Genomic DNA, 71,421 nt, shown 5'->3' with positions numbered 1-71,421 from the left:
TGCCCAGCAGAGCGTGGGGTGTGGATGCTTCTGTGGCCGGGAGCCGAGTTCCTTTGTTTTGGTTACAGCTCGGAGGCTCTGGGTCGAGGGAGGGCGGAGGGTCGAGGCCTGTCTCCACGGCTTAGAACTGGGGCTCATTACCAGGGGGCCGTAACTTTTTGGGAGGGAGGTCCCGAGAGGTTTCTCTACCCTTTGGAATTGCGTGCAGCGGCTGTGCATTTTCCTGGGACGGTGTGTATCTTTGACTAAATTCTCAGAATCCCGTGACCCCCAAATGCTAAAAGCCCTAAGACAGTGGGAAAATGTTGAAACCCTTCAGGAGAGAAATTTCGCGTAATTTTTTCCCGCAGTAATCTTAATCTGGGTATAAATTTGAAATTGGCAGTTTCTCTGGCTCCTCCCCACTCTGATGTCTGCTTCTCTTAAACTCCACCTTCCTAGCCCAAGAAAATTTACTAATAATAGCAGTTAACATTTATAGAGCGCTTTTTACATGAGCCAGACTATGAGTGCTCTTTTTTAATCTAATTTTTTTCCTCTAGAACAACATTGTAAGGCAGGAGTTACCATCATGATCTTACAGAGTAGAAAAAAGTGAGCCCAAAAGAGATCAGTAACTTGCCCAACCACAGTAGTTAATTGGTGGAGCCCGGATTTGAAGATATATTCTGAATTACTTCATCCAATGCTGTGTGCCAGAAATGGGCTTAGTGCTGTTCGTGTGCTTTTTCTTTTCATCCCCATATCAATTTAATGAATTGAAGATATTATTCCCATTTTGTAGATAAATTAACTATAATTTGATTTTCAAAATAGTTTGGGCACTTTACTGTAGTTAGGTTGTGAGCAGATTGGTCTCTATCAAAAGATTAATTCCATTAAAAAAATACTATCACTACTTAGGCACACAATGTGGAAGTAATAGTTGATATTGGAATATGAAGAATTCCAGAGTATTATATCATAGGAACTTGAGTAGTATATCACAAATCTAGGTATAATTTGATATTTCTGAGGGAAAGTGAATAATTTCAATCTATGGTCATTTATAAATCCAATGCTTTAGTTTTAAAATCTTAATATTTATTATGCTCTAGTGTTTTCTAACTCTAAATGTATAGAGTATAATTTTACCCCAATGCTCAGCTGTTGTATTTGTGTTTTCTAACAGTTTCCCTTCTCTTTTCAAGCATCAGTGCTCAATTGGTCAGGGCAGGGGCTGCAGAAATTAAGTCCAAACTTACCCTGTGAAGTTGATGTTCATACTTTGATTCTGGATAAAAATCAGATTATTAAATTGGAAAATCTTGAGAAATGCAAACGATTAATACAGGTAGGTATTGCTATGTGAGGGAAATAGTTACATAAGACCAGTTCATTATTATTATACAAAATAAAACAGTAAAATAACTTAACAAAAAGTACCTCTGCAAGCCTGGAGAGCAGTAAATGTTGCCTTAAGTTTTAAAAAAATTTTTAATAACTAAAATAAATTTATTTAATAAATGAATAACTTAATAAATAAGTTTTAAATTTTAATTTTTACATGACATGATTATTAAATGATGATGTTTAAATTTCTCCTGAAGATGAACACATAATGTACTGCATTTAGAGTAGACTAGAAAAAGAAGCATTTGTTTAAAAAGACAGTATTTTATGTTGGCAAAATATTATGTTGTTAAGATGATCTTGTATTTCATAATGGGGCTAAAGAGTTCATTCATTCAAGAAATGTTTATTGGGCCCTTATGTGTGTGGCATTGTTCTAGATTTTGATGGAGACAGTATGAGGACTCCTTTATTGTCGAACGTACACTCTCAAGTAGTTGCTGTGTTAAAAATGTTTTCTTTTAGTAGCTGAAGGAGGTCTGCTCCACTTTATCTGTATTTTCCATTACTTAGGAAGAACAACAACAAACTAATAGTTACAGTGTAGGATATTTAGACAATATGTGTGAAAAGTACAAATTGGGGTTGTATATTTGGGAATGTTTGACCATATACAGGAATCTTTTTTTACCACCCTCATGTGAAAGTAATATTTATATTTTACTCCTGAGAGTAATGATATGTTTTCATTCCACAGTTGTCAGTGGCTAATAATCGGCTAGTGCGGATGATGGGTGTGGCCAAACTGACCCAGCTCCGAGTGTTGAATTTGCCTCACAATAGCATTGGCTATGTGGAAGGGCTAAAGGAACTAGTACATTTGGAATGGCTGAATTTGGCAGGAAATAATCTCAAGGTGAGTTGTTTCTCTTCTTCTCCTTCTCCTTCTCCTTCTTCTCCTTCTTCTCCTTCTTCTCCTTCTTCTCCTTCTTCTCCTTCTTCTCTTCTCCTTCTCCTTCTCCTTCTCCTTCTCCTTCTCCTTCTCTTCTCCTTCTCCTCCTCCTCCTCCTTCTTCCTCTTCCTCCTCCTCCTCCTCCTCTTTCTCCTCCTTCTTCTTCCTCCTCTTCCTCCTCTTCCTCTTCCTCTTCCTTCTTCTTCTTCTTCTTCTTTCTTCTTCTTCTTCTTTCTTCTTCTTCTTCTTCTTCTTCTTCTTCTTCTTCTTCTTCTTCTTCTTCTTCTTCTTCCTTCTTCCTTCTTCCTTCTTCCTTCTTCTTCTTCTTCTTCTTCTTCTTCTCTTCCTTTCTGTAATTAGGTTTTCTTTTTTTAATTTACATAATTATTTCCTGTGAAAAAGAAATTGAAGCAGTATAGAATGAGTAGAATACAAAAGTGAAAGTACCCACTGCCACTCCCCAGAGATAATTTCAGTTAACATAAACTAAGAAAAAAATCTCATTTTGAAACACATAAAGCAGTAAAATATTCTTTTCAATGTGAACAAAGAATCTATGTTATACTTAGAGAAGTAGATCAAACAGTAGAGTGAAATGTTAGGAGGGAGACTTTATTACGCTGAATTAAGCTTTATGTACATGTTTCATGGTACAGTGGAGAATATACTGTTTTAAGTCAGGAGATCTGAATTCTAGTCTCGCTTACACCACTGAGTAGATCTATAATTTTGGCTAAGTTAATAAATGTCTCTATCATTTTTTGATATGCTATATAAGGAGACTGTATTAAATGATACTAATAGCTGACTTTTATTGAGCATGTAATTTATGCTAAGTACTATTCTAAGCACCTTAACTGTTTTAACTCATCCAGTCTCAGGACAACCTATAATGGGTACAGCCATTATGTTTATTACCTAGATGAGGAAACTGAAGTACAGAGAAGTTAAGTAACTTGCCTAAAGTCACACAGCCAGGAAGTTGCAAAGCCAGGATTTGAATCCAGGCAGTTTGGTTGCAATGTTAAGTTGTAAGCTCTATGCTATACCACCTGTTATGTGTCATCACCAAAGTTTTCTCAAGCTGTAAATATCTAGATGATATAATCATCTGCTCTTAGAGGGATAACGAAGGTGGAAACATGCTATATAACAATATACCAAATTCTCTTGGCACTGCTTCTTTCTTGCTGCTCTGCTTCTGATACTAAGCAGAGGAGACAGGAGGCTCAGCTACAAGGAACTGGGGAAGAATTTCACTTTCTGATTTTGTGTGCATGAAATAATGTGGTCCTTTTCTTGTGATAGGCCATGGAACAAATCAATAGCTGCACGGCTCTACAGCACCTGGATTTATCAGACAATAACATACCCCAGATAGGTGATCTATCTAAATTGGTATCACTAAAGGTAAATGTGTTTTCTGACTATGTCATTTGTGAAATATTATACTAAAATACCAAGAGAAAATGATCTTATTGGTCTGCTGTATATGAAGCACAGATTGTGTTCATTATGATAAAAATTCTATTAGAGTGGCAGCAATTAAGTATGGAACTTTTTGTTGTTAATATCTGTAACTGATTTATTTTAACTAAAACCGGTCATTGTAGTTAATTCTTATTTACCAGTCAGTGAACATTATGAAATTCCCTTCATGCCCAGTCAGCGAGTGTTAGCAACTGTAATTATAGAGTATATAACATGTTGGTGATGTTGAGAGTAATAATTCCTGATCTTGAGTTTGTTTTTTGACACTCAAGATTACTGTCTTTTTAGTACTGCATATTACTAAATAATAAAAATTAACCTCACTTTAATTTTAAAGATCTATGGCATATAGCACTTTTTATGGAGGGGAATATATCATGCAATCAAATAAGTAACAGTTGGAATCACTTCAAAAAGCATATGAAGGCTTTTTCCATATTTTTGCCCCATTGGATATTATTAGCATCAGATGAATTCATTAAGCCTTAGAAACAGTATTATTAGCTCAACTTTCACCACATCTTTAGCAGAGATCATTTTTAGCAACAATTATTCTAAGCAATTTGATGTAGCCAGATACTAGGAGAATTCAAATGAACTAAAGTTCAATACCAAGCACTCACTCTACCCTCCTCACTTTGCTGACTTAATTTGAGTCAGCTTCATCTCCAAGCACATTCTGCCTTCCTCAAGCTTTAAGTTACCAAGAGAATACAATTGCAAATTATGGTTTGTGGCTTCTTCCTCTCTCTCTCTTTTGGAAAATGTGCTTTATACCTGATTGTTTTAATAAATGTTTTCTTTCACTTTTATCACCCTCTATTTTGGTGTTTGGAAAGGAAATGAACAGGTGTGTTGCAAATTGCTCAAGTTTATCACAACATGCCTGTGGCTACACCAAACGTATGTTCTTGGACAAAGCTTTAAACTTTCTTGAACTTAGAATGTGGATGTGAAAAGAGAGAGTTGGACCAGAAGGCCACCTGGAACCCTTCTAGCATTAACAGTCTTTGATTTGTGTGCGACTGAGAAGTATAATAAAATATATCACTTTATTTTCGTACACACCATTTGGGTTTTGTCAAAATAGACCAATTTGTTTGTAATCTTTTCGTTTGTAATTCGTTCTGTTTTTACTTTCAAGACCCTGCTTTTACATGGAAATATCATCACCTCTCTTAGAATGGCACCTGCTTATCTACCCAGATGTCTTGCTATACTTTCTTTGGCAGAAAATGAAATCCGGGACTTAAATGAGGTAAAATTTGAGGTTACTTTATGGGATCCAGGAAGCTGGGAAATCAGGAGAGATGCAGGAGAAGGTTGTGAGCTCACTTTAGACTGAGCATCTTGAAAGAAAGTGCTATCGAGATGAAGCACTTGGCTCTAAAAGATCATTATTTTTCTTTCCACTTTTCCTTAAGTCGGTAGATTATTAAGTCAATTTAATTTGCAATGGTGCACTTATCATTTCATTGGAAAGTGATTGTTCGTAGAAGGACATATACATTAAAGGGGTTAATAAGGCATCCTGTGTGCACCTTTTGCTGGCTGCTATTATGTTTTCAAAATAGAGTGCTCTTTGCTAGGAAACAGTGCTTTTTAAGGGACTTTGTGCAGCAAGGACAGATGGTCGTATTGTTGGAATTTTGGAAGTCAGTGGATAATATAAGAGTGTTACTTGTCATTTTCAAAACAAGAGGGAAATTGTTACATTCTCAAACTGCCAAAGATGTGTAATCAGCAGAAGCCCTGTGCTTGACACGGAGTAGTCCATTTCCTTTAACAAAGATGTCCTTTGTTCCAGATCTCTTATTTGGCATCCTTAACTGAATTGGAGCAGTTGTCAATCATGAACAATCCCTGTGTGATGGCAACACCGTCCATCCCAGGGTTCGACTATCGGCCCTACATCGTCAACTGGTGCTTAAACCTCAGAGTCCTAGATGGATATGTGATTTCTCAGAAGGAAAGGTGAATATGACTTCTTTAACATCACATTTATCGTGGAGGTTACTGAGAAGACCATTTCTAACTTACTACAGATTAAGAAACTGAGTATTTCTTGAATTGTGCATTTAGAAATCCAGATCATTAGTGCAGTCATATAGCAGACTATGTGCTGGTCATTTAGGATTTTCTATCCTTTCTGAAAAAGGATAAGAAGTAAATGTCAGCCTTAGAGGTTGGGGCTAGTGAGTTTAACTTACTACCCAATATACAACAATTTTATTTCTTTTTTTTTTTATATGGCTGAGTGGTATTGCATTTATATATATACAACATCTTCTTTATCCAGTCATATGTCAATGGTCATTTGGGTTGTTTCCATGTCTTGGCTATTATAAATAGTACAGCTGTGATTATTGAGGTGCGTATGTCTTTTTGAATTATATTTTTCTCTGTCTGTATGCCCAAGAGTTGGATTGTTGGATCATATGGTAAGTCTATTGCTAGTTTTTTAAGAAACCTCCGTACTGTCCTCCATAGTGGCTGCACCAATTTACATTCCCAGCAACAGTGTAGGATGGTTCCTTTTTCTCCACACTTTCTCTAACATTTATCGTTTGTAGACATTTTAAAGATGGCCATTCTGACTAGTGTGAGGTAATACCTCATGGTAGTTTTGATTTGCATTCCTCTAACAATTAGTGATGTTGAGCATCTTTTCATGTGCTTATTGGCTTAATGTCTTCTTTGGAGAGATGTCGGCTTAGGTCTTCTGCCCATTTTTGGATCGGGTTGCTTGTTTGTTTGTTTTCTGTTTTTGATTTGAAGGTGTATGAGCTATTTGTATATTTTGGAAATTAGTCCCTTGTCAATGGCATCATTTGCAAATATTTTCTTCCATCCTCTTTGTTGTTTTGGCCATTTTAGCAAGATTGATTCTTCCAATCAACAATTTTATTCCTAAAAATTCTTTTGTTAATTGGTTGTTTGGGGCTTAGAGCACTTCTACCTAGAAACTTTGTTATAGATACTGTATAGGGTTTCAGATCAACCCCACAAAAGCTTGTATCCATCATATTGTAAAGGCAGGATTAATAACACCTTAGAACCCAACTACTTTTTATAACAGTGACCCTGGGAAAATGCATGCAGAGTTCCAGTTTGGAGCTGTTAGCAGACATGCTGATTGGTCCTACCCTTCTACCTGTGAGGCGGCAGAAGTGGGAACCCCCCACCTCCAGATCACTGATGGTGCTGTGGCTTGGAACTGGGACCCCTTGGGGTCTTTGACACATGACCAGTACAATCAGAGCTTCAGGGGAAGGAAGGAGCTAGGTGTGGCAAGAAGGGGTGGAGTTAGGATAATGAGAATTGAGGTGACTTTATTATCTTCACTCTGCCTCAGTTGACTCTCTCCTTTCACTGCATACATACATGTATTCGCGGGCTCAACGCATACATTCTTCCTCACTGTTTTTGTCCTTCTATTCTAGAGTTTGATAGTAGTTGGTTGAGGGGTTTCCTGATGGAGGGTGAGTGGTAGATTTCCTTCTCTCTGCTGTTTCGTCTAGTTGCTGCTGGGGTGTAGGGCAGAGAGGAATGGCAACCGTGAGCTGTATGGTGCTGGCAGTTGTGGTTGGGGGCAGGACATATGCTGTATACTCAGAAACTTTATTTTATTTCAAACTGTGGGTAATTCTAAGGCTGGAATACAGGTTTACTTGGATTATCTTCTAGGATCTACATTTAAGAGAAAGAAATAAGCTGTCGGATTTTTCTTTGGGAGTAGGACTGGCAACATTTTCATATGTGGGAGGTGGCATGGTGAGATGGGCTGAGATCAGCGTTTGGTGTGAAGAGAGACCTGGGAAGAGAGATGAGACCTGATCAGGAGAGACAAGAGAAAACTTCTCATCTTTCCCTGCCACCTATTAGCTGTGTGGCCTGGGCAAGTCCGTTAGCCTCTCTGAGCCTTAGTTTTCCCATCTGTAAAATGTGGATAATACCTCCTAGCTTTCAAGGATGCTGTGAGGATTAAGGATAACGGAAATAGCATAAAACTGGTCATACAGTAGGTGCCTAATAAGCAATAACTGTCACTATTACCTAAGGATAGGGACTAGGGGTTGAAAAGTTTTGTAGACACTAAAGCAAGTGTTAAAAAGCAGAAAATATTTGTTGAATAGACAAATAATAATGCAAAGGCTATGCTTCTATACAGTGGAAATAGTTTTAATCCAAGTGACTTCAGGGAGAATTTGAATTTTCTTTGAACTTTGTCTATAATGTTTTGCAAATGTTTAATTTCAGAGGCTTGGGGAGGTGGGCAAGAGTGGGCTTCTCCTTGGGTAGCCTGTCTGTGGGGATATCCTACACTAAAGAAGTGTGGGAAGAAGGGGGAGATGAGAGGATAGCAAAATGGCAACACTTTCTGAGACAGATTCCTTTTCCCCCCACATTCTAAAAACTTGCAAAGTATCACAATTCAGAAATAGTTTAAACATAATATTTTTTAAAATGCCCATATAATCATCACTGAAAATAAGAATAGAGCATAACCAGCACTCCAGAGAGCTTCTTTGCCCCAGTCTTGTGATAACTTCCTCTTCCCCTAGAGATAACCACTATACTGACTTTTTTTGGAGGAGGATAGGCAGTTAGGTTTAGTTGTTTATTTATATTTAGTTTTTAATGGAGATACTGGAGATTGAACCCAGGACCCTGTACATGCTAAGCACGCACTCTACCACTGAGCCATACCCTCCCCTACATACTGACTTTCTGATAATTCGGAAAAATTTTTTTCCCTCATTATTATGGAGTCTTCAAACCCATCAGTTCCCACCAGTGAAGCTCAAATTTAAAGGACAGACAATACTAAGTGTTGATGAGTAGGCGGAGCAATTGGAACTTTCATACACTATTCTAGGAATGTAAATAGTGCATCCACTTTGGGAAACTGGTAGTGTTTACTGAAGTTAAGCACATAAATACCCTATGACCCAGCAATTTGACTTCTGGTATATACCCTAGAGAAATAAGTGCTTATGTCTACCAAAAAACATGCATAAGCATGTTCATAGCAGTCTTATTCATAGTCGCTCCAAACCTTTGGGAGCTATGTGGGACATTTGAGAAACAACCTAAGCATCAAGCTATTAGAAGAATGGGTAAATACAGTTATATTCAAACCAAAAAACCTAGGTTGTTGAGAAAAATGCTTCTGCAGTTGACATCTGAGACACCTCTGCAGTCTTTAAACAGTGTTTCCATGTTTTAAAATAACTCTGGAAGTATTCTGTCCTGGCAGGAGGAGTTACTCTAAGGGAGAGCTGTTGGCTTAAAAATTGATGGATAGCCTGAGCAGCGTTCAAAACATTTTCCTCATTGACCTTGGGAATTGCCCTGAAGGACAGGAAGGAATTTCTAGTTTTTAGATCTACCCAGCTTGTTATTTTGCTAAAAGCATTTAAGTTAAAATTTTTCTCAATTATGAAAAGTATCCGAGGTTCTTTGATGACTTCAAGTAGCCAGATCTCTAGTGTGTGTGTGTCACCCAAAAGAATACCTTGAGTGACAGACACCCACCCCCATGGTACTGTGGCTGGGTGCTTTCTGAGAGAAGCACACCTATGGAAAGACTGGCACCTTTGTGTAACATCTCAGTATTTGGAATTCTTTCTGAATTTGTTTCCCCCTCTGTTTTACTGTTCATAGGACTTAGTACCAAGCTACACCTCTGTTGCTTACAAATCGGAACTGAGGGAGCAGAATTTTGGAGATGTTCCTTTTTTGAAAGGATGTTTAACATATATAGAGAAGCAAAGTAACATAATGAACATCTAAATACCACCAGGCAGCTTCAACAATTATCAACATTTTACCAGTCTTGTTTCATCTATCCCCCACTTTTTGTTGTTGGAATATTTAAAAGCAAGTACCAGATATCATTTAATCCAATATTCCTTCTTTCTCATGTGAAAGAGCAGTTTTAAGTTCTCTCTCTTAATAGTTGTTATTTCTGTTATATAATGTAAACTGTTCCTTTGATTTCAAGAGTCAAATTCCAATGATTTGAAATTAATATGTTAGAACTGAATGAATTTGAATCTTGTTTGTCTCTGAATTGGCAGGGAGATTTTTTTTTTTTACCTAGGAAAGTATTTTATGGGTTAATAAACTTGTGTAATGGTGTGTTAATTGATGGATGTGAAGCAGAGGCAGAAAAACAGATCTCCCAGTAGCGGGTGCTCCATGGTCTGTGGTTTTCCTCACACCTGAAACTGTGATATTTAAGCCTGAGCCTTCTTCTGTGTCCTCTTACTTTCACTTCTCTTTCCTCACAAACTGCAAGTCACCTATAACCTGGAAACGTTACTTGCTAGCTAATATTAAAGTTGATGATTGTCCTCTATTATGGACCTGTTTAGGGGGACAGCATTTGCTTGGCAGGAGAACTTAGGAAACAGAGTAGATTTCATGAAGATTCTGACTGGTCTTTATTTAATCCAAGGAATGTGTTTGTGGAAGATATACTTCTAACATTTTTATTAAACATAATAAAATTTTTTATTGTTAGACGAAGATTGGGATTACATGACTTCAGTTAATCAGCTTGGCACCCGTCATATCTCATTGATAGAAAACAGTTTTTCCTTTCTTGTGGCACTGGCACATCACAGAGCTCTAAACTCATTTATTGCACCATGGCTTTTCTGCTTGAGTTAACCAGCTATCAAAAGGACCAGTTTCTCTGCAGTATATAATACACCTTGGGTAGCTTGACAGTTTTGGACTGTACAATTTTTTGTGTGATGTGGATACCTTAATATGAAGATCCAAGAAAATGGTTGTGTATTGGAAGTGACTTTCAAACCATTTGCAATGCTGAGTTAATGGCATAAAACCAGAGAAACAAAGTATACCAAAATGATCCAACTTCAACTTCGAGTTGAGGGGCAGATTTAAGAATGGTAAAATTGACGCAAAGGCATGTTAATAAAAAGAAAGTCAAACATATGGCAAAAGTAAACAGTACTTTAATGACCTGCCATGAATCTATGATCCAGCTTCAACAGTTTTCAATTCATGGCTAACCTTGTTCTGCTGTACCTTCACTCACTACCCCTTCTCTATTATTGTAAAGCAAGTCTCAGATCACATATGATTTCATCACTGAAAGATAAGAGCTTTTAAAGAACTACAATCCTATTATCACATCTCAAAAGATTTAGCAATGATTCTTTAACAACACTAGATATTAATTAAGTGCTTACGTCTCTAGTAGTATTCAAAAATGCAGGTTTTAAATGGATTTTTGGAAATAGGATCCAAGTAAGGCCGTACATTGTGCTTGGTTGATGTATTTCTTAAATTTCTTTTTTGCTTTCTTTTTCAGTGTCTTAAAATTTTATTACTATCGTGTGCTCCATGGGTTGGCTGTGCTGACTGGGTAGTTCTCACTCGGGGTCTTGTAGCAAGATCACACACAGGGCTGGAGTTCTTGGAAGGCTTGACTTGGCGCGAGGTCGAAGATCACACTTTCAGATCCCTCTGTGGGTTCCTCTTTTATTTGCTTTGCTTTCTTTTCTCTGTTTCTGATTGTTGAAGAAATCAGGTTGTTTGTCCTGTAGAGTTTCCCGCTGTGCTCATTTTGCTGGATGCTGTATCCCTGTGTTCTTTGACGTACTCCTCTCCTTCGGTGTTTCCTGTAAATTGGTAGTTGGAGGTGGAGGTTTAATCAGATTTTTGTGGGAGCAAGGACTGCTTTGTGGGTTCTTTTGAGAGGCACACAATGTCTGGATGTCTCTTGTAATGAGTAACTATTAATAATCGAAGCCTAAGCTCATTAATTAATTGAGAGTTGCAAAATGGTGAAATTTTAATTCTGTTATTCATTTTTAATTAGCTGGAATACTTCTGTGAAGTAACTGGTTACTCGTTGGTATAGTTTATATAAGAAAGATAGACTTAATAATATTTATTTCTTCCCCTTTATTTGCTGGTTTTTCCAAATAATCCGTTGGTAGTTCACTAGCATCCTTCAGCTGTGACCAACTAGCTTTTTTTTTAAACTGTCATTATGAACTAATGGATTTTGGGGGAGGTAATTAGGTTTGTTTGTTTGTTTATTTTAATGGAGGTACTGGGGATTGAACCCAGGACCCCATGTGTGCTAAGCATGCTCTCTACCACTGAGCTATACCCTCCCCCCTGAGCGTGGGGTCTTCCTTCCTAAAAGCTGGACTGGGAGACAGCCTCTTGTAGGTGGTTTGAACGTTCTGAAATGTTCTCCCAGGGTGAGAAAATGGGATTCACACGTGGGTGTGAGACTTGCATGTGTCTCAGCAGAAGCACAGTTGGCTCTTGTGCTGCAGCTCCAAGAATGGCCGGTCCTGAATCCACCTCTTCTTTCCACCTGGGGATTCCCAGATGCCATCTTGTGCGGCCAATGTGCCATGGCGACCTTTGGGTCCCACAGTGAGAGCCAGAATCCTAGATTCTTTTCTCCCAGAGAAGTCCTTGGTCTTGGCTGCAGGGCTGTCCTCCAGGACCAGGGGCCGCAACGCTGGGCTCCAGAGCTGGGCTAGGCGACTTGGGAGGCCCAGGCTGGGCTGGCTCCCAGCTTCCTGCACTTACGTGCTCCCCTGGATTTAAACACAATTTATGTATTTACGTACTAAAGTTTGACTGTGAATGGAGGGGGAATACTCATTGCTTCTTCGAAAATAATTTGTAAATATTTGGAACCATTAGTACAAATCTTTGGAAATGCCCCTAGGCAAAAAAAAAAAAAAAAAAGGTTTCAAACATTGTAGAAGTAAGGGAAGTGAATCAGAAGGATAGATTTTTTTCAGAAGACTTGAGTGAGTTTTATTTATGAAAAACATCCAATGATGCTAAAAAGATAAATTAAGAAGGAAGAACATTACTGCTTAAAAATGTATCTTGTCTGCCCCAATGCCATTCCTTCTTCATGTCCTCTAATTCCAGTTTAAAAGCTGAATGGCTCTATAGTCAAGGCAAGGGGAGAGCGTATCGGCCTGGCCAGCACATCCAGCTTGTCCAGTATCTGGCTACCGTCTGTCCTCTCAGTTCTGCGCTGGGTCTTCAAACTGCAGAGGATGCCAAACTCGAGAAGATTCTGAGCAAGCAGAGGTCAGCCCATTTATTTGTAGTAGCTGTTGAATTCATAAGTGAAAATACCTCTGAGCCTTTCCCGGGGGGTTAGTAGGGCTGAGGCACGTGCTGCGTGTGGCCCACGTGTCTGGGCACTCAGGCCCCTCACCACTGCGGCAATCCTGCAGGGGAACTGAACCCTGCAGTGCCGTCCAGTTTGCTCCCCAGCAACTAAGTTGTCAATCATTTCTTGAGTGGAGAGAGCCACGAAGCATGGGAGAGTGGGATTTTTAAACAATGCATTAGTCCTTTTAATATGGGTGTTTCACATGGACTTTAAAATACTAACGTTAAGACAGGTATAGTTAGAAGCATTTAGTAGTCACTTTTATCAGAGATCCTGCCTGTGAAGGTTTGTGTACATGTGGCATGTGAGGGTGTCTGACTATATGATTTAAAAATAAGTTTCTTAACCATTTCTGTCCAATGCTTTTAAATGAGATTTTGTAATTTGAGAGTTATTAGAGATATATACTCCGAAACCCTGGAAACGTCTACCTTTTTGACAGTGTTACCCAGGAAACAGAAACATGGTAGGTTTTTTTTTTTTTGGTTTGTGTTAAATCACATCAGATTTTACTGGTTTTTAGGTTTCACCAGAGGCAGTTGATGAACCAAAGCCAAAATGAAGAGTTGTCTCCTCTTGCCACTGTTGAAACGAGGGCATCTCTTGTACCTGAGCGTTCAAGCCCTGTTCAAGATTGTCAGATAGTCCAGGAAAGTGGTAAGAAGTTAACTGATCTCTGATCTTTCTTCTCCAAGTTGTTTGCTCTGTTTGGTTTCAAACAGAAAAAAGGATATATTTTCACAGTTTTTTATTTGTCAACTTAAGTGAACATTGGGATCCTATATTTTACATATGTATATACACAGGTAGACATATAATTACTATATGTCTAATTTTTGGAAACATTCAGAAGACTGATCCCTTTTAAATTGACCTGATACTCTGATTATTCTTTTGATTATTACAAGAATTAATTTTTTAAAAATTTGGTTTGGTATTTTAGGAATGTTAGAAGTAATTACCAAAAGCATTTTACTACATTTTGCTATATTTCAGGGATTAGATTTCATTAAAAAGATACAACTGAAAAAAATACCTCTCTAAATATTTAATGTTTTAAACTCAGAATTCTGTTGATTCTTTTAGAACCCGTCATCCAAGTCAATTCTTGGGTTGGGATAAGCAGTAATGATGACCAAGTATATGCTGTTAAGAATAACTTTCCAGCCTCTGTTCACACTACAAGATATTCTCGAAATGACCTGCACCTGGAAGACATCCAGACCGATGAGGACAAGTTAAACTGTAGTCTTCTCTCTTCAGAGTCTACTTTTATGCCAGTTGCATCAGGACTCTCTCCAGTATCGCCTACAGTTGAGCTGAGGCTACAGGGCATTAACTTGGGCCTAGAAGATGATGGTCCTGGAGATGAATCTGTGAAAGGGTTAGAAAGCCAGGACTTTGATAAGGAAGAGGAAAAGGATTTTTGGGCTGCCAGTGAGAATTCTGTCCAAATGATGAAAAATGCGATTAGTACAGAGGGAAATGAGAAAGATAGTCTGTTACCTTGTCCTGAGCCAGCAATAACTAGTGCTGTCTTGAAGGTTAACACCCACAGTCTTACATCTTTTCCTGAGTCAGTTGGGCACAATGTCTTCCATACACAGCCAGGCAGTGAAGAAACCGTGTCTCAGACAGCTGCAGAGAAACTTCCCTGCAAGGTTTTAACCCAGACATCTGTTGCTTTGGGCCAAGATAAAGTTGCCCTTCAGAAGTTGAATGAAGCAGCCACCAAGCTTCAGGCCTGTTGGCGGGGCTTTTATGCCAGAAGTTACCACCCACAAGCCAAAGATGTGCGCTATGAGATCCGGCTGCGCAGGATGCAGGAGCACATTGTCTGCCTAACTGACGAAATTAGGAGGTGAGTGAGAAGTCCTCTTGGTGCTGTTCTGTAGGTTTGAGGGTGTCAGATTCTTAGAGTTGATGCAGAACACTGAATCGCTGCTGTTGTGGCCAGGACACTTTTCATACCATGTTGCCCCTCTTGGTTGGTCGCCTACAATGTGCTGAAAGCATCCTGAGGGCAGGGACTGCCATATGCATCTCCATCCCTAGTACAGGAATTGGGACATAGATGCAGTGCAATAATAAATGCTGAGTGAATGCACGCTTTATAGACATCTATATACCTAAACATAGAAGGTACAGAAAATGTGGAAAAACTGAGTAAGTATAAAAATTGGAAGATAAGAAAGTCTACATAGAACCCAGTAGGTGACATAAGAATTAAAGAAACTATAGGGATTTAGAAGGAGCTAAAATTCTAGGGCAATGGTGGGAATTATTTCTTCATTCCATGGCTGTCAACCCAGGAAAATTAGGATTTCATAGGTGTAATCTGAGTATGAGTATAGCAACTAGCAGTATTTATTAATATTATCAGGTGGGAGAGGAGGAAGCAGTACAAGAGACTGAGAAGGGACAGCCAGAGTAGTAGGAGGGCTAGAGAGTGTGTGGGGATGTTTCAGAAGAGAAGAAGGGTGCTGGAGGAGGACAGACAATGATACATTAAATTTAGCAGCTGAAGGTTATTGGTGACTGTGTCGAGGGTCCCCAAGACTATCCTTGAGTTTGATGATTTGCAAAAAGGACTCATAGGACTCAGGAAAGCTATTCTTTGTGTTCATGATTATGGCTTAGTACAGTGAAGGGATATAGATTAAAATCAGCAAAGAAAAAGGACGCACAGGGAAGAGTCCAGGAGGGACCACGTGCAAGCTTCTGGTTTTCTTCCGGTGCGATTGTACAGATGGGGCTCCATTCTCCCGGCAACGATGTGTGACCACACATACGAGGTATTGCCAAGCAGAGAAGCTCACTCGAGCCTTGGTGTCCAGAGTTTTTATTGGGGGTCAGTCACATAGACATTGAGTACCCATGTGACTGACCTTAACTACTCAGACCTCAGCTCTTGCCTGAGGTCAGACTGATTCATTGTGACCCAGGGTCCCAGGTGAACAAAACAGTTATTTACCAGAAAGCACATTGTTAACATAAACTATCTGGTGTGGCCCAAGACCCCAGGTATACAGAGATACTCTAATGAGGCAGGGTAGTCCAAGGGCTTGGAGCTTATCTCTCAGGAGCTGGTCAAGGCTAGTACTGTCTTTAGAATGTGCAGGGTTTGAACCCCAGTCCTGCCGCGTTAACCCTTTCCTGTCCAGCTTCAGTGTGTAGTGGTTTGAAGGCAGTTTGGACAGGGTTGAGTAGTGAATGAGCGGAGAAGAGTGACTGTTCAGCTTTGGGGAAGTGTTGCTGTGAGGAAGAGAGAGAAGTGTGAGGAGGTGGTTGCACAGAGGAGAATCTGGAGTTAAGGAAGATTCTATTTAAAAGATGGGAGATGCAGAGCATGTTTATGTGTTGATGGAGACGATTCAATAAGGAGGGAAAAAGCTGATGGTGCAGAGGAAAGAAAGGGGAAGTGCAGGATTGAAGTTCTGGAGAAGGTGGGAGAAGGGGTCCAGTGCACGAGTAGAGGGAGTGGCCCGAGGTGGGAGCAGGAGCAGGTGAGGTGGTAGGTGTGATGATGGGGATGGGGACGTCCTGTCTGATAGATGCTTCTCCTTTTTCAATTTTATGTAAGATGTGGTCAGCACTTGAAAATTTGAGGAGAGGGATGAGTATGTGGGAGGTTTAAGGGGAGAGGTGTGAGATGTGGGGTATTCATCTTAAAAGTGAACTTATAAGGGGAATGGAGGAGGACTGCTGGATAGTATGAGGAAAAACCTAAAATGCAAAAGAACAGGTCAGACTCTGTGATTTTCATCAGCAACTCTCAGCTGTTCTGTTCTGATGTGGACATGGTTGATTTGGTTCAGCCAAGAATGGGTTTTCCTAGGCGAACATGATAGGGGAGAAAGGGAAGGACAAGGGAGCTGAAGATATTTGGGAAAGGGATGACTATAATGATGGACCTTGGAATTTACGTGAGGTAAAAGGAAAGACAGGAGGAGAGGTCTAGATGAAGATTGGACGTCTGAATTGTTGTAGTGGGTGCAAGACCAAGGGAACTGGGAGGACTGGAGGTAGTGGTTTGTGCTGGTGCTTGGAATCATTTTTGAAGATGGTATCATCAGAATGCTTGGATCTAGAGTGGGAGTGAGAATGGGTGATGTGGGGTGGGTTATTGTTAGGTAGAGCATCCATGTGAATGTTGAGGGCTCCAGAAATGAGCACAGGAACAGGGCAGAGAAAAAGACCAGTGCTGAGCCTTCAGTGAATGGGGCAGGTAATGGGAGGTCAGTACTTGAAAAAGAGTTAGGGGAAATTCAGCAAGATGGTTGGAGCTCTTGAAGGAGGAAGGTTAAGAGTCATTTGTAAACAGCAGTGAGAAGCAACGTTCTAACTCTGATGTATGAGTGAGAAAAATAGCTGCCGCTTGAGAGGGCTTCCGTGCCCTTAGAAGTGGATCTGATTTGGTCAAGGAGAAGCTCAGAGAAGAGGTTGAGTGTATATGGGAGTTTGCAGATTACAATTCAGGAGTACCAGATGGCACAGGAGGAGGGCTTGAGGAGCTAGAGAAAGTAGGTCGGAGCTTCAGAACAAAATGGGATGACAGTTTGGGAGATAATGGACAGCTAAGGGATCCTTAGGTTATGGCAGGTGTAAGTATGGAGAGGGGGCAGTGAGCCCAGAGTGAAACTTCAATGAATGAGGGGAGTGACAGATGGGAGGTCTGTTGATGATAGCAAGGACTATATCAGGAACTGGGACAAACAGAAATGTGAAGTTTGATGGGATTAGTCCTGCTGGTCTCTTAGGATGTTGCAAGCTCTTTCAAGCTGCCTTTCTGCAGCTCCTGCCCCTTCCATGTGTTTGGCTGGGAAATTGAAGCTAGATAAAGAGCCATTTAATATTTTATTTTTCATTACTGGCAATACTTTGTATAACCTGCATAATCTGAATTTCAGTCACATCTTATTTGCTTTTTTTAAAAATTAAACTATGGTTGATTTACAATGTTATGTTAGTGATGTAAAGCAAAATGATTTAGTTATAAATAAATATACTCTTTTCCATTATGGTTTATTACAGGATATTGAATATAGTTCTGTGTGCCACACAGTAGGACCTTGTTTATTTTATATAGTAGTTTGTATCTGCTAATCTGAAACTCCTGATTTATCCCTCACTCCCCCGCTTCCCCCTTTGGTAACCATAAGTTTGTTTTCTATGTTTTTGAGTCTGTTTCTGTTTTGTAAATAAGTGCATTTGTCTCATTGTTTTAGATTCCACATATCTATTATGTGATATTTATCTTTCTCTACTGACTTTCTTCACTTAGTATGATAATCTCTAGGTCCATCCCTCTTGCTTCAAATGGCATTATTTCATTCTTTTTATGACTGAGTAGTATTCCATTGTGTGTGTGTGTGTGTGTGTGTGTGTGTGTGTGTGTGTGTGTGTACGTACCACATCTTTATCCCATCATCTGTTGATGGACATTTAGGTTGCTTCCATGTCTTGGCTATTGTAAATAGTGCTTGTATGAATTAGGGTGCATGTATCTTTTTGGGTTATAGTTTTCTCTGGATATATGCCCACAAGTGGGATTGCTTGATCATATGGTAACTCTTTTTAGTTTTTTAGGGAACCTTAATACTGTTTTCCATAGTGGCTGCACCAATTTACATTTCCACCAACAGTGTAGGGGGGTTCCCTTTTCTCTACACCCTCCAGCATTTATCTTATGATGGCCACTCTGACTGGTGTGAGGTGATACCTCATTGTAGTTTTGATTTGCATTTCTCTGATAATTAGTGATATTCAGCATCTTTTCAAATCATATGTTCTTTGGCTTCTATGTTGAGTCATACTTTAAAACTAAAGTTTCACTTAGATATTCTAAAAGTGGAAAGGACTGTCATTATATTATTAATCTTTACAATGTATGTGTTTATTAGTTGTAACAGGAAATACAAGTCAAAGCATGCTTTCTTGTTTAGTAATGGATTTTGAATTATTGTAGATTAAGAAAAGAACGAGATGAAGAACGCATTAAAAAATTTGTACAAGAAGAGGCTGTCAGATTCCTTTGGAACCAGGTAAACCCCCTCCTTCTGACTTACCTACTGTGTGAACAAAGACAAATTCTAGATTTACTGAGATAATCATAGATTAGTTATAAGGTAAGGTAAGCACCCTTTCTTAAGGTTAAGAATGTGGTTCGTGTTCTGTCGCTAACTCAGAACTAGGACTGTGAAATTTGTTATATTTTATTTAATCTGAAGAAAAATATTTTCATAATTTTGACTTGAAAGCTCAATTTGAGGTTTTATGTAGGTATCTATCTTGTTTTATCTGTTGAGACTATTTGAATAAAAAGTGGTTGAAGTGCTGTATGACAGCTACAGTATTGCATATCCTCAAAAGTACACATGACCCCCAAGGAGAGAGTCTGAGCCCTGTGGCAGCACACTCCAGGGGTGGCTCAGACATTGATTTTCCTGTTGTTGTATCCCAACAAACATGTCCTGATGATAATTCCTTGGAAATATTGTTATAAAAGAATTTGTTATAATAGGATTTTACCTATAACATTATATTTGAAAGTACATAGTATAAGGTCTGGAAAGATAACATATCAAACTGCTATCAGTGATTACCTTGGAGGACGGTCAAAGGAAAACTAAAATATTCTATATATTGTTTTCTTGTTGCAGATTTTACAGTGAAATCTGGAGATTTTGATTATACTTTAAGAATGTAAAGTTTGTATTTTCAAGAACTCAGGGTATTTTTAGGTATTTTAGAGTTGCATATACTCTGTTGCTAGTTTTTAAAAACTCTTAATCCCAAATGGGTATCTAAAATGAGACTTTGATTATAGAGTCTGCTCATATGAATATGCTCTAATCTGTCTTATTAAATAGACCTCAGTGTATATATTTTTTAAGATATAAAAAAAATTTTTTTGGATGGGAATTAGGTTTGTTTATTTATTTATTTATTTTTAGATGGAGGCACTGGGGATTGAACCCAGAACCTGGTGCATGCTAAGCGTGTGTTCTACCACTGAGCGATACCCTCCCCCTGACCTCAGAGTACCTTATTGACCCCCTAGTCAGCTAGACATGTGCTGTTGTGCTTCTGATTATTTTTCAGGTCAAAACAAGAATTGCTTCAAATAGGCCCATCTCTACTCCCCTGTAGAAGGTCTTTTGTTACCGAGGACGTGAGCCACTTGTGCCAGCCAGGTTTGGGCTGGGGGTGCTGTGGGAAGGGTAAGGGGAGTCAGGTCCTTTCTAACTCCAGTTCTGCCATCTGCCAATTACCAGCTTTATGAGTGTTGAGGAAGGAAGCTCAAAGGACAGTTGTAAAACAGGTATAATTTTTATTTTGTAATAAAACTATATCCTTTGGTTTATAGGTAAGGTCTCTACAAGCTTGGCAACAGTCAGTGGACCAGCAATTAAGTTCCTGGCAGATCGATGTTCCTCCTGTATCAAGTACCTTGGTGCCACCTAAACCTGCATTACTCACCCGAAGTCAAGAGCCCTCTTCTGATCAAAATTCTGATTGGTTCATTGCTCCTGATGAAGCTTCTCAAGAGAAATCCTTACCAGAATTTCCAGACTCTGGTTTTCATTCCTCCCTAACAGAACAAGTACACTGTTTACAGGATTCTTTGGATTTTGAAAAAAGTTCCACAGAGGGTAGTGAAAGTTCCATAATGGGGAATTCCATTGACACAGTCAAACATGGCAAAGAGCCAGACCTAGGGGATGGTAGTGAAGAACATGGTGAATGGAGTAAGGGAAGCTCAAACCACGAGCAGGATAATAGTCTGCTTGAACAGTATTTAACTTCAGTTCAACAGTTAGACGATGCTGATGAGAGGACCCATTTGGATGAAGGGACTGGAGATAGTAAGCTTCACATAGCTGGTTCCCCTGAAAAGTTAGATGCCTTGTCTGACAGTGCTTCTGTAGATGATGCTCATGGCATATCTCCTGTTCTGCAAGATGAAATCAGCCAGACACCAGAGAATTGTAAATTAAATGCAGACACCCAAGAGCAGCAGTCAGAATGTGATTCTACATTTCAGGTATTGCATGTTGGTATTATTGTGTAGCTTGTCTGGTTGCTTGGGAAGCAGAAATCCAACTAACTTCAGACTATTTTTCAGTTGGCTTTTTTGTGTCGGGGGTGGGGAGAAGAATATTCCTCCCAATTTTGTTACTATTTATCTAGAATTTATATTCTTGTCTCATATTTTCCGTATCCTAGGTACTAAGCTGAATCTTCATTTTGATTTTGTTAGCTTTTTACTTAGCTGTAATGTATCAAACAATATTTACATTGAAAGCTACATGCACTTGGTTAACAACTGAATTGCATCAACAGTGTTCCTGTGTTTTCATGTATTCACTTCCTTTCAAAAATAAACTAGAATACGTTAAAGAAGATAGAAAAATTTACCTTAATGATATAAATAAGAGTATTTTAATTCCTCTGCATACAAGGAAATTAATTATATCATAAGGAATGCAATTTGTTATAATGAATATAAATGACAAATAGGAGGTTTGTGAACTATTGAAATTTGCCAGCCTCCTTGGAGTAAGAACATATATTTTTAAGCATTTTTTTCCTTCCTTATGAGTCAAGGAAGCCTTCTTATAAGCAAAAGGTAAGATTATAGGAGTTTTCAGTGGGGATGATTAAATTGTCTCGTGGAAACGTTTAGCTAATGTCGTGTATCGGTTTTAACATGTGAAGCAACAGTGTTCTATCTAGAATTAAAGTCAAGTTTATTTAAAGAGGCAACACAAGAACATTTCTCTTGGATATAGGCTCCATTCACTTGGAATAATGTCACAGCAAACATTTTGTTATCTTTTCATTCAGTGATGATTTTACCTCAAGATGGGCATTTCTGTGCCAGTACATTGCCAGAAGTTAGTGTCTGTTCGTCATTCTCTCTTCCTGCTTTCTGTTTGCTTGTGTATCTCAGCAGAGGTCCGTGACCATTTACTTCACTTTTGGCCTCTGCCCCATAGAAAAGAACATTTAAAATAATACCAGTGGAGGAATATGAATGACTTTTTTTTTGAGGACTATTTTCCATCTAAACTCTGAAAAAGTGCCACATTGGGAAAGACAATTTGATGGTGGTTGAGAAAAAAATACACCTCACTTATTTCTTTACTTATTAAAAAGAGTATGTATCTGTAACTCCAGGAAGAGATGACAATATCATGTTTGAACGTTATAGATAGACACATTCACAAATCAAGGATAATTTTGGGAAGATTATTTTAATCTTTGAGACTGTTCTAGTATCGTTGAACGACACATACCTGGCTTGCTCCCAATCTGTGGGCATACAGCTGTTTTAAACTATCGCATACTTAAGTGTTCTCTAAATTGAGGTGCTAAATAACTGTTCATTCCTCAGTTCAGTCACTAGGTCCCCGTCTTTGAACTTATACAAAATAAAAGCTTCTGATTCTTCCAAGAATAAAGTCAGGGAGTCCCATGTTCTACTTTGTTGATAGTTAGAAACATTTCTCCACTATGGGTAAGATGTATTTTTCTTGGTTTATAAATATGTAGCACTCAGGTTGAGAAGACTTGGATTTCATTCTCAGAAATCCAGAATATTTTCTGTCTCTTATAAACAAAACAGCAGTCTTACATTGAAAGGATTTTCCCTAGTGAAGCATGTATCACATTGAATGCATGTTAAATAAAAGTAGAATTTTTACCTTTTTGAATAATGCTGATTATCTTTTATGAATGATTTTGAATTTCTTCTTAAATGTACCCTATTTTTCTATTTTACAGTTAAGTGCCTCATTTGCTGCCCGTAGTTAGACAAAGAAAAACCAACTTGCACTGCACTAATACCAAAATGCTGCATCATGGTGCATTAGTTTCTCATAAAAGCTTCTGAAATGTCATGGTTCAGTATTACCTCAGTAGGTTTCTGCTGATATCTCCCCACTTTTCTCTTTTTTTAAGAAATGACAAAACACAACTAAGTTCATTTGAACATCAGCATTTGCCAATAAGATTTCCTTTTCCATCTTTGCCTTGTTTTTCTAGCCCATAAGTGGTATTCAGCCTACTTTTATTTTAAAATTGGCAGAATATGATTAAGATATTCTGCTGTTCATGCTATTTAACTTTACTAGCATTTTGAAGTGCAAGAATATTAAGTAGCCCCCTACCTTAACTGTACAGATTATCTCGAATGTAAATAGAATGAACGTAATGTAAATTAGAATGCAGGAAGACTGTGGCATAGACCTAATATATTTTAATAGGTTTTTACAGTGTAATTTAAAATTATTTATTTGACTAAGGTACTTGGTTTTAACTCTATGAGCTATTTATTGCTCTGGTCAGAGAATGAGTCTGGTAAGGTTTGGGAAGTTGAGCTTTAACACAGTCTTCGTGTTCTTCTAATAGGAGAGGTTAGTTCAACTGTGCCATTTTACTTTGGTTCTCCTCCTTTGTGAGCAATTTCAATATATTCCTTCAGAAGCATGGAATCATACCATGTGAGAATTGGAAGGGACGTTAGAGATTGTCTATTCTAATCTCTTTGTTTTAAACATGAAACTAAAGCACAGAGAAGTTAGATGACTTGTTTGAATGGATAGCTAGTTAGTAGAAAATAAACTGTGAAAACTTAAAAGTTATTGTATTCCAAAATGTATTATATACACTTTACGTTAATCTTTACACAGTAAGTCAGTAAGAAAGTCTCTACATATTCTTCATCCTCTTTGAAAGAGACAAAAAAATAGTTCTAAGAGAGCTGGAACGCTACCATTCAAGGCAGAGTGGCTTGAGGAAAACAGCTGTTACATTTAGAACCCTGAGTGAATTTTCTCTAAGAAGTGTGATTTGATTAAAATGGTTTTCAAAGAGTAACATGGTAGAAATCAACATTTTAAAAGACTAACTGCATCTTGGAGTCCATTTATTTGATGACAGGGAGTATAACAGGTTGCTGGGATACATAATTTTCTAGTGAAATGCTAGTTTGATTATATTTCATCTTTAGTTTTACAGAGAAACAGATGGTAAAGTTTTGACTCTTAGTGTGCAGAAAGCTCCAATCATGACAGTTGATACATACAGAATATAGTTTGGCTTTATAAATTTAATTATAAAAAGCCTTACAATGTGCATGTTTGTAGGAAATATTTAGCCACATAATTTTAGTATATATGCAAATAACTAAAAATTGAAGTATAGTTGATTTACAACGTTGTGTTAATTTCTAGTGTACAGCATACTGACGCATTTATATGTAAATATATATATTCCTTTTCATATTCTTTTTCATTTTAGGCCATTACAAAGTATTGAGTATAGTTCCCTGTGCCATACAGTAGGACCTGTTGTTTATCTAAAAATAACTTCTTATGAGTATTTTCAGAAACAGTATAGAGTTATGATATTATACTGTCTCCCTTGATAATGTGTTTGGCACAGATTCTTAGAGTTGAATTGATAACCACAATATAAAATATAAAAATCTTTTTTTCCTATAGTAAAAAGGGAAAATGCAAGATGAGTCTGATCAATTTCCCATTCATAAATTTTAAAAAGACACATAATTCTTTATTGTGTATTTTTATTTTACCATGTACCTTATTAAGGAATTTTTATTACAGTAACATTTTAACTTTTAAATATATGACCCCCTTCATTTATGAAATAGAGACCAAAAGGTCTGTAAGGAACATTCTGAACATTTTTAGTAATATTACTTTCACTAATCAAACCTATTGTGCCATATTAAATTTAAAGGTCAAGTAAACAATGTAGTCTTTGCAGCCTTGGAGAGAAACAGGTATATGTCTTTTAAAAATGTGGTGCTTTTTATTTGTGAATGAGTAGAAATCATACTACAATTTAATTCCTTAATTAATTTTAGTGGATAGCAGGAATTACTCTGTAGTGGCTTTGTTCATTTCCTAATTAAATTTCTTTGAGTGTTTTGTAATTATTTTAATGCTGACAGTAAGCGTTTAAAAATAATTTGATTTAACCACTATTTTTAGGTTTCTCTTTAATTTTGTTGTAGAAATAATGGATGATTTAAAGTGGTTGTGGTCTGTTTTATGAAGGCTTTATATTTTATATTGTACTTATTTAATTTGTATTTAAGTCTCAGATTCTAAATAAAAAGTTTGTACATTTGTTTGAGTGATTCATCTATATATTATAGTGATTAGCAGTAATGGCTGTTATTAACTGTGCTTGTAATTAATGGGTAATTAAAATTCAGAACACATTGCAGGTAGAATTCTTAAAGAACATTCAACAGTATTGTACAAGTGAATTGACAATAAAGCAATTTTAGCCTTATGAAAGGAATACGAGTTTAGTTTTGTTTGGTATAGATTTCATTACTTCCAGGATACTCACTGGAATTCTCTGGGTAGAGAAGAGCAAATATTATCCCTCAAAGAGCATAGGTGACACTGTCAGACGCTGTTGAAACAGTGGATGCTGAAAGTGTTAGGAAGGGAGGGAGGGAGTAGAAGCCTTCTCATTTGACACAATTAGGGCCTATAGTTGGTTGGTGTTACGGACTGAGTTGTATCCTCCCCCGCCCCCAGTTCATATATTGAAGCCCTGAGCCCCAATGTGACTGTATTTGGAGATAGGGACGTTAAGGAGGTAATTAAGGTTAAATGAGGTCATAAGGATGGGGCTCTAATCCAGTGGTACTGGTGTCCCTATAAGAAGAGGAAGAGACATTATTTCTTTGTGTGCCTAGAAGAAAGGCCATTTGAGGACACAGCAAGAAGACAGCCATTTGCAAGCCAGGAAGAGAGCTCTCATCAGACATCCAACCTGTTGGCACCTTGATCTTGGACTTCCAGCCGCCAGAAATACGAGAAAATAAATTTCTGTTGTTTAAGTTACTCAATCAGTGGAATTTTGTTATGGCATCCTGAGCAGACTAACACAGGTGGTTAATTAAAAATTCAGGAAATAGTAAAGATATATTTATACCTTATAATTTAAAAAATTACTGAAATATAAGTAACATACAGTGAACTGCATATATTTCAAGTGGACATTTTGATACATTATGACACATGCATCCCATCATCACAACAGTCAAAATAAATATATTCACCCCCAAAAGATTTCTCATAACCCCTCCTTCTGTTTTGCCTGGTTTCTTTTATCCAGTGTAATGATTTAGAGATTCAGCTGATAGTTCATTCCTTTTTATTGCTGAGTAATATTCCATTGTTTATACTTGCTATGATTTGTTTTTTTCAATTTTATTAAAAATTGTTTTCCAGCTTTATTGCAAAATATTGACAATATAACATTGTGTAAGTTTAAGGTATACAATTTGATGATTTAATATATGTATATATTGTAAAATGTTTATCATAATAGGATTAGTTAATATATCCACTACCTCACATGGTTACAATTTTGTGTGTGTGTATGTGTGTGTGTGTATTTATGTGTGTGTATTGAGAACTTTTAACATCTCTTTCCTTAGCAAGTTTCAAGGAATTTTATGGTATCAAGTCTTATGTTTAAGTCTCACTTTGAGTTAATTTTTGTGAATGGTGTAAGATAGGGGTCCAGTTTCATTCTTTGGCATGTGGATATCCAGTTTTCCCAGCATCATTTGTTGAAGAGATTATCCTTTCCCTATTAAGTATTTTTGGCTCTTGTCAAATCTTAGTTGACTGTATATGCATGGGTTTATTTCTGGGCTCTTGATTCTGCTTCATTGGTCTATGTGTCTGGTTTTATGCCAATTCCATACTGTTTTGATTACTATAGCTTTGTAATCAGGAAGTGTGATATCTCCTACTTTTTTTGTTTTTTTGTTTTTTTTCCTCAGTTCTGACTTTTTGAGGTCTTTTGAGGTTCCATATGAATTTTAGAATTATTTTTCCCATTTCTGTGAAAAGATGCCATTGGAATCTTGTTAGGAATTGCAATCTATAGATGGCACTGGGTAGTTTAGACATTTTAACAATATTAATTCTTCCAATCTATGATTGGGGGATATCTTTCCATTTATTTTTGTATTCCTCAGTCTCTTTCATCAGCGTCTTACAGTTTTCAATATAAAGAAATTTCACTTCCTTGGCTAAATTTATTCCTAAGTATTTTATTTTGTTGTTTGTTTTGTAGTGAATATTCATTTTTAATGAGAAAAGGTTTTTTTGGTAGTGAGTTATTTTTGATGCTGTTGTGAGTGAGATAGTTTTCTTTTTCAGATAGCTTATTAGTGTATAGATATGCAACTGATTTTTGTATGCCAATTTTGTATTCTGCAGCTTTACTTGTGTTCATTGATTAGTTCTATGGTTTGGTAGAGCCTTTAGAGTTTCCTCTATGTAAGACCATGTCATCTGCAAACAGATAATTTTACTTGATTTGGATGCTTTTAATTTTTTTTCCTTGACTGATTGCATTGATTAGGACTTACAGTATTATGTTGAATAACAGTGGTGAGAATGGGCACTCTTGTTCCTTATCTTAGAAGAAAAACTTCCAGCTTTTCAACATTGAGTATCATGTTAGCTGTGGGCTTTATGGCTTTTATTATATTGAGATATGTTCCTTTTAAATCCAATTTGTTGTGAGTTTTTATCATGAATGGATGTTGATTTTGTCAAATGCTTTTTCTGTATCTAATGAGATGATAGGACTTTTATCTTTCATTCTATTAATGTGAGGTATCACATTTATATTTTAAATCATACATAAAATAAATTATATATATTTGTATATATTATATATAATTATTATGTACCATATTTATAATACATAATTATTATATATAGTTGATCCTTGAGCAACACAGGGAGTAGAGGTGCTGACCCCACCCCATGAAGGTAAAAATCCAGGAATAACTTTATAGTCAGCCCTTTTTGTCCACAGTTCCACATTCAACCAACTGAGGATTGTGTAGTACTGCAGTATGTATTTATCAAAAATACTCTGTGCATAAGTGGACCTGTGCAATTTAAACCTGTGCTGTCCAAGGGTCAACTGTATATATAAATGTGATGTGTCATATATATGTTATATATTTGCATACATATTATATAATTATACATCATATAATATACATGTTATACAATATACAGTTGTAATGTCTTACACATGTATGTTATAGATTATCATTATATATTATATATAAATTATATGTATTTGTGTATGTTGAACCATCCTTGCACGGTGTATGATCATTTTATTGTACTTTTGAATTTAGTTTGCTAGTATTTTGTTCAAGAAATTTGCATCTATATTTATCAGGGATTTCTTTTCTTTTCTATCTGGCTTTGGTACTGGCATAAAGCTGTCTTCATAAAGTGAAACTGGGAGTGTTCTTCCTCTTCAACTTTTTGGAAGAGTTTGAGAAGGATTGGAATTAATTCTTTAAATGTTTGGTAGAATTCACCAATGAAACCATCTGGTCCTGGACTTTTCTTTCTTGGGAGGTTTTTAATTCAACCTCCTACTCATTATTGATCTGCTCAGATTTCTTCCTCAGTCACTCCTAATTGATTGTATGTTTCTAGGAATTCTCCATTTCTCCTAGGGTGTCTAACTTGTTGCTATTTAATTGTTCACAGTAGTCTCTATGATTCTTCATATTTGTGTGAATTCAGCTGTAATATGTCCTCTTTGTGAAAGCACTTAAAATTTTATTTATTTAGATCCTCTCTTGAGTAGTCTATCTAAAGTTTTGTCAATTTAGTTTATCTTTCCAAAGAGCCAATTCTTAGTTTTGTTAATCTTTTCTATCGTTTTCCTGTTTTCTATTTTGTTTATTTATGATCTCATCTTTCTTGTTTCCACCTTTTGATAACTTTGGACTTGGTTTTTCTTTTACTAGTTTCTTGATGTGTAAAGTTAAGTAGTTTGAGGTCTTTCTTTTTTCTTGATGTATGCACTCATCACTATAAAATTCCTTCGGGGATTGGCTTTTGCTGCATCCCATAAGTTTTGGTCTTTTGTTTTTTCATTTTCATTTATCTCAAGATATTATTTAAATACCTTTTCAGGAGTGTGTTGTTTAATTTCTATATATTTGTAAATTTTCCAGCTTTCCTTCTGTTATTGACTTCTAGTTTCATTTCACTGTGATTGGAAAAAAAATACCTGATGTAATTTCTATCTTTAATTTGTTGAGAATTATTTTTGTGGTCTAACATACGCTCTATCCTAGAAAATGTTCCATATGCACTTGAGAAGAATGTGTGTTCTGCTGCTGTTGGATGGAATGTTCTGTACATGTCTGTTAGATCTATCTGGTCTATAGTGTTCAAATCTGCAGTTTCCTTATTGATTCTTTGTGCAGATGATTTATCCATTGTTGAGAGTGGAATTTTAAACTCCCCAACTATTATTATATCACTCTTTATTTCCCTTTTTAGTTCTGTTAATATTTGCTTTATATTTTTAGGTGCCACGGTGTTGGATGCATAAATATTTACAATTGTTTTATCTTCTTGATAAATTGACCCCTTTATCATCATATAATGACCTTTATCTCTTTTGACCATTTTTATCTTAAAGTCTATTTTGTCTAATTTAGCTGCTCATGCTTTCTTTTGGTTACTATTTGCTTGAAATATCTTTTTCCATTCCTTCATTCTCAGTCTGTGTGTCTACTTAAAGTGAGCCCCTTGTAGCTGGATGTCATTGAATCTTGTTTTTTAATCCATTCAGCCTTTCTCTGTCTTTTGATTAAGGAATCAAACCATTTATATTATATAGGTAATTATTGATAGGCTTTTTGCCATTTTGTTAATTGTTTTCTGACTTGATGCTTTTTTCCTTGCTTCCTCTCTTGCTGTCTTCTTTTGTGATTTGATGACTTTTTGTGGTGGTATGCTTTGACTCCTTTATCCTAGTCTTTTGTGTATTTATTATAGGTTTTTTTTCCTTGTGATTACCGTGAAGCTTACATAAAGTGTCTTATATTTATAACATTCTATTGTAAGTTGACAATCACTTTGATAGCATATTAGACGTTTTATACTTTTAGGTAACCTCACAGTCTAGGTTATTGATGTTATATTTTTATCCTATGTATCTAATAAGAAATTTTGGTAATTATGGAGTTTTTTTGTTGGTTTGTTTGGTTTTTTTTTTAGTTACAAAGGATTTAATTTCTGGCACACTGTAAGAATTGACATTTAAAAATGAAATTACAACATTCTTTTAAATGTCTCACGAAAAATCAAATGCTATAATTTTATAACAACCATAACTAATTTAAAATACATTAATAAACTCTAGCTTAACACTTAGAAAGTTTCCATTGTTCCTTTTTCTTTGCTAACTCATTTCTATTCTATTATACTCCCAAAGATATTTATCCATGAATAATATATTTTATGCTTGAAAAATATTTTGTTGATCATCATATCATGCTTATCTGTAACAAAATATGCATATAGATTTAAATTTAAATTTTTAGTTTTCTCTAACTCTGAGACTTTAAATGTTATGATCTTTTTCTGGATTGAATTACCATCATAATTTTTAGTGATATGTTCTTATTTTTTTTAATTTTTTTTGAAGTATACTTGATATACAATATAAGTTACAGGTGTACAATATAGTGATTCACAATTTTTAAAGGTTATATACCATTTATAGTTGTAAAATATTTACTGTAGTCCCTGTGTTGTATAATATATCCTTGTAACTTACTTTATACCTAATAGTTTATACCTCTTAATCCCATACCCCTATATTGCTCTTCTCCCCTTCCCTCTCTCCACTGGTAACTGCTAGTTTGTCCTCTTTATCTGTGAGTTGGCTCCTTTTTTGTTATATTCACTAGTTTGTTGTACTTTTTAGATTCCACATATTAGTGATATCATACAGTATATGTCTTTGTCTGACTTATTTCACTTAGCATCATGCCCTCCTCCAAGTCTATACATGTTGCTGGCAAATGGCAAAAATTTTTTTTAATTGGTTGAGTAGTATTCCATTGTATAAATATACCACATCTTCTTTATCCATTCATGTGTTTGTGGACACTTAGGTTGCTTCCATATCTTGGCAATTGTAAATAATGCTGTTATGAACATGAGAGTGCATTTATCTTTTTTCAGATCAGTGTTTTTGGATTTTTTCTTTTGGATATACACCCAGGAATGGAACTGCTGGGTCATATGATAGTTGTAATTTTTGTTTTTTGATAAACCTCCATATTGTTTTCCGCAGTGACTGCCCTAATTTACTTCCCGCCAACACTATACAAGGGTTCCCTTTTCTCCACATCTTGCCAACATTTGTTATTTGTGTTCTTTTTGATGGTAGCTGTTCTGACAGATGTGAGGTGATTACTCATTGTGGTTTTGATTTGCATTTCCCTGATGATTAGCGACATTGAGTATCTCTTCATGTGCCTGTTTGCCATCTGCATTTCCTCCTTGGAAAGATGTCTATTTATACTTCTGCCCATTTTTAAGTTGGGTTTTTTGTTTTTTGGGGTTTTTTTTTTGGTGTTGAGTTGTATGAGCTGTTTATGTTTGTTGGATAGGAATCCTTTACCATTTGCAAATATTTTCTCCCATTCAATAGGTTGTCTTTTTGTTTTGTCATTATGGTCATTTTTTTTCTTCTTCTTTTTTTTTTTTTTTGGTGGGGGGAGGTAATTAGGTTTACTTATTTATTTGTTTAGAGGAGGTACTAGGAATTGAACCCAAGACCTTGTGGATGCTAAGAAAGCACCCTACCACTTGAGCTATACCCTCCCCCCTCATTATGGTCATTTTTAATGCATTTCCTTTTTAACTTTTAAAGTACAGTTATAAGTGAATTATGCACCAACACTGAAATACTAGAAAATCTTACTTTGACTATATATTTAGTATTATCAGTGAGTTTTATACATATATGTTTTTATGATGTTAATAGCATCCTTTTATTTCTGCTTGAAGAACACCCTTTATTATTCCTGATAAGGTAGGTCTAGTGATAAACACCCTCACCTTTCCTTGCCCAGAAAATTCTTTATTTTTCTTTTACAATTTTATTGAGATTTAATTGACATACAACTTGGTATAAATTTAAGATGCACAGCATAAGGATTTGACTTAACATATATCATGAAATGATAAGCACAGTAAATTTGATGAACATCCTTCTCATATCGATACAAAGTTAACGAAAAAGTTTTTTCTTGTTAAGAGAACTGTTAAGATTAACTCTCTTAACAACTTCTGTATATAATAGAAAGCAATGTTAATTATATTTATCATGTTGTACATTAGATCCCTAGTACTTATTTATTTTATAACTGGAAGTTTGTACTTTTTGGCTGCTTTCATCCAATCCCCACTCCCCTCACCCCCTGACTCTGGTAGTAAACACAAATCTGATTGCTTTTTCTATGAGGTTTTTTTTTAAGTGTAACTGGATTCTATTCTGTTCCAGTGATGTAGTCATTTATATTGTAAATGTATATGTACACTACACTATATTGATTACTGTAGCTTTACACTAAATCTTGAAGTAAGGTGATTTAAGTCCTTCAGCGTTCTTTTTCAACATTGTGTTCTTTGAGTATAGATGTTCTGGGGTTTGGTGGCTTTTGTGTATAAATTCTACCTATAAAGCACCATTTCAGTTTTTATTTCTCTGCAACAGAGAGCTTAAAAGCACACGTAAACCACCCAAATGCAGAGTACTTCTAGATTTTTATAATTTCTCCCTCTGACCTTTGATAATTTTCTTGTCCATCACTAACTCAGTAGTAGTTTTTTGTTTTACTCCTTTATGCAGTTCAATTTTGAGTCTTTCCAAATCACTCAACTATTTGTTTTCCAAGAATATTTTCTCGTTTTACACTTGATCAAAGATTCATATAATAGCTAGATCATATAGTTCCAACAAATTTTAAGTGGCCTAAACTGGTTTAGAAACAAACAACTCAAATTGGTAAGGATGGCAGTGCATGCTCTGGAGAGAGGATTGAAAGCAAGTCAGCAGAATAACAAAGTTTTTTTGTGTACATTCTCATGTATATTTAAAGGAAAAGAAAATCTGTTTGCCCTTCAAAAAAGATTCTTCCAAATTTAGAAAATTGTTGTGGGCATCAGCTGGTCGGTGACATGGTGACATGCAGGTTGGTAAAAGAATTTACCAAAGATAAAGTATGAGAATAGAAGTTTACTAGGCGTACACTGCCATAGACAGCAGCAGGCCATACAGACAAGGGGCGCCTGTGTGAGCACAGAGGGCCGGTTGTTGGGGTCTTTTATAATGTCAGGTCACAAGGTGCCTCATTGGCTTGTGTCCAAGTCTCCGATTGGTTGTAGGTGAGGTAAGAGGTTTAGGGTCTGTGAAGGGCAGTGGGGTTTGACTCTCATAAGGTGGGCTGAAACAAACCAGACTGAGCAATTATGAGATTAGGCATTACCTATGGCTATTAGTTTGTTATGGGAAACACGCGCAGTAAAGAATGTACTTTATCTGTTGAGGCATCAAAGGCAGACATCTGAGAATCCATAAATGGAGGTCATTGGACTTAAAAGGACATCAACTGGCCCAACAATAACATACAGAGCTGAGAGGGTATGTCCTTTAAAATGTACTGAGTTGAAGCTGACTCCCGATTTGGTCATCAGGTGGATACTGGTACTTGTTTTAGGAAGTATCTGAATTAGCAAGACTAATGGTTTCCAAACTTTCTGATAATCAAAATCTTAGTAGTATGTGTTGAATGACTCCATGCATATGACATTCTGGAAAAGGCAGCACTATAGGGAGAGAAAACAGGACTAGTAGTAGCTGAGAGCTGCTTGTGGGAATTTTTGGGTAATGTATCCATTCTGTATGATACCGCAGTTATAGATACATGATTCTAGGTACTTGTCAAAAGCTATAGAACAGTACACAAATACTCAAATTTGACTGTATGCAAATTTTACCCCTAAATATCAACTAGGATGTTAGGGGATCTTAGGATGGAATATGGAATATGACAAAGGAATCTAACTGTATTACAGATGAATGACATAAGCTCACTGAACAGGGATACGAAAAACGGAATGACCTAATTAACTTTGGAAAACAGTTTTGACTGGATTGTATAAGTGTCTTAGTCCATTTGGGCTGCTATAACAATACCATAGACTGGGTGGCTTATAAACAGCAGAATTTATTTTTCACAGTTCTGGGGGCTGGAAATCCAAGAACAAGCAAGGCACCAGGAGATTTGATGTCCAGTGAGGGCTAGCTTCCTGTTCCCTAGATGGCCGTTTTCTCACTGTGTCATCACATGGTGGAAGGGGTGAAGGAACTCTGGGCAGAGTGGAACAAAGGAATACACTCTGAGTCTGAGACAGGGAAAGATATTCCCACACAAGGCTACAAGCTCAGCACAAGCCATGAGTTTTTATCTCTGGATAAGGAAGTGTTCCAGGCCAAGGCCTCATGCATGAAAGACTGCCTTTCCCAACAAGAGGCAATTAAGTTTAAATAAGGTCATAAGGGTGGGTCGTGGGAGTCAAAGACACTAATCTGATGAGATTGGTGTCTTTATAAGAGAAGGAGGAGACACTTGAGAGTTCTCTTTCTCTCTCTGTCGCGTAGGACACAGTGAGAAGGTGTGTATCTACAAGCCAGGAAGAAAACTCTTGCCAGGAACTGAATCAGCTGGCAGGATGAACTGGGTCTTACAGCCTCCAGAACTGTGAGAAAATTAATTTCTGTTGTTTAAGTCACCCAGCCTATGGCATTTTATCATGGCAGGCTGAGCAGACCAGTACAGGCACCAAATAGCTCTTTTAGTCTCCCGCCCTTGGCAGTATCCTCTCACGCTCCGTGGTGTTTTTGGAATAGGGTGGTTCGCATCTAATGTGACAGCAGTCACTTATTTTGAACCATGGCTTGCTAGTTCTTGGGGCCCAAGTTTCAGTCATGTATTTAAAAGGAGGAAGCCAAGGATCTTAATCAGCAGCTGACGTGGGCTCAGGAGTGCTCATGCCCCAAGCTTCTGCCATCAGAGACGGAGCCACATTTGCTGGTGAATATCCCTCAAGTTAGCGACATCAGAAACAAGCATAATTTGCTTTTGTTTATCTAACCTTAGGAGCCATTCTTTGTTTTGCTTAGTGAAATGAAGTTTAGTAACATAAGTACCTAAACTATTTCTACAGACAGGTCAAAAATGACCAGTTCTTTTAGTTTCATATCATAACATACAAACCTTATGTTCTTATTTTTTTTCCAGCTCAAAAGTAGGTTATCATAAATGACACATTTAGAAATTCCTTATGCTATGTCATAATCTGAGATAGAGAATTCAAGAGGAAGAGATTTGGGCAGTGTACTAGATGCTTTTCACTTGTCTTCTCATTTATTCCCAAGAGCAGGTAATGTTGCCCCTAATTTACAGTTGAGGAAATGAGCTCAGAGAAGTTAAATAATTTGCCTAGGATGGCACTGCTAGCAAGAGACAAAGCTGTGGATTAGACTCAGTCAGGCTAGGATCCAATGCGAATATTCTTTGTACAGTATTTCTGCAGTGGGAGTGTGGTGACTTTGTAGTCAGAGATCTTTTAAGAAGCTGTTAGTGATGAACAGACATCTCTAGACCCAGCCACTCTTGTGTCTATAATGACTGTAAAATATAAATAAGATCACTCAAAAGCCAGAGGGTTCTGAATACCTGTGTGAATGAGGGTTAATAAGGATCACTAATGTGGTCCAAAACCATGGCTAGAAATAATTATGTCCTAAGTATTTGCCATGTGCATGACAGCCAAATTGAAAGACAAGAGGGAGGGAGTCCACCTACTGGAAGATAAGACTTAAACAGAACAGCAGGCAATCATATGGGCACAGAGGCAATGGAAACCACTTCATATTAGTACAAAAGGCTGATCCTTGAGAAAGAATGAAATGATATTCCAGAAAAGACTGCCTTATGTAGAACCTCCTTGTATTCCACAGGTCACTTATGAATGTCCTGCCATGAAAACTTCGGAATGAGAACGTAGAGTCCATTGTGGTCATTAAATGTAAAAATAATTAATGTTAGTTGTAATTTATATTCGTTATTCTTCTTCAGCCTTCAGATAATAGTCTGGGGCAGTCTACTTTTGGAGCCTGCGTTTTGCTGGGATAAATTCGATTAACCCCGCCATGCTCCCAGCGCTGGGGAACACAGAGCAGCCCTGTCTTCCCTTCTGGTTTTCTGAACAAGGGCTTCTGTCTTTGAAGGACTCCTCTCAGTTCCTGAATTTCACACAGCTGCTCCGGACCACTAAGAAGAATGTCCAATAGCATTACACAGAATTTGGGGGCGAGGGTAGGGTAGGGAAAGTATTCAGTCTCGAAGACTCATGTCAGGAACAGGGATGGTAAAAGGAACGGGGTTGTTTTAAGGACCAACACAATAAGTCGACTACTTTCAAGTAAGGAAAGATTCAAGGACCTGCCGGCTAGGTGCTCGAGTTTGGCAAATCATGTTTTTCCGGTACAGCGAACAATACATTCCTCCACTGGGAGGAAAGACGGCCCAAGTTGGGGAATCCTCCGGTTTGCTTACTTTCGCTGAGATGAAAAAAGCTCTGAAACAGATGCTCCCTGGGGAGACCCTGATGTCTGAAGGCAACAGGAGTCGGCTCCCGATAGGGGACAGAGTTCAGTCCACAGGGTGACAGCTGCATGATCCCCTCGCACGCGGGAGCCAGACAGCGCGGAGCCGAGGGGCGCCAACTCAGCGTCCTCGACTTGGGGCTTGACGCTCAGCGCTCGGCGCCTGCGGCTGTCAGTCAGCGTCCTCGGCCCGCCCCTCCCACAGCTCAACCAATCGTAGCCGGGGGTCCGGGGTGAGGCGACGCAGCGGGACCAGACAGCCCCGCCTGGCGGCCTGGTCAGTGGTTTCGGGCCAGGAAGTCCTGGGCTTCGGCCGTAGGAGAGCGCGCGGCGGGAGGCGAGACCTGGAGGTGAGTGAGGGCCGGTGGGTGTGCGCGGGCCCCGGGCCCAGCTCCTTCCTCCCGAGCGAACCATTGCTCCTCGCGCGCCCTTCTCGGCTGCGAAGCCCCTTTCTCTGCGCGCCGGCTCCCGAGCCCCCGGCCCGGTGCTGGGGAGCTGCAGCTCCGGGGGGCAATGACAGGGGCCACCCGAGTCTGGAACAGGAGGCTCCGGCCCAAGGCAGGGCAGAGTTGGAGTCCACGACTGCCTAGGACCGGAGTCCCCGAGCCGCGGCTGGTCCCGGCAGGGAGGGGGCGGGGCTGGGCGCTAGCATCTCCATCCTCAGTTTTCTCGACTTGCTGCAACGCCGCAGGTGCAGTCGCAACGCGGCAGAGCCAGGACCTCGGGGCAGCTAAAGACCCCTCCCCCTCACACATTTTCTAACCGTCTTCGGGGCAGTTGGCAACGCCTCCCTCCTCAGACCTCATTCCCAGTCTCATCGCTCTCCGGGCCCCAGCCACCTCTAGGGTGGCGGTCCTTTCACACGTTGAACTGTTGTGGTCTCACGGAGATGTAGTTTTGGGACATCAGATTCAGGTCGAATGGGGAGAAACGAGTGTGACTTTACAAGGAGTGATGTGGAGACCTTGCCTGGCCTGCCGCTCATCTCTACTTGATAAGAGACCACTAAGCTTATGGTAACAGGGGTTCTCAGGCAGGATTTATACAAAATGTGTAATTGTCTGTCTGTATAATTTTTCTTGTTTTTCATTATTTGCTGTAAAGAAGGACCGTTGCCACATTTCCGATAGATAAAGTATCACGCTGCTCTGATGGGCCTACCCTCTCCTCATTGTGGTTAATTATCATTTGGAACATCAGGGTGTCCTTGAAGCTGGCGGCACTCCCAGACCCTGATAATTAATAGTCTCAATCCACGCAGCGGAGGGGGCAGCACACTATTCTTCCATTGTGTTTGGGTTCGGCTTTCTTTTGACTGTGTTTAATATCTTCTCTCTGTGTCTGTTATCCTCACAATCTCTTTGGGCCTGATAACAGTGCTGTTATTTGTTACTGAGAAAGGAAACAGAGGGATAGATCACTGAAGTAGGATTGGCTGTCCCCATTGCCCCAGAATCGGATTGTCCTGGAGGGACAATGTAAGTTACAATTCTAAACATCCTTTCAGAGAGACCATCCCTGGCCTATTTATACAAATAACACCCTCTGGCCACTCTGTACCCGTGGTTCTCCTACATGGCTGTATATTATCATCTATAGACCTTAAAAAAAAGCTGTTTCTTGGCCCCTATTCCCCTAGATTCTGGTCCAGTTGGTTGAGTGTAGTCCAAGCAGTGGAATTTTTATAGGCTTCTGGGACAATACTAATGTGCATGTAAGGTTAAAGATCATACCTATCTCCATGTCCTATTTTTTTCTTAAAGCACTTACTGCTTTGTGACTTATTTAACTGATTTGTTTACTTCTCTACCCTACTCCTCCCCCTCCCCTGGCATTATGAAAGCATGGGGTGCTACTTTAAAAGAAGGAGAAGCGAAGGCCTAGGTGAGTCAGCATTTTGGGCATGTGAGGTGGGGGTACATGAAAGAGAAATGGAATGGAATCTGGGGAAACAGTCCTGCAGACTTCAGTCCCTGTGCAGACTTTTGTCCCTGCTTCAACTTTGTACAAGGATTGCTCTTATTTAGTTAACCCATCATTGTTATGGTCTTGGATGAGTCTCCAGCTCTTTCCCTAGATGTTGCCTTGTTAAGTTTCAAAGTCTTAGCACCCTATGAAATACAGCTGCTCTTTGGAAAGTTTGAGATAGGAGCATTTAAGTTTGGGTATATTCCATATAAATCTGTGCTTTTGTCTTTGATGTAGGGGTCTTTGTATTCTGAACTAAAATTCCAGATACTTTCTCTGACAAGTACAATTATATTTATGTGGATAGCAAGTCAGAGTATTTTGGATGGGGACTGTCCCACAAACTGAATGTGTGGTTGTTCAATAGTGTATTGTTTTTGTGAAATGGTTTTCTAAGACTATTAGCCCTCCAGAGGATGGGGTTGCTGCCTGTTTTTCTTTTTAGTACCAAACTCAAGTATTTCATTTGTGTACTGACAATTATAATTCCAAGTGGTGTGAGCAATCACTTTGTAATTCTCTTGTGAGATGGGGGTAAGAAGTCAGGTACCTAAGAGTAGTTTAGGGTTGTCACCACAGACTATAAAGAATTTAAATTGGCTGTTAAATAGTCTTAGCCAAAATTTGGCAAAACAAACCCAAAAGACCACGCATTCTGATTTTTTCCTTGCCCTTTGAGCATAAATATGAAGCAAGAATGAGTGGTGTACTAACACTTAAGAAAGATTTGAAAACAAGACTGTTGAAGTTGAGATTCCTCATGGATTGATTGTAACTTTTAGGTGTATCTGGTACCTCTTGTTTCCTCTAGGAGTAGGGTGGATCATTGAACTACATGATTATTCTAGTCTATAAGAAAAGTAACATATGGAACTTTTATATTTGGTTTATTTTTTTCCCAGTCATATTGCTATTTATAAGGCTTTTGACCTTTCAGCTCAGATCTGCTATGTTTAAGTTCATGAATATAAATAACTAGCTACTGTTTTTGTTACTAGGAAAGGAAATGTTCCTATCCTCACTCCTCTCACTACTTTGTACTGACATCTATGTACATCTCTTTGCTATAAAATTGTATTCTTGGTTTCAAATGTATTTTCCTTTACTTCATTTTCTGTATCTTTAACTTGTATTTCATGTGCTTACCTCTGTTGCAGCAGGAAGAATGGTATAAAAATGAAAAACATCAACATGTGCTGCTTCAAATGTGACGAGAAAAGAATAAGGGCTATCATGATTGCTTGAATTCAGACTTTGCACTGGAAGGAAAGTAAACTCGAATTTTTTAGTTCTAATAAACATCTTGGGAACTGGACTGTTTTTAAAAAAAGGTAAATGAAATTCAATTACATATTTTTATTTTTGGGTTGATCTAGAAAACTTGTTTTGGAGTTGTTCGTATCTAGCACTATTGTTCTCACTCAGTTCCGTGGCATTTTGAGATACCCAGTGTTATTCTCCTGCTCTCCTTGCAAGTAGACTTCTTGTTATAATGCCTCGGTTTTATATTTGTAGGAAAAAAGTCAGAAATCTGTTACAGATTTCTTTTTTCAGTTTGAAATCTTTCATTTTAAAGATTCCATTTTAAATTGTTTTCCCATGCCCAATGGGAACATGATTTCTGTTTATGGTTCGTCTTTAATTATTAGTTTTAGAAACTGGCTTTATCCTTAAATTTGTGATTTTTATTTCCTGGTGAAGATGAAGGAGAAAAACAAAACCTGCCCAGAGGTGACAAGTACCTGCATTTTAGTATATGTCTTTTCAAAGATAGGTCTGTCTAGTAACGGCAGGTCATATAGGTGGGTCTTTCTAATCTCAGTGTTCTACTAGCTTGTAGCAGGAAGTCCGATCTTTTCCTGACATGACCCTCTGTAACAATTTTCAGTAGAAGTCCCTGACTGTGAGGGGCTTCTTGCATATTTGCATTCGTGCTATAGCCCTATCATTCCTGTAGCTGTGGGGTCTGCTGCCCTGCCGTCCATCTGCACCACTGCCCGTTGCTCTGCTGCTGCTGACCGGCTCTGCCCACGCTGATGTCTTCTGAATTGCTGGCCTTCACACAGTATGTAGACCATGCCTACCATGGTGCAGCCGAATTCCTGTGGAGTATCATCTTCGGTCTTCTCTCTCTGGCCATCAGGGAAACCTGTGGTTCTTGTGGCCAACTTCTTGAGAAAGGTTTCTACAGAGGAGCAGCTGGGGACTTGGTGGCAGAATTATTTCCTCTATTTCACAACCATTCCCTTCCTAGAATTTACAGGCACTTCAGGGTGGGTAGGTACCTGGGTGTTGGAGAAGGGTAGCGTTGGGGGGCCATGAGATGGTTGAGTGCAGTCTGTCACACTACCTGGCGGCCCTGTGGAGGTGAGCAGGAGTGGGGGAGGTATTCCTCTTTAATTTAGGGGGGAAATGCCTCTTGCCTCATAGGAGTGTGAGCTTTGCACTTAGTACAGCACCTGGTACAGAGGAGGCCTCCATAATTACTGGTTGTGTGGACCGTTGAATCAGTATATATCATGTAAAGAGCTAGGTACTGAGAGGGGATTAAAAAGTATGATATGTTATTACAATTAAGTTGCTTTTCTCAGATCTATAGTTTCTGGTTGTTTTTTTTTTTAATATAGTCTTAATTGGTATACTGTAGTTGTAGAGACAAGAAATACCCACAAATGTAAAGATCAGCTGAGAAGAGGAAAAAGTGAGTGCTGTGGGGATTCTGAGGGTGGAAAGCGTGTTGAAATTGCTTAGCCTTGTCCCCCTTATGAAGCTGGGGTGGGGAAGGATCGTCGTGGTCCTTGTGGTATGGGTCGTGGGGCCCGGGGATGGATTAGACCAGAAGAGCAGAGGAGTGAGGGAACAGGGGGCTTGCGGGACCCAACCCAAAACTGCAGGGAGGGCTGGTGCAGCTGAGGTGTTCTAGAGATCCTCTGCACCATGGTTATGCACCCTTTTCACCATGACCTCTCCACCCTGCCCTCCACGGAAGCCGGGAGTTGGGTTTGAGTAGATTGTCCAGGTATGGAAGAGATGTTACTGTGCTCTGGCCCTTTGCTTTCTCTTCATGACTTTGAGCTTCGATAAGGTTAACAAAAAGGAAATGTGATGTCTTTCCTTTTACTCCACCCTAGGCTATTGTAATTGGTGATCTGTTTTCTCATCTCCCCTTTTTGAAGGAGTCCTTTGGAGAAAAATGTGCTGCTTGAATCAACCCCAGCTGTTCTTCTATGCAAAGAACTCTTACGGATACTAGCCCAAAAAAAAGCAAATTAAACTGAAAGCTCTTCTGCAGCTCCCAAAAACAAAGACATGGAGTTTTGAGGAGTGAAGGGAGCATGGTGTCGGCCATGGGTGATCAAGACACAGCCGGACAATGTGGATCAATTTCTTTAATCTGCGGCTTTTCTGCTGTTTGCTTGCAGTATTGATGGTGGTGGTGCTGGTCATCAATGTTACTCAGGTAGAGGTGAGTACTCAGCATACTCCTTCATGACTAAGGGAACCAAATCTAGGGATTTGGGGCTAACTAGCCTAGAAAATGTTGATCATCAGGAAACTCATCCCAGTCATAGTTCTTGTTTTCTTTTAATAAGTATTTGAGTGCCTTCAGTGGTTATATACTGTGCTAGTCACCAAGGGTGCAGTGGTTTCTTCACTGTGGAGCTCATATTCCAAATGTGCATGGGAGAAAATAAGAGTAATAAGTAATCATAATCTATAATGTAGTAATAGTAAGTGAGAAGTGCTGTAGCGAAAGGAAAGTGGGTTACCCTCGAGTACCTTTAGAGTGGTGAAGGAAAGCCCTTTCAAGGAGGGGACCTTTTAGCTCACTCCTGGCGGAAGTCGAAGGAGTATTTCAGGGGCAGGAGTTGACAATGGGTCTGTTTTGAGGACTACTGTGTGGAACTCAGGGGCAGGGGCTGTGTCTTATTGAACCCTCACAAGTGCCTGGCACTAAGAAGGCCCTTAGTAGTAGTCCCCTTCCCCCCTCTCTGCCATTCCCTACATGAACACACACATCACCAAAAGCTATGGAGTAGTTTCTGTATAAAATGATGCTGCCCCTTTTATTTTGTTGGCTTGTGATACTTCTCAGGTTACAGGTCCAACTTCATGATGGTATTTCTTTGCTTACTGGATTTATCGGTAGACTGATTGATTGTGTCCCCTAAACATCCTGGCCCTGTGGGAGCTCAGGTTACTGTTCTCTTTCCTGCATTCAGGTGGTTCTTTCGCCAGCCTCTAGGAGTTTCTTTACACACACACGCTCTTTACTACTCTGCTGAATATTGGAGCGGAACCCTCTGTAGATCTCCTGAGTTCTCTCTGTGCTGCTCTCTCCTCCTGTTACTCTGCTCTGTGGATTCTGGTCAGCTTGCCCTTTAAGACTCCCAGCCCCATCTCAAGTTCACCAGGCTCCACCTGGGTTCCCCTCCTTATGCTGCAGCCTGGAGATGCTCTCAAGGCTGTAGGCAAAGGGCATTCAATCATGGGGATACTGCCTTTATTTCCCATCTTTCAGGCATCATTTTCTTTTGTTGTCTGATGTCCAGTGTTTCAGGTGGAAGGTAAATCTCACTGTTTCTCTTGCAGTGAATTTGGGAGAAAGAGTAGAAAAGCTGGAGAGGAGGATTACTGGACCAAGGTGGGGAGTAGAGGATGGGATCCAGAGCACAAATGGAGCATGTAACTGTAGGATAAGGGACATTGTACTCATGAATGTTCTTGTTATCATTTCATCATTAATTATGTTGGAGGAGCCATGCTTCTTCCTCTGACCTAAGAGGAAAGGATGTCATGATGGTTGGCGATGTAGATATATTTGCTGCTGGAAGCTAAGACTCTGGGGGAGTTCCTGCCTGTGGAGGAGGTAGAAGATGAAGGGAGGGTGAAGGCCAGGAGGTCTGTACATAGGGGCTTGAAAGAACAGGGGTGGGAGATGGCGCTGACCTTGCAGGATGGTAAGAGGGGTAATGACTTTCGAGACCAATCGGCACTCACCTATGTTGGCTTTGTGAGGGTTATGTTTTGTTCACCACGTTCAACAGCCTGGGTGTAAGAACAGAGAAGATAGTTGTTAGTGTAGGATGGGTGAAGGGATAGAAAAGGGAGATAGAGAGACTTGAGAGAGTAGACCAGAGTCGTGAATGCATGTTAGGAATTATTGTTAGGAATTCCCCTAATGGTCCTGCTTCAGTTCTTGGAAACTTCTGGACTGAATGTCAGCTAACAGCACCTCTAGTTACCTGCACAGACATAAACTGAACAATAATGGAGAAGGGAGGTAGCAGTAATAAATGATGGAGGACAATTTTGATATAGAAAATAATAAATAAATCTTTTGGTGGTGAAATGTTTTCTCTTGTCTAAAGAGGTTATCTTGTCCAGGCTGACAATATTGTCATGATTTTTAGGTTGTTCAGTTTATTACTGTTATGATAACTGATAGAGGCTTGGGGTGAGGAGTAGGGAGTGGGAAAGGCTCTGAAACCTGGCAGTCTCCCATCCTTTACCTTTGTTTCATCCTGTGCTTCTGATCCTGACTATACTCTTCTTGCAATTAGAGTATCCAAGCATTTTCTAAAAAGCACAGGCTCAATTTTAATTAAAAATATCACATACGAAGATTAACCTTCACAGGTGGTGAGGGGAGAGAAAGCATTTTCAGATGTGCCAAATTCAGAGTTGGTTAAGATAAACAAACCAAACAATGCTAAACATGGCAAGTATTCTTTCCATTGGTAACAGGTCTCCTTCACATTTTTGTTTCCTTATCTCATGCTTTAAGTTAGTCTCCTTCATATTGTATGTACGGAGATTTTTGCAGTTTAAGAAATACTTCGTTTGTCATGACTATTAAATTTTTAGTTTTCCAACATAAAATGTGGTTAGATATTTTAATTTTTTCAGCCTCTAAAACATTAATAAATATTTTTAAATGAAATTTGATTAAATTGAAAATAATTCATGGGGCTTTTAAAAAATACAAATCCCAAGACATCTCATCTTCCCCATCTCAAATGTATCACACAAAAATCCCTGTATTTCCTAAGATTTAGCCAAATTCAGTTAGATGAGTAGAGGAACAAATAAAACCCACGAACAAGCAAAACCTCCCTAGTTAGATGATTGTGAATAGAACAATTACTACAGTGAATTCACAGATTTGTGAATTTCTAAAAGTCTCTGAATTTAAAGGATTTGTTGTCATGTTGGTATATATAGTAGGCTGAGTAAGCCCTCCAAAGATGTCAATGTTTCAATTCCCAGAACCTGCAAATATGTTAACCTATCTGATAAAAGAGATTGTGCAGACAAGATTAAGTTAAGGATCTTGAGATAGGGATATTATCCAGGATGATCTGAGTGGGCCCAATGTAATCACCTGGATCCTTATCAGAGAGTGGCAAGAAAATGGAGGTGATGTGATGATGGAAGTGGAGATAGAGTGATGCAGGTTGAAACCATGGGGGGGGAAAAACACATATGAGGAGAAGGTATATGTGTTAATATTAGCAAAAGGTTGTAGGGAGAATCATCTATTATTTTTCTGGTAAGCTCTCATTGAGCATGACCTGTATTTATTTGTCTTCTTTTTATTCATTGATATTTTAAATACGTATTTTTTTTCTCATTATAAAAATAATACCAGTGTATTAGGGCTTTTGGCTGCAAGTAAAGAACCTGATTCAATCTGGCTTTAGTGTTAAGGAATATTGTTCATTTAGAATAGAATAGAATAGGAGGCTGGGCATAGTTCATTTTGCTGTGTTGGGCATATTCAGGCTCTGTTTCTCTGTAAGTCTCAGCTGTGCCCTCTTCTGTGTGTTAGCTTTTATCTATGGCATCTTCTTTCTTGGTTGGATTGTAGGTTGCTGCCATAACAACGGGTGGTTGCTTTCTTGTACATATCCAGCTTGAGAGACACATTTGTTCCGTCAAAACCTTCTCACAAGTTACTTGCATTTTTTTATTTCAAAGTAGAAGTCAGATAGCTGTTACCAGAGTACTGATGGTGTCTGGATTTGGCTGCATGCGTTTTTTTGTAGTCCAGAATTGGGTCACAGGCCCATTCCTGAATCAGTCACTTGGGATTATCCTCTGATCAGCCAGGCCCACCCATGAGCTGACAGGTCAGTAAGCTGCAGTGCTGTTTTCAGTAGGCGAGGAGTGAAATGAATGTGGGACAGGCAATCACAATATTCACTTTAGTCCATGCCTTACAGTGACTCCAGGGGTGACTGTTGGTGTTTCCTCTTGGTTGTGAATCTAAAAAGATAGCAGACTTGAAGTTGCCCTTGTCACTGGCCTAGAATAGAGTTGTCACTTAGGAAAATTAAGCAAATTGACCCATTTGCATTTTTTTCCAAGTAAAATTCAGGTGACTTAGCGCCAAGTGTCTGATTATTCTTGGATTGGGTTGCATGGGTCAGGCTGCTGGTCTTGAATTGGTAGCTGGGTGGCCATGAAAGGAACATGAGTGACAGTGGGAGAAGAAGAGAGGAAAAAGATAGGAAGGAGAAGGGAGTATGTTGTGAGTGCATAGTGTGGTTTGGTTCTTAATAGTTGGTCATAGCCTCACAACTGAAAAGGAGAGGGAGGCTGGAATATTTCCTAAAAGATAATCAGTAGGTAAGGGAAATTTTTCTGTTCTTAAAAAATTGAGATGTAATAGACATATAATGTTGTATAAGTTTAAGGTGTACACTGTGTTGATTTGGTACATTTATATATTGAAATATGATTACCCCCATAGTGTTAGCTAATACTTATCACATCACTTAATTATCATTTCTTTTTATGGTGAGAACAACTAAAATCTTATCTCTTAGCAACTTTGAAGTTTATTACATAAACTTACTGTATTTATATCAACACAACAGTACAGTGTTGTTGACTATAATCACTATGCTGTGCATTAGATCTCCGGGACTATTTATCTACTAGTTGCAAGTTGTACCCTTAAACAATATCTCGCATTCCCCAATCCCCCAGCCCGTGGTGGTCACCATTCTACTCTCTGTTTTTACGAGTTCAGCTTTCTTAGATTCCACATCTAAGTGATATACAGTATTTGTCTTCCCTGTCTGACTCATCTTACTTAACATAATATTCTGAAGGATAACTTTTCTGGGTAGAGTATTCTTGGTTGGCAGTTTTTTTTCTTTCAACACTTGGGATATGTCATTCCACTCTCTCCTGGCTTGTAGAGTTTCTGCTTAAAAATCTACTGATAGCCTAATGGGCATTCTTTTGTAGATTACAATCTTTTTTCCTTTGGATGCTTTTAGGATTCTCTCTTTATCCTTTTTTTTTTTTTTGATAGTTTCATTATAATGTGAATTGGAGAAGGTCTTTTTACATAGAGATAATAGGATGATCTACTAGCTTCTTGAATTTGGTTGTCCAAGTATATCCCTAGGTTTGGAAAGTTCTCTGTTATTTCTTTAAACTCTCTGTCCCTCTTTTCCTTTCTCAAACCCTGAGTATACTAATATGTGTATATTTGGTGGTGTCTTATGGATCATATGGGCTTTCTAAGCTCTTTATCATTCTATTTTTCTGTGTTATCTTCTGATTGGTTTATTTCAAAGTTCCTGTCCTCCAGCTCACTTATTCTGTCTTCCATTTGAGCTCCCTTGCTGTAGATGCTCTATGTTGCATTTTTTATTTTATTCATTGAATTTTTCAGCTCTAGAATTTTCATTGCCTTATTCTTTATGATTTCTGTCTCTTTGTAAATTTCTGGTTTTGTTCATATATTTCATTGAATTGTTTGTCCATGTTTTGTTGTAGCTTACTGAGTTTCTTCCAGTAATTATCTTGAATTCTTTCTCATCTGGGTCGCTAAGTTCTGTACCTTAGAGCTTGGTTATTGGAGGATTATTGTTACCTTTTGGTGATGACATGCTTCCTTGATTCTTTATGTTCCTTGTGGTTTTGCATTGCTGCTTTCACATCTGAAGTAGCAGACACCTCTTCATATCTTACTAGTTGCCTTCAGATGCGGTAACTGTTTATCAGTCCTAGTATGTCTGTTTTTTCTGCCCTTGTATGGGTATACCTGCTTCGTATATCTTGATTTTTCTAGTGGCACAGTTCTTAAACTTTCATGTCTTCTCTGGTTTTTACACCCCGACAGGCTGGCTGCTGATAATCTTTTGTTTTTCAGAAGGTGGTACTATAGCTCAAGTTTGTGTTTCTCCCTTGCCCACAGATCCTGGTTTGTTTTTCTGATAGTGCTCTGTTTAGCAGTCTCACCTGCTGCCTCATGTGGGAGCATACGCAAAGAGCTGGTTGCAGAATGGGAGGAGGTGTGGATTTAGCACTCAGGGTATTGGGGGTGCTGGTGGGCTCTGTGGGGAGATTGTTGGGTGAGGTTCTCCCACAGGCTCATGGGTGGGTTTCCTGCTAAAGTCCTGAACGCAGTTAGCAGGGACTGTGTGCCTTCAATGCCCTTTGATATTCTTATCTGCCTCTTTCCTGGTCTCTTCCCTCCCACCAGTCATGGAGGTCCCACTAAAGTCCTCTGGGTGCTGCTGGAGTTAAATGGGTTTCTCTGAATGGGGGTAGCTGGACACTAACTCACCACTCTCCTTTTCCCTCTTGGGAGAGGATGCTGCTGGATGATTCAGCCCTGGGCTTGTTATGTTGGGGGAGCGACAGTGCTGGCAAAGTTCCTCTTACCCTCTCCATTGCATCCAAACCTGTTTTTTGTTTTTTTTTCTTTCTGAAATTTCCCTTTTGGAAGGCTAGATTTCCCAAACTTCTTTCTTGCTTGTTGGTCAGCACATTCCATGTTTTCCCTGACTGTGGCCAAGAGGGGTTGGGGCGAGGTCACTGGCTCTGCAGGCTGCACTTACCTTTTATCTATTAGCAGATACACATGTGGCTGAGAGTCCTCCTAGGCCCCTTGGGGCATGGTGCGGGATGCCACGGTTCCCACAGAGGCACTTCTGTTTGTGGATGGGTGCCTAATTTGTTGTTAAAAAGGGAAACAGAAAAGGAAGAGTGTCTTATGCCACGTCATGATACTGAGGTCAGCTCTTCTAGAGGAAAATTTTCAAAGTCATTATTACCCTTTTTAATGAACAAATACTACTATGTATTTCTTTAAAATGAGGATACCTAATCAAATTCTTTCAACTGAGAGGGTCTGGATGTAAGTATAAAATGAAAGGGATAAGATACAGAATCTAAGACGATCAATAAAAATTTTTCTGTATTTTGGGATTACTTTTACTTTGGGATTACGTTTACCTTGTATAGAATTTTGAAGTGGTTTGGCATAGATGGGGAGCCTGAAGCCTTGCTTAAGTGGTTTGTAATAGCTAATACTGTTTATTGAGGAGAGTGATTTTCGGTTTTGCCTTGCTGTTGTTCTCCCTTGCAATTTAACTTACTGTGTAATGTAAGATAGAGTTTCCTGGGTTAGGTACCCAAAAGCTTCTGCAACCAGTACCAATGTGTGGAGGAAGCATTTTTTTCATACCACCAGGCAATTCTTGGACACTAGCAGAGCAACCTATGATTCAACTCAGTTCTGACACTGTAACCAAGCAGGACCTTATGGGGCCTTCACGGGACAGACCCCTCCCCCTGTTACTGGAGAGTAGGTTTTTGTCTCGTAGCAGAAAGAATTCAGAGATGAGGTGCAGAGGCCAAGAAAGCAAAGCAAGGATTTATTAAGTGATAGGATGCTCTCAAGGGGAGAGTGGGCAAACCCAGGTGAGCAGCTCTGCTGAGTTTCTTTGGCAAGCTGGTTACATGGGGTGTAAAAATGAATAAGTGGGATATTCACTGAGGAGAGAGGGGTTTGGGATCGTATCTTTGATTTTCATCCCAGCTCCACCTTCCTGAGGGGAAGAGGGATTTTTGTCCTCATTTAGTCTGGATCAGAAGTGTCAGGGTGTTGATACGTGATGGGTACTTCTAACCTATGGGGCTAATTTTATTGTAATGAGGGCATAACGAACAAAAGGTTACATTCAAACGCTAGAGATTCCCATCTTTTCCCACCCTTCTTCATCTGCCTCCAGGACACTCATCATCCCAAAATGTGTGCTTTTGTGTTAGTCTAGAGGTTCCTAGGTTTCTCTCTCTGTCCAAGGACCCCCTGTTGTTTACAGGATGTATGGTTTCCTGCCATTTGTCCTGTGGCCCTCTTTCTCTGCTCATACCTAGTTACCTGCCTGCCCTAACACCCCCGTGTCCTCTGCCTGCCTCTCATTTGTAGGAAAGCTACAGTCTCCTAAGCCTCCCCTGAGTCACGAAAGCCTGGCTCAAGAATTAATGATTGAAAGGATGCGAATGTGTAGTGAAAAAGTAGCAGTTGGGCCAGGAGAACTGGTAACAAGGGAAACAGTTAGTCAGCCATAGGGCAGTCACAGAATATTTAGTTCCTGCCTGAAGTATGTAGGTAGCAGTATCTGATGCCCATTTCCTGAGTTGTTTTACAGATGGTAAAATCCCCACCAAATGGAAGAAGTTAACTACTTGATGACCATGAGCACATAGCCCCCAGATCTACTGGAGCCTGAGGATTGATAACGTTAATCCCTGTGACACCACCCTGTTACCTCGCCATCAACCAGTCAGGGCACTGTGCACGAGCGGGCCACATACCCTGTGACTCCCCTCCTCACCTTGCCTTCAGAAGTGCTCTCCTGACAAGCATTCAGGAGTCTTAGTGTTTTAGAGCATTAGCTGCCCTGGACTCCTTGTTGGCAGCTTATGATAAACACTGCCCTTTCCTTCCCCACAACCCACTGAAAAGATTGACTTTATTGTGCTCAGGCGAGTGGACCCAAGTTTGGTTTGGTAACAACACTGTCTATCTGGAGACGGCGTCAGGTCCTGCAGGTTAAGGCTCAGTCGTACAAGACTCCCCCAAGCCCGCCCCTGCCGATGCCAGTCGTAATTCCAGGTTGTCACCTGTGCTTCTGACTGACTGTCTATAGACCAGAGGTTCCAATGGCTCCTGCCTTGGCTTCAGTTAATTTTCTAGAGCAGCTCACAGAAATCAGAGAAACATTTTACTTACACGATTCCTGGTTAATTTGAAAAGCTATAAGTCTGGAACAGCCAGATGGAGGAGACGTGTAGAACAAGGTATGTGGGGAGCTTCCATGCTCTGAGTGAGCCACCCTCCTTGAATCTCCATGTGTTCATCAACCTGGAAGCTCTCCAAACCCCATCCTTTTGGGTTTTTATGGAGGCTTCATTCCTTAGGCACAATTGATTAAGTCATTGGCCATTGGTGGTTGATTCAGCCTCCAGCCACTCTCCTTTTCTTTTCCTGGAGGTCAGGGGTGGGACTGAAAGTTCCAACCCTCTAATCGAGGTTGGTTCCCCTGACAACCAGCCCCCATCCTCAGGTGCTTTCCAAAAGCTACCTCATTAACATAAACCCAGTTGTGGTGGAAAGGAGCTTGTTACAAATAACAAGACATCCATTTCCCCTTTAGGCTCTGAAGTGTTTTCAGGAACTGAGAACACAAAACCGAATGTTACAGCCAAAGATGCTCCCATTGCTCGTATCACTGAGGAAATTCAAAGGGTTTTGGGAGCTGTGAGCCAGGAACTATAGATGAAGACCAAACATACATTTCTTACAAATTACAATTTTGCAGGTACATAACTCTTTTTCCCATCCATTTGTTCATCTGTCCTTCTGTTTATTAAGAAAGTAGTGAATGAAAAATATAAAACACTTCAAAGAATAGAGTGGCATTAAGTACCTAATTGAATTCCCTCCCCAGTCTTCACTCTTGGTGCTGTTTCTTTGATGTAATGGCCAGTTTTTAGTTATTTGGGTAGTTAGCACTGATTACACATTACATAGTTCTATCTTGATTTGTCACCTTTACGCTCTACCTCCTGACTGTTCTACACCAGGCAGTGAAGTGTGAGTGGTTAAGAACACAGACCTGAAGTCAGACTGCTGGGTTTCAATCTGTTTTGCTGCTTGTAACCTATGTGACCTTGAGCAAATTATTAAGCCATTCTCTGCCTCAGTTTTCTTGTCTATAAAATGGACATAATAATAGGACTTATCTCATGGGATAATTTGAATGTTGTATTGAAAGATTTATGTAAGGTCCTTCAAAGAGTGTCCAGCACTGGGTGCTTAATAGATACGAGTTGATACAACTGCTCCAGTTAAGGTAATGAAAAGTGAGGTCTTCTGGTAACTCCCACTTTGTCACACATTTCTCCTTCCAAAATTTGTAAAATTATTTTATTTCTGCACTTTAGATACTGTATTTAGGCCTTTCCTTTTCCTAGATAGATAGTACATCTTAACACCTTCCTGTAAGTGAGGAAGAAAAAAAACGCTCCTGCGTTATTTTACATTTGACCTCTGTTAGCTATCATATTTCTTTTGCATCATCAGGTTTTATAATCTTTAGTTTTATTGCTCTAACTGTAATTAAGTCTAATGTGCACTCTATGGATTGATTCTTTTTTATTTTAATAATCTTTTTTTCTTTGTCCATTTGGAGCTTTTTTTGAATTGAAGTACAGTGAGTTACAATGTGTCAATTTCTGTTGTGCAGCATATATACACATACATATGTGTATGTCATACATATACATATGTATTTATATATTATATATATTTCTGTCATCCATATACATATATATATTCCTTTTCATGTTCTTTCTCATAGGTTACTACAAGATATTGAATATAGTTCCCTGTGCTATAAAGTATAAACTTGTTGCTTATCTATTTTATATATAGTAGTTAGTATCTGCAAATCTCAAACTCCCAATTTATCCCTTCCCACCCCCTACCCACCCTGGAACTGTAAATTTGTTTTCTATGTCTGTGAGTCTATTTCTGTTTTGTAAATAAGTTCATTTGTGTCCTTTCTTTTTTAGATTCCACATATAAGTGATATCATATGGTATTTTTCTTTCTCTTTCTGGCTTAGAATGATCTCCAGGTCCATCCATGTTGCTGCAAATGGTGTTATTTTATTCTTTTTTATGGTTGAGTAGTATTCCATTGTGTGTGTGTGTGTGTGTGTGTGTGTGTGTGTATATCTCACAACTTCTTTATCCAGTCAAATAATTTTTTTAAGAGAAATTTTATGTTTACAACAAAATTGAGAGGAAGTGTTCTGTGTCTGTCTCAGCCTGTCAATAACCAATGTTGTGGCTGGACCAGCCCTTGTGGTTTTTTTGTTTGTTTGGTTGGGAGGTATAATTAAGTTTACTTATTTATTTGTTCTTGGAGGAAGTACTGGGGATTGAACGTAGGACCTCATGCATACTAAGCATACACTCTACCACTTGAGCTATACCCTCCCCCACTTTTGTGGTTCTTATTATGATTGCAAGATGTCCTCAGCATAACCATCAGGAAACTCTGAAAAAAAGATCAGGGTTTGTTACTCATCGGTCCTGGCGGGTAATGGCAAGCCTGAAGCCACCTAGCAAGGTTATGGGTAGAGAAAAAGAGAGCATGGGCCCGGGGTTCTGCTTTTATTGGGGTGAAGGGAGGGGGTCTCGGGTTTCATGGATTTACTCTTTACTGGTGAATTTAAAACATAGGAGTGGGAGCTTAAAGCATGGGAAGAGAAAAACAAGCAGCCCAAATGATCACTTAGGTCAGGCAAGATCTCTAAATCAAAGAAGCCTTGGAGGCAAGGGGAGAGCCTGGCTCTTTACCTAGTCGTGTGGGTGTCTTGGCAGCGAAAGTCAGGCACTTGCCTTACAGAAAAGAAAAGCCAACTGATGGGGCTTTCACTGCAGGAGGATCGCAAGGACTCACCATATGCTCCCTGCCTCTACACATGCATGGCCTCCCCGTTACTGTCATCACTCACCAGAATGGTACATTTTTTACCAAGGATGACCCTCCATTGACACATCATGATCACCCAAGCTCCATATTTACTTTAGGATTCACTCTTGGTGTTGTGCATTCCGTGGGTTTGGACAAATGTACAAGGATATCTGCCAGTCGTTATAATATCATACAGAGTATTTTCCCTTCCTTAAAAATCCTCTCTGCTCTGCCTGACAGTTCTTATTGATTCTTTCTTGGAATTTTTATCTCTGTCTTTACATTGCCCATTTGTTCTTGCATGTTGTCTTAAATCACAGTTGTTTTAAATTCCCAGTCTGATTATTCTTACAGCCTTGCCATATCTGAGTCTGGTTCTGATATTTGATCTATGTTTTCAAACTATGTTTTAGTATATCTTGTAATTTTTTATTGAAAGCTGGCTGTGATGTACTGGGTAAAATGAACTCCAGTAAATTGGCTCGCGGTGGTGTGGTGGTGAGGTGTGAGGGAGGCGAAGTGCTTTGCAGCCTTAGGTTTCTCAGTCCTTTAGTGGGCCTAGAACTTCAAAATTGCTTCTTAGCCCTACCTTCAGTCCTTCAGTTGGGTGGAATGGTTAGCATGGGCCGGAGCTGAGTTTGTCCCTTACCCTAGTTTGGTTAGGCTCTGATAAAACCCCAAGAGATTAGGCTCTGGTAAAATACATAGTTTTTCTTGAGGGCAGACCTTGTCAAGAAGAACAGAATACTCTGATATACAGTAGTCTTCCCATCCGCAGTTTCACTTTCTGTGGTTGTAGTTACCTGTGGTTAATCATGGTCTGAAAATATTAAGCGGAAAATTCCAGAAATAAACAACTCACCAGTTTGGAGTTGTGCATTGTTCTGGGTAGCATGATGAAATCTCATGCCATCCTGCTCTGTCCCACCCAGGACCCTCAGCCCTCGACATCATCATGGCTCAGCCCAGGATCACCTGAAGCAGATGATCCTCCTTCTGGCGTGTGGTCAGAAGGTCAGTAGCAGCCTGACACCATGTCACAGTGCCCGCGTCATTCATCTCACTTCATCTCATCACGTAGGCGTTTTATCATCTCAGCATCTCGAGAAGGACAAGTACACCACAATAAGATATTTTGAGACAGGGAGACAACATTCACCTAACTTCTATTACAGCATATTGCTGTAATTGTTCTATTTTATTAGTAGTTTTTGTTGTTAATCTCGTATGTCTAACTTATAAATTAAAATTTATCATAGGTATATATGTGTAGGAAAAAGCAGGATATATAGGGCTTGTTACTACCCACAGTTTCAGGCATCCACTGGGGGTCTTGGAACATACCTCCTGTGGATAACAGGGGACGACTGTATTTCAAAATGAGTCCTTTTCCCCTTCTCTTTCTGGAAGCACCAAGGGAATTTTTCTCTGATATTTACTGTGGGAACCTGTAAACATAGTGAGCTGTGGTTTTGAAATAATGTTGTCCCAAGTAAGGTTTATTAAAATTTAAAATGCAGTAGAGATTTATTTGGTTGAATATAAGGAGACTCATTATAGCTGTGGTTTCTGCTGTTTGTGTCTTTCTCTTCAGTACTTGGACCATGAGACTGCTTCAGCCACGTTCATCGACAGTAGTGGACACTTTGTTTCCTCCCAGGTGACAGGAGTTAGCCGGAATCCGTACTGCGGCTATGAGCACCAGACTCTGTCCAGCCAGGAGCGCCTGGAGGAGGACTCCTTGCTGGCTGCCTTCCAGTGGCAGGTGCCTGACGTGGGCCCAGTCCCCTTTTTGAAGAGCACTGACCCTTCTTCCAGCTACTTCGTCATCTTGAACTCTGCAGCCCTCTTCAAGGTGGGAAGCCAGCTAGAGGTTCTGGTTCATGTACAGGATTTTCAAAGAAAGCCCAAGAAGTATGGTGGAGACTACCTGCAGGCCAGAATCCACTCTCCTAAGCTGCAGGCGGGGGCCGTGGGCAGAGTGGTAGACTACCAGAATGGGTTTTACAAGGTCTTTTTCACTCTGCTCTGGCCAGGCAAAGTTAAAGTGGCCATATCTCTGGTCCACCCCAGCGAAGGGATCAGAGTTCTTCAGCACCTACAGGAAGGGAAACCAGATAGGGTGTATTTCAAGAGTCTCTTCCGTTCAGGGAGAATTTCTGAGACTACTGAGTGCAACGTGTGTCTTCCTGGGGGTCTTCCCCTGTGCAACTTTACAGATCTCTACACTGGGGAGCCCTGGTTCTGCTTCAAACCAAAGAAGCTCCCATGCAGTAGCAGAATTAACCATTTCAAAGGCGGATACCTGAAGGGCCTTCTAACGGCTGCAGAAACTGCTTTCTTCCAGAGGTATGTGCTCCTTGCTCTAGGGGGTGATTTAAGAGTCCCCTTCCATTGTCCTTGTCCCGTGTAGGAGACTTTAGTGTTTTGGTTATGTGCTGCTTATATCTCTCTGAACTTGGCCCAATTCAGGAGAGGTGGTGAGTAAGAAAATAATTGAAGATTTACATTTGTGATTAGTGTGCTTATTTCAGTTCAAATTAAAGACCTTAAGTTTTTGTTCTTTTACTTTCGTTGTCTTTCACTTTGGAACTGCATAGCATGTCTATATCTGTGTAAGCAACATTGCTTATTCACAAAGCAGATAAAAAAAAACACCTAAGAATAGGGCAGAGAGAGGTCTGATAGTCAGGCCGGTGTTTTATCTTCATGTCTCATAAACTTAAAAAATCTCCAGTGATGTACATGTTACCTGTTGTTAAAATCATATGAACATTTACGGATAGGAAAAAGACTGTGAATGTGGTAGCGTTGCTGAGTGGATTTAGTGATAAACGTGGGAAGCCAGGGATACCACAGCAAACTGTATTTTTTAAGTTAACAGCTGTTGAAATTATTCCAGACTTGTGTACATACTCCTGTTTTTTTGAAGATAAATGTAAAACTTTTCCCTCATAATGATCAATATATGGAATAATGTCCAGAAGGAAGTGTATAGAATCAGTATGAATTAAAATTTCCATTTTCTTCAACATTCTACATGGTTCTGAAATAAAATAACATTCCTAAGAAATAAAAAGTTAGAAAAATTACATAGTCAAAAATACAATTATTTGAAAGAACGTAACATGTTTTTTATTTTGAAATGAAATACATGCTTTTTATACATTCCCTGGTAGAGAGGGATTTTTGTTGCATATATCTGGGCACCCTAAATTTTTTTATTCTATGTCCACTCATTCCTTGGTGGGAGAAAAGTTCCTATGTAAGATGTGTGGTCTATAGGAGCTTCTAAATAAAACACTGATTTTTTTGCTTTTCCGGTAGTCAGCTTTCTGTCCAGTTGAAGTACGTATGTGATGGGCTCATGTGTGCTCTGAGAAGGCCAGCAGAGGGAGCACTACTCCCAGTGCGCTGCTGCACTGTTCCGTGAGAGAGCCGCCTAGCTTTTTGCATGGCTCAGTGCAGGAGGGCTCTAGTTTTATTTATTCTCGGGTTCCGATCTTAGACACGCTATTTATCGATGACTGTGAGCAGATTGCTTCATTTCTGTGTACTTTCTGCCTCTGTATGAGGCAGTTTCACCCTTTTAGAGTTGTGTTGTCAGTCCATTTAGTGGCTTAGTGAAGAGGAGGAAGTAGAGCTCGCAAGTTACTGAAATTCCACGTGGAAAACAGTGGGGAAAAGGTTAGAGGATTCAGTTAGTGTAAAATGTAACACTAAATGGCACCATTAAAACCAAAAAATCGCCCATGACTCCCGAAGGATAAAGCAGTGTCTGCCCGTGCCTTTACTTGTATGTGGGGGATGAGGCTGGCTGTTGATACCTTGTAGTAGAGTCATTAAAAACTCTCCTTACCTGGAAGTTTGCTGGGAGAAGTGATTGAGGTGGCATAATATTTGACAGAATCCTGATACTGATTTTATTTTTTGCATTGTTTACTCTGTTAAAAATCTGAAATTTTGCATTAGGCTAACTGAAAAGAATAAGGGAAAGATCGAAATAGATCATTTGAGGGGTCTTTGAGTGTACTATTTTGAGCTCATGGCCTGAATTTTTAAGCTGGTACTGATTTTCACTGCTCTTCCTTGGTGGCTCATAATGTTGCTTAATTCAGAAAGGATTAAGAAGCTTAGCTTTGGGCTTTGGTTCCCAAATGACAGTTGGATAATTAAAGTGATCTCATCTTTGTTCTTTACTCATAAGGGAAAAAAAGTGTTGGTTTTGGAAAGAACAACAGTATTTTGCTTAAAAGATCCCATAAGAGAACCTTTTGAAAGAATAAGCTTATCACATTAAAAGCTTCCCTTTTATTTCAGTGTGATTTGTACTTTTTTTTCCCTTTCTAACTTTGTATTAAAAAAAACCCCTTCAAATCTGTAGAAACACTGCAGGAATAACGAAAGTTAAGCACCCATATACCTTTAACCTAGAGTCACCATCGTTAATGTTTTGCCACACTTGCTTTCTTTCTTTCTGTATGTGTGTTTATATGTGTGTGTCTGTGTATAATTTTTCCCCCTCAGGCCATTTGAGAGTGAGTTTCAGACATCCTGGCACTGCACCCCATGACTAGGCACCTCCTAGGAACATAGACTTTCTCCAACATACAACCATAGCACAGTGATCACACTTGGGACATTTATCATTGATACAATGTTATTATTTAATATGCAGTCTATATTCAGGTTTCTCCAGTTGTCCCAGGAATATCCTCTATAGCTAGCTCTTTTATTTTAACTAACCAAATCTATGATCACACAGTCTATTTAATTGTCTCTTTAATCTCCTTTAATCCAGAAGAATTTTCTAGCTTGTTTTGCATTTTTACAACATTGACAATGTTGATGTCACTGTTTTTGTTGAATGTATCTTAATTTGGATTTTCTGCTTTATTGTTTCTGCATGATTAGATTGAGATTAAACATTTTTACAGGAAAATTACAGAGATGTGAAGTTTTCTTTTTAAAACTCTAAATTCATGAGAGCAGTTTATGTGTGCTCTCTAGAGTCATGTTGTCTATTAAATGTCACCATTATATATCTGTGAAATTCTCTTATTCTCTGATATAGCATCCTGTAATTCCTTCCTTCCTGATTTTTTGTCTCCCTCCCTCATTTGAATGCCAGTGCCACGAAGGAGGAGATGCAGTGTGTTTTGTTTACTTTTACATCCTTGGTATCTAGGGTAGTGCCTGGCACACAGTAGAAGCTTAAGAATTATTTAAGAGCAAATCTGTTTTGAATGGACTTTCGATAAAATGAAATACTACAACTGCACGTTCCCATATCAGATTTGGAAAGTTAGCATTTTATTTGTTTGTTTGTTTTTGGTCTAAGTGCAAGAGGCGTAATTATTGTGAGCCAGTTTCTGGAATAGTTACACAGAGTTTTCAGTACACTTCTCCCGGACTCCATTCTCCTCCACTTTTTCTCCATCAAATATTTCCTGAACATGGACTCTAGTCCAGGGCCTGTGCTGAGTGCTGAAGACAAAAGGCGAGTGAGACACAATCCGTGTCTTTGAGGAGGACATGTTTTAGCAGGGGGGACAGACCCTACAGAGCCATAGTAACGAGTGCTGCATGAGCATGTACCTGGGGACAGGTGTTCCCAGTTAGGACTCATCTCCACTCTGGGCAAGGCCTAAGCGGCCTTGCCGCTTACTGCTCTGACCCACGACTTACTGCTCCATAGGCTTGCAGCCTGAAAACTAAGTAATGATGAAATAGATATTCTCATCAGGCAAGCCGTTCTCTGAGTCAAGGGGAAGTAAGTAATTTGAACAGAATTTGTCATTTTGGAGTTTGCAACTCTAAGGGTGAAGCAGAGAAAAATTAAGAATCTATGTAATTCTTATTCAGTTTATATATCCATATGACATGCTTATTATAACTAGTTTGTTAATTGTCAAGTGTATTGATTAACATTTATAAGAATATTTCTTTTTAATAAAGCTCTATGAAATCATGTCCATTAAAAAATTTAGAAATAAAAATACATATTGGGAAATAAATGTTCCTGAATCTAAACTTTGTACTCTTTCTTCCTCTTAAAGTGGTGTCAATATCAAAATGCCAATCAACTCCAGTGGGCCTGACTGGGTGACTGTGATTCCCAGGAGTATAAAAGGTAAAAAGGAATGAGCTTGACGATTTGTTATTTTTCCTGCTAAGTATGTTGAATCTCTGTAGTTTCACCAATGTTACAAAGCCCCCCCCCTTTCTCCTTTAATACTGTTTTAACAAACCTTCTAGGTGATTCTGATCCACTGATACAGGATATTATTAAAAGTAAGAGAAAGTTTACTGTACAGGAATCATGCCACAATAAAGGTGTTTTTAAAAAGTAAAAGAAATTCAGAAGAGTAAATGTATGTGCTTTTTCTTTGCAGAGCGGATATAATTAGCTATAGTGACTTGTAGTAGAAAGAGAGGAGGAACATGATTAAGGAGGCTGATGCAGATGACAGGTGATCACTTCTCGGCCTTTTGGCTAAGATCAAATGCATATGGCAGACGAGGCCCTTTTAACTGTTGAAAGCACATGTATAGTATCCCACAGAGCAGATCGTGCAAACACTAATGCCACAGGGACGAGGTACACAAACCCACCAGGGTGGCTATTAGCCGTATGCATGTCTTGTGTGAGTGGTGGTCAAGGACCCCAGGAGCAGGGGCCAGCTAAAGGAGGCAGCCTCTCAGGACCTGTGTGTTGTTGTCATGCAGAAATGGAGACCTAGTATGGCCAGATCTATAGTTTTTCTCCTATGAAAATACGGAATTCTTTAAGTTTTGAACGTAGTATCTCCAGATGTCAAAGCATTGGCAATACAATTCAAAACTTTTAAAAATATTGTGTGGGGTAAATAAAATGTATCTGTGGCCCGTATGCAGGCAGGACACTACCAGTCTGTATCTCTGGTCTTCACTGTCATGTGTCACAAGAAATCCCAGTCTTTTCCTAGTGAAGAGCTGTATTTGATTTACTTGAACCCAGTGAGTTACTAATTTTAGAGGATACGCAAGTGAAACGTCGTTAATAGAAGTTGCTTACCTTTTATCTGCCTGGCCGTCAACCCCACAGTCAAGATGTTAGTAGACATAATACCCTGCAATAGTGCTGGACCGCTCACGCTCTCTCACGTCTGACCCCTCAGCAAGCACCGACCCACTGCTGCATCTGTCCTTTTCCTCCACAGCCCCGGTTGGCTGGCTTGCCCACCTTGTGTTGTCCCTGGCTGGCCGGTGGGGTGGGCAGTGGAAGGAGCTTTGCATGGTTTACTTGCACCTGTCAAGTCTTAGGGTTCAGCCAGGAAGTGGTTGTGGGTTTGTGATGTCCTATTCTGTTTAGAGACAAGAAAGATTCAGTAACTAGTGAGGCTTTTGATGGACTTTTAGAGGAAGAAAGCAACCATGAATCAGTAGGAGCAGAGTAGCCTGACTTCGAGAAAACCATCTCGGAGCAGGTAAATAATTGGGAAGGAAAGAGAAAAGCGATTGTCATCAAAGTCCAGCCTAGGGGAACTTCACTGAAGTTCACCTTAGTGACCAGCAGTGGGCACTCAAAGATCCCAAACAAAAGGCTCACATTCTTCCTACTTTCATTTCTTCCTTTTTCCGTCCCTGCCTCCCTCCATTCCTCTGTTCTCGTCGTAGTTTTTTTTTTTTTTTTTGGTATATATGTATATGTTTATTGAAGTGTAGTCTTTGTACTTTTTAAACAACATTTTGTTTTCGGATAATTTTAGACTTAAGTAAGAGTTATAGAAATAGTACAAAGCTCTGTGGTTGCCTTTACCCAGTTTCCCTTATGCATCTTAAGAAATCACAGAACACTTATCAAAACTAAGAATTTAACATCAATACAATGTTACTAACTTAACAATAGATTTTATTTGGATTTCATCAGTTTTTCCACTAATGTCCCCCTTTCTTGTTCCAGAATCCAGTGTTGCTCTCACACTGTATTTGGTTCCACAGTTCCTTAGTCTTCCCTCTGTAACAGACCTTTGTCCCTTATTGTCTTCTGTGACTTTGACACTTTTGAACAGCACTGATCAGATATTTTTTAGAATCTCTCTAAATTTGGGTTTGTCTAATAGTTTCTTATGATTGGAATGAGGTTATGCATTTTTGGGAAGAATAAGACAGAAATGATATTGTACTCTTTTAAGGGGGCTCATGATGTGTATTGCTAAGGATGTTAGCTAACCTTGACCACTTGGTTAAAGTGGTACCTGCCTGGGCTTTCCACTGTAAGCTTACTATTTTAATCTTTGTGTTTACTTAGTATTCTGGGGAGATACTTTGAGACTGTGGTAGGTTGAAAATGGCCCCCAAGATATCCGGATCCTAATCCCTCAAATTTGTTAATGTTATTTGGCAGAAGAAACTTTGCATATGTGATTAAGTTAAGGGTTTTGAGATAGGGAGAGATTATCTGGATTGTCTGAGTGGGTCCTAAATGCAAGCACAAGTGTCCTTTTAAGGAGAAGGCAGAGAGAGACTTCACACAGAAGACGGGAGATAGAAGCAGAGAGAGATTTGAAGATGCCATGACAGTGGCTTTAGAAATGGAGAAAGGGACTGTGAGCCACAGAATACAGCTCAAGCACAGGCAGGAAACAAGATCTTCCCTAGATCCTCCAGAGAGAGCTTTTGGCCCAGTGATACTAGTTTTGGACTTCCAACCTTCAGAACTGTAAGAGAATAAGTCTGTGTCGTTTTAGGCCACGAAATTTGTGGTGACTTTTTACAGTAGCCACAGGAAACTAAGACAGGGACTGTAAACATTCTGTTTCTGCTTAAATTTTCATCCCCTTGTGTTGGCACTCAGTAGACCTTGCCCACAGCGGTTGTTTCTGCGATGTCCTAATGGTGACTTGCTGTATCTCTCATTCTTAAGACATTTATTAGTTGGAATTTTTCTGTAAGGAAGAGATGTCTCTTCTTTACCATTTGTTTGATTATATCCATAGAGACTCATGACGGTTTGATGCTTTGGGCTATAATCCAACTCAGTTGTTGCTCATATTGTTCCAGCTTTGCAAATTGGGAACTTTTCCAGTTTGGCTTCTGTGTCCTTTTGACATACTCATCCTTTTTTTGAATTTTTTACTTTTTTTTTAATTTTTTGAGCACTTTCTTACTTTCTGGCACCACAAAGTATTTCAGGTCCATCTTGTGTCTTCTTTGCCCTAGCCTTGTAAGGGTTTATAGTCTTTACAGCTATGAACCTTGTATTTTGAAGGTTTTATTTTTCTCTGTGACATTTCATTATTTGTGTATTAGTTAATTGGTTGCACACAAGGTAAAGTTGTTCTAAGATGCACACTTGCATTTTTAGAGTCTGACGGATTGCTTGAGATTGCCACCCCCCACGCATGGGGAGAATTCCAGCAAGGGAACACAGCTTTACCTTGTCAAGGGCAAGCCCCTGATTTCTGCCAGGCCCTCCCAGTGCCAGAATCATGGCTGAATTTCCATAATCACCTGCGCTGTTGTCCTCAAACCATCATAGCCTAATGGCTTAGGGACCTTGATGGCCTCAAACCTCATCAACAATCAAACTAGAACTCACATTTTGTGGAGAGCTTACTGAAAGTTAGGATAGGTCTAGATCTGGTAGCAATAGATTAACATCTTTGTAGCTTTTTACTATTTTTATCTGTTGAAATATACCTTGTATACAATAGAGCACACAGATCATAAGCATGTAGTACAATGGAGTTTTATATCTGTGCATATCTTTGTGACTGAGGTAGGGTCAGTTCTAAGGTGACTCCCAGTGATGCATGCCTTTCCCTTCCCACATACACCCTTCCCTTCAATTCTGTGACAAAATTGGCTTTAGAAAAAGGAGAGATTATCCTGGGTAGATCTGACCGAGTCAGATAGCCCTTAACAGGGACCAGGTTCTTCGAGAAGGAGATTGAAAGTGTGAGAAGGCGTCTGTGTGAGGGAGATTTCTTTGTTGCTGGCTTTAAAGATGCAGGAGGCCATGGGGGCAAGGAATGTAGCAGCTTCTAAGAGCTGAAGGGCATCCCTGGCTGACAGGCAGCTGGGAGATGAGAAGCTCAGTTTTGTAACCACAAGGAGCCAAATTTGGCTGACAACTTGCACGAGCTTGGAAGCAGATTCTTCTCCAGAGCCTTCCAAAAGGATCATAGCCCTGCTGATGCCCTGATTTCCACCTGTGAGACCCTGAGCAGAGAACCCGCATGCCCGACTCCTGACCTGCAGTACTGTGGGGAAATAAATACCCCTTGTTTTTAAGCCATTAAGCTTGTGGTGATTTTTTACATAGTAAAAGAAAACTAATAAATTACCACCCAGATCAAGATATGGAATGTTTCCAGCACTCCAGTATAGCCCCTTACTGTTAAAAACAGGCTTTCACACTATTGTGTAATTGAATTTTCGCAGTGACTCTTCAAAATAACTAGTAGTTTACCCATTTTATAGATAATGAAACCAAGGTCTGGGCCCAGTTAACTTAGAAAACCGAAGGACTGATATCCTACATATGACATCCAGCAAGCTGATCCCCCTGGGGAGAGGAAGGCCCACCCCCACAACGCTTCCCATAATGAGGTGAATGTGTCCGTAAACGGTACTGCCTCGGCCACGTAGCCTGTCTCCTCAGCCTTCTGAGTCACTCTGTGACTTGCTTCCTTCACCTGTAAGAGGTACCGGAGTAGCTGTCCTCTGAGGTCCCTTCCAATATTGTCTGTATCCACAGGTATTTCTACCTTATGTGGCATTCTTGGCTTTCCTCCGTGAAATGCTTAGCTTTGAGCGACTGAAATATAAAGAAAAAAAAATCAAATTCCCAGGGTTTTGTGGGGGGAATTCAAGGGTAAACTCGACCTCAAGCCACTATAATTGCTGTGTAGCTGGGATCTCCTTGTGTTCCCAGCACTCGGCAGGGTGTGCCCAGACAGCTTGACACTCTGTCCTCATTCCTTATCTCCTGAGGCGGCATTCCTGTGCCGCCCGTGTTCCCTGGTCAAGGAGTCGTTTGCCTCCATGTCTTCTCTGTCCTGTCTTTCTTTCCCCTTATGAACCATGTACCCCACTTTGACCTGCCCTGTACTGTTCTGTGGATAATTCCACACCATGAAGTTAAGGGACCTGTATCGCACATGTGCACACACATCTCCCACCCTTAATTTGCATGGTATCCCTCTCATCCTGCTGTTTCTGGATAGTTTAGGGAAATTGATCTCTGCCTTTTCTCTCTTAGTTTGTCCCATTCGAGGCCCAGATGGCCCTCATTATGGCTGATGGATGACATGGGATGATGCCCTTTAGAGGACAGTGTAAGCTGTGGGCTTCAAAGAGAAGCCAAGACATTTCAGAGAAGCAAGGACCTTACTTGCGAATAATCAAAACTATTCTTTCTGATTTTGCATAAAGATCTTTATATCTACTTTTACAACTGCCTCCATGTAAACTTCCTTCACTGTTGATATTTAAGATAACCATAAAATTGAGTAATAACGTATTTTTGTTTTTAATTATTTTTATTCCACATGTTAAGTACATTAAGGATTATGTTATGGATTTAAGAGACTTTCATATGTCAAATATCTTATTTGAAAATGCATTCTGAATTCCAAGAAACGCTGACTTTCTTAACAACTTCAGACTGCTTTAATACCACATTAATCAGGAAATGTTTTTGTCCCAGCTGACCATAAGAGGGCAATGTAGGTACACACATTTCACTTTAAAAATATTTTCATCTAGTGCTGCATGTTTAAAGAATTTAATGTCAGGTTCAGTAATTGATTTGCTTGCTTGACTTAATTCTGATAGTAAATATAATTAACATTTGAATGGAAATGGTAATTGTTTCCTGTGTGATAGATCCATTTTTTGGTAACATTTATTTGACATAGAATAGCTGAGTCTACTGAATTAACCGTGGTTAAAAATTGTAACTTCAAAATCACTTTTAATTCACATTTCAGTGAACATTTTCTTGGGGCCCCAGGTGTCAGCCCTGGAGCTGTCTGGTCTGTGTGGCCTTGACGTGCAGATATAATGAGGCACTTGAGCAAGATGTGGTGACGTGGTAGAGCCACACTTGGTAACATGTTGAGAAACTGTTTTTGAATAAGCCAAACAGATGTTTACCCTACCCCTCACTTTTCTTTGATAATCACATTTGGTAGAAAAGATTTTAAAATGCTATTTATTTTTCAATTTAGTCCCCGGATCTATCTAAGAATTAGATACCTAAGAGAAAAGATTAAATATGCACTATTTGTCAAATAGGGTATCTTCTTTGAAGGGAATAAAACCAAAATAATTTTGAGTAATACAGATAATATCAAGAAGTCAAATAAGCTGTAAACAGTCACAAATAGGAGATTCACTTAAATTTCTGAGTCATGAGCATTTGGATCTTGAATTGTGGTTTAACAGGTGAGATTGTAGAATTACTGGGTTAAAATGAAGGTTTGAATCTTGGGGTATGTAAGGAAGTGATATAAAATGATTGGTGGTTTTTTAGAGGTTGTAGATTTGAATAATAAGTGTTAGAAATGAGTAAGTGTACGCTTTCAGGAAAAAAGCCAAAAAGAAAATGGCTGATACCTATAAACATTTGTGTTTTGAGAGACGACGTAGCACCGTGGCTGAGAGCATGGATTGGGGCCTCACCTGCTTGGATTAGATCCTGAATCTGCTACTTCCTAGCTCTGGGGCTAGGCTCAAGGTGCTAACTGTTTTGAATGGTAGGGATAATAATAGCACTTACCTTAAAGGGCTGTGCTGAGCAGCATATGAAGTGATACTTTTAATTGCTCAGAACAGTGGTGCAAAGTAAAACTCGCAAGAAGTATTCGCCATCTCTGTTTGATCTGAAGCATGTAAAGCGTGCTGTTTCTACAGTGGCACTTTCTGAGGGAGGTGTTAGGGCAGGAGAGTGTTGACTGTCCCTCTGAAAGGTGTCCTGGCGCTTGTGTCATTATGTGCAGCGAGCCTACAAGCGTGCATACACACTGCTGATGCATTTTACATACTGTTCATTGTGTATAAGGACGGCTGAATCTTTTGTACTGGAGGAGCAGTTCTTTAGACTGTATGTTATTGGTTTGTTTTCTGTGTTCATTGGTGGGTTTCTAAATTAATATCTGATTGTAGGACCCATGGATTAAAACTTTCTTTTTAATGGGCTGAGACAGAGTGGGCTAATATTACTATGCACATGTAAAGTGTGAGTTTAAGCTGCTACTCACCTCATAGGCATTTGGAGGAGAAACCTTTCTGTTCAGGGATAATGTTGGACGATGCTTAGATCTACACTTTTCCCTGGTTTTTGCCTGCCTTTATTTTTGGCTTCGATAACCTGCATAATCAGAGGGAATGCTCAGAGTCCCCTTTCCCCTTCTGTCTTCCAACACCCTCACACCCATTTCACATCTTGTCATTTTTTATGCAAAGAAGAACTTTTTGTAGGAGGGGGAAAGTCTGGGCTTTCTTTGAGATGACTGCAGGAAATGTTACCCTTATGCCAGCAGGCTAACAAACACAGGGGCATAATTGTGTTCCTTAGAACAATTTTCATGTATGGTTCATTGGAGAAGAATTTCAGAATATCTTATTTTTTCCTCCCCCTCACCCCAGAAGCCAACAACCTGGAACTATTTCAAGGCTCGGGAACTTTTCCTTCTGGTTACTATTACAAAGATCAGTGGAGGCCCAGAAAGTTTAAGATGCGCCAGTTTAATGACCCTGACAACATTACAGAATGCTTACAGAGAAAAGTGGTGTATTTATTTGGTGACTCGACCATCAGGCAGTGGTTTGAATACCTCACTACGTTTGTTCCAGGTTAGTACTTCGTTTTTGTTTCATAACTCTTTCCCACACGTACAGAATCAGCTCTGAAAAAAGCAGACTCACTCAGGTTCCTGAAGAAAGACGTCAGAAGAGGCAGCAGTTACTTTCTGTTGGACTGAGAGGCATCCTAACCCTGGAGAGATGTGTGAGTTTCCGATCAGTGGTGCGGTTGCGATGGATTGATGAATGCACCGGGTGCTGCTGGATGAGTTCGTGTCACTGATTAGCTGTGTGATGCTGGCGAGTCATTTACTTCTCAGAGCTTCACTTCTCCACGTGTGAGGTGAGGCAGCTGGACACTGTCACTTCCCAGGTGTCTTTCACGTCTCACCTTCTAGGATGTAAAATAAAGGTGAACATTTCCAGTTGTTTCTTTTCTAGTTCTGTTTGGGCCACCTCTAAGTTTATAGTAGATTTAACTGGAAGGAAGCAGCCAAAGTGTAGTCCGTATTCACGCATCAGTGCAGCAGAGCCATCCCTGTGTCATCCGGTGGGTCTTCCACTGGTGTGACTCTGAGATGGGGCTGGCTCCTGGCAAGGGAGTCTGCTCAGTCCAGCCTTCCTAGCTCCCTGGCCTCACTGCTGGGCTTGGGGTGGCTCTCCAGACTCAGACTCAGACTCAGAATAAAACCCCGCTCGTTGAGGGTCATCCCTTCCTCACGGTGGACCTTTTCCTCTTCCCAGCGGGAGTGTGGATGGAATGAGGAGGGGTGGATCCTGGGTGGCAGGACTAAAGATCCCGCTGACAGTTTAGAGAGCTGAGAAATAGTTCTGTGGGAACTCTTTTTGGTGGCTAACTCTGGACAGAGCTTTTCATAAAGCAAATTCCATGGTTGATTGTGAGTTGTTGTGTGTGATGTTTTTCTTTTCTCTCTCTTTTTTTTTTATTACATCGACTTACTTCCAATTTGATTTTTGAAAGGAAAGGAGAATTTAAACATGACCCCCAAAAGTAATAAGTTAATTCCATTTTTATTTTGCTGTTTTTTTTGAAACACAGATAGTTGAGTTCCAGCTGATAAAGTATAAGTTAAAAATCAGGAGAGGGGAAAGAATTTGTGAGGCATGATGCTCAGCACGGTTTGGTGCTGGCTGGACAGGGCCCTCCAGGAGTCTGTAGCTGCCTGATTCTTAAGTTCTAATGACGTAGCTTGGTATTTCCTTACATAGCAGTGATCACATTGAGTTTCTTGATCATTTCCACCATACCCTTTGCAGACAGATTTTCGCCCGATAAAGCCCTGTGTTGGTGATTGATCTTAATCAAAAGAGAGAATGGTGGGTTGAATTTTTATTCAGCTTAAGTGGGGCCAATTGCTAAGTAGTAATGAATTAGGTATGAGAAGCTAGAAGAGGAGCCTAGGACCAATGGTGATAAAAGTGACACCTTAACTTTAACCCTTAAGAGATGTTACTTTTTCAGAATTGACTTAAACTCCTTGAAGACAAGCGCAGTGACCTACCCATCTGAGCACTGCTGGCTTTTCGCACAATAGCGCTGCCACTGAGTAGGCGCTTAGGAAATATTCATTCAGTTGGGTTGCCTAAAGTTACTTAATCTGTTCTTTGTAATTTATAGGCACTTACAGGAATTTTTAGGGGTATGAGAGAGACCGTCTTTCCTCATGGCGTGAGTGTTAAGTGATGAATTGTACAGTGTTTTTTAGGAGTAATAAGGGAGAATAATGCACTGCTTCCTGGGATCTTCAGAAGATCTCAGAGGAGCGGGACTTGGAAACACAACTTGGATAAAGGGGAGAGAGAGAAGGGAATTGTGACTTGTGCTGCTGTCTTTGTTATGACAGGGAGAGAAGTTCTCTAAGACATTCACGTAATTTTCCATCCATAGGGTGAAATTCAAAGTAAAAAAAAAGCCAGGATTGTTCCCTTCTTTTACTTATTGCAAAAAGATGTTTTTGGTTACTATTATGTGTTTGTAAAAAAAAACAGAAGTTACAGTTCTTTTCCTGGAAGAAATAATATTTGTGTGTTAGAACAATAATGTGTAAATGTCAAATTATTTTCAAAATATTCAACAATTAGTGCCAACAGGAAGATTTCTAGGCCTAATAGAGGTAAACGGGTTCTTTTGTTTCTGAGATACAGACTGTCCACTGATGGTATAACATGTAATGCCATGCTTATGGAGTGACTTAGATAATAAGTATGTTAGAATAAGGGTCCATTGAAGCCAGGGGGGCCGAGGTGAAGTGACATAGGGATTCCCTTTATATTTGTGTTGCACCTTTTATTGTTGTACTTTTAAAAACTGTTCTTTGAAGCCGAGTAAAGAATAATCAAAATATTTTGGTTTGAACATTTTCCCCCCTACTTTAGTGTTTTACTCCATAGCAATACGTATAGAATTTTTTCTTTCTTTTTACATAGTATCAAACCCAAATACACATCAAAGGGAACTTGAAGAATTAAGTCCTACAATGAAGGGTCTTATGCAAGTATCTTTTTGCAGTTTTGCCTGAGTACCTTTGTTTGAACATTTTTATGACTGATTTTTCCTTGTTTCAGATTTAGTGGAGTTTAACTTGGGTAGTCCCAAGAATGTGGGTCCCTTCCTTGCGGTGGACCAGAAGCACAACATCCTGCTCAAATACCGCTGCCACGGCCCACCGATCCGCTTCACGACCGTCTTTAGCAATGACCTCCGATATGTGGCAAATGAGCTGAATGGCATTGTGGGAGGGAAGAACACAGTGGTTGCCATAGCTGTGTGGTCTCATTTCAGCACCTTCCCCTTGGAAGTGTATATCCGGCGGCTCAGGAACATCCGTCGAGCTGTGGTCCAGCTCCTGGATCGAAGCCCTAAGACCGTGGTCGTCATACGGACAGCCAATGCCCAGGAGCTGGGACCTGAAGTGAGCCTCTTCAACAGCGACTGGTATAACTTCCAGCTGGACACCGTCCTTCGGAAGATGTTCTCAGGGGTTGGAGTGTATCTCGTCGATGCCTGGGAGATGACCTTGGCCCATTATCTACCCCACAAGCTACATCCAGATGAAGTTATTGTGAAGAACCAACTGGATATGTTCTTATCCTTTGTGTGCCCCCTGGAGACCTAGCCTGCCCTGGAGGGGACTGGAGGAATCACATTCAGTGACCTTCTTTATAACCTGCACTACAGAAAGTTTATGGGTGAACAAAATTTAAAAAAGAGCTGGACTTTATATAATGACTTGTAAGGAGCTTAGAAAATGCAGATTACATTCGTATTTACCTACCTATAGTATTTTTTCCAATCTTGACATAGCCATTGGAGAACCATTATTAACAGCATCTACACAGTATATTGCTCTTTTAACCAAAGATGCTAATAAGTGTGCTTGAACTCGCTTTCTCCTGGGAGGAGATACTACTGTGCTAAAAAGTGTGGAAAATGTTCCGACCTAATTGGAAGGGAAAAGTTTGGTTGGCAGAGGAGTGTTCGTGGCCTATCTGGTAAAAGAAACGGAGCACATCTTCATGAACAGCACGATCGGTCCATCTTCAGCGGGGTGAACGAACGGGGCTTAGAGTCAGTGGCTCCTGTGACACACTGAAGACTGCTGTGTCTCAGTGGTTTCTCTTGACGGTCCACTTTTTTTCTGAATTACTTGAAAAGGCCAGTGCTCTTGGTCAGAACTTTCTAATGAGAGTATTTACAATGTCCTGCTTTTATCTAGAGAAGAAGCAGAAGGGAAATACGAAAGCAGTATATATAAAATCTGTGCATAGAGCTGATGTTTGCATTGGGTGATTGTTACTTACTTGATTCAGCTGAATTTTACATCATGTATACTTATTCTAAAATAATACTTTTGGAACTGGAAAGGGGAAGTGTATAAAAGGAAATTTATTTTTGTTTTCTGAAGTTTGAGGGTTTTGAGAATTGACTTTTGTGCAAAGAATGCTATTATTTGTTATAAAGTTGTGGAAATTATTTCCATCAATTTCGAGTGTTTCTTTTTCGGTTGTTATTTTGAATTGCACACCAAAATTAGAAATTAAAATCTAATTAAAAACTAAACTTAGGTATCAAAGTCTCTGACAGGTATTTCTTGATTTGGGCATAAGAAACACCCATTCTCTCATGCTTGTAAATAAAAGGTGCCATTCCTACTGGCTGTCTTAAAATAATTGAATTATCAATTTTACTTGACTGTTTTTATCTTATTAATTTCAAATAAGTTTAATTTGTGGCCATCTAGTAAGTAACTTTTTCTTTTTGAGCCACAATAGATTAGAGTCTAG

The 71,421-nt window shown here is 39.4% G+C and overlaps 2 protein-coding genes across 12 annotated transcripts in view; both read left to right on the top strand.

Moving 5' to 3' along the window:
* CEP97 (centrosomal protein 97) overlaps positions 1 to 25,133 on the top strand; it is a 36,663-nt gene extending 11,530 nt beyond the window's left edge. For 3 of the 6 annotated variants that reach the window (XM_072965992.1, XM_072965985.1, XM_072965978.1), the window contains 10 exons: positions 1,172 to 1,333; positions 2,090 to 2,248; positions 3,593 to 3,694; positions 4,920 to 5,033; positions 5,583 to 5,749; positions 12,719 to 12,883; positions 13,495 to 13,628; positions 14,058 to 14,832; positions 18,940 to 19,015; positions 20,341 to 25,133. In XM_072965992.1, the coding sequence (XP_072822093.1) occupies positions 1,172 to 1,333; positions 2,090 to 2,248; positions 3,593 to 3,694; positions 4,920 to 5,033; positions 5,583 to 5,749; positions 12,719 to 12,883; positions 13,495 to 13,628; positions 14,058 to 14,832; positions 18,940 to 19,015; positions 20,341 to 21,045 (2,559 nt within the window). In that variant the 3' untranslated portion in view covers positions 21,046 to 25,133. Of the gene's footprint in view, positions 232 to 1,171; positions 1,334 to 2,089; positions 2,249 to 3,592; positions 3,695 to 4,919; positions 5,034 to 5,582; positions 5,750 to 12,718; positions 12,884 to 13,494; positions 13,629 to 14,057; positions 14,833 to 18,939; positions 19,016 to 20,340 lie in introns of all 6 variants that reach the window. The other 3 variants (XM_072966002.1, XM_015242510.3, XM_072966007.1) reach the window with 2 other exon arrangements.
* Positions 25,134 to 36,776: 11,643 nt separating this feature from the next.
* NXPE3 (neurexophilin and PC-esterase domain family member 3) lies at positions 36,777 to 71,197 on the top strand. 6 transcript variants are annotated; one of them, XM_072965961.1, is made up of 8 exons: positions 36,777 to 36,907; positions 39,683 to 39,856; positions 41,702 to 41,991; positions 54,255 to 54,336; positions 54,983 to 55,671; positions 59,382 to 59,455; positions 66,961 to 67,167; positions 69,703 to 71,197. In XM_072965961.1, exons 4-8 carry the CDS (start codon positions 54,307 to 54,309, stop codon positions 70,251 to 70,253), a joined length of 1,551 nt encoding a protein of 516 aa, XP_072822062.1. In that variant the 5' UTR covers positions 36,777 to 36,907; positions 39,683 to 39,856; positions 41,702 to 41,991; positions 54,255 to 54,306; the 3' UTR covers positions 70,254 to 71,197. The 6 variants fall into 6 exon arrangements, with proteins under 6 accessions (XP_072822062.1, XP_031528050.1, XP_031528049.1 ...); XM_031672190.2 differs by having other exon boundaries at positions 54,917 to 55,671; XM_031672189.2 differs by lacking the exon at positions 54,255 to 54,336 and adding an exon at positions 40,483 to 40,590 and having other exon boundaries at positions 54,917 to 55,671.
* The last annotated feature ends 224 nt before the right edge of the window (positions 71,198 to 71,421 follow it).

The sequence above is a fragment of the Vicugna pacos genome, chromosome 1, assembly GCF_048564905.1.
Source record: "Vicugna pacos chromosome 1, VicPac4, whole genome shotgun sequence".
NCBI classification, from domain to species: Eukaryota; Metazoa; Chordata; class Mammalia; order Artiodactyla; family Camelidae; genus Vicugna; species Vicugna pacos.
The sequence above is the reverse complement of the archived record's forward strand: the minus strand, read 5'-3'. Positions and strand labels throughout refer to the sequence as shown.

Bases quoted from the DNA above. Each gene is read 5' to 3' on its own strand.
- NXPE3 (XM_015242441.3), top strand. From the start codon at position 41,899: ATGTGGATCAATTTCTTTAATCTGCGGCTTTTCTGCTGTTTGCTTGCA. The intron at 55,672-59,381 runs GTATGTGCTCCT...TTCCTCTTAAAG, and splicing joins GAAACTGCTTTCTTCCAGAG to TGGTGTCAATATCAAAATGC. The intron at 59,456-66,960 runs GTAAAAAGGAAT...CCCTCACCCCAG, and splicing joins GATTCCCAGGAGTATAAAAG to AAGCCAACAACCTGGAACTA.